The following is a 72,089-nucleotide window of genomic DNA, read 5'->3' as shown; positions in this document are numbered from 1 at the left end:
ACTGCTCAGCCGTCTCTTCAGGTGTATTACCTGCTTCTTGATCCCATGTCAGCTGAGAGGCAGAACGCAGATCATTCACCAATTATCACAGGAACCCCATTACTCCAAGCTCTCTGACTTTGTTTCTCTGGTCTTTCCTGATACTCTAGATCACACAGAGAGGTCAAATGAAGCAGCACATTAGATACTTCTATTCTCCTGGAGGCTCTCTCTGGCCTTCCCCCGCCACCCCCCCCCCCAACATTGTTATCAGAGCAGTTTTCTTTTCAAGAGGTTCCTAGATAGCTCCCAGCCCCTCTGCCTTCCCACCTTCATTCTCCCTCCCTACTTCCTACACCATTTTCTGTGCAGAGCATTTGAGCTTTGCTCAGCTTTGAGCCCGTTTTTGCAGAGCCCATCTCTGCAGATTCAAATTCTCCAAGGTGCTCAACCAAAGGCCTGGCAAGTGACAGAAACCTTCTTTGGAAGCCAGTGTATCCATTCTCTCTTGTTGGTTGACTTTGCCCCTTGGGGCCTCACCCTTCCCTCCCAGTTTATCATATGTATTACTTCCAAACAAAAACAATTCCCTTCTCAAGAAGAAATCTACCAGCAGCTAAGAGAATAAAATGTCTGTTTCTGCCTTAAGGATCTCCCTGTAACCACTAACCTTATCTCAAGTATATTTTCCATCACTTGTTCATTTCCTGGTTTGTTAATTTCATGAGTTGATTGAAAAAAATGTAGGGCTTATCCCTTTGCTTTTTTGTTTCCTTAAAATTAGTGTTTGTGATGAGCATGATCTAGAATGTTTCTGCATTTATACTTAAGGACAGATAGGCATTGTCCCTCTAGGAAAGTACTTGCTCTTGGGTTTTAATATTTGCTGGTAAAGAACCTAAATGGACATTTAGCAGAATGGACATTACAGTCTTTATTCTGGGAAATTGAAAATAGAATCAAGTGAGTCTGACCCTTAGCTCTGGGCCTTAAATCACACCTATTGTTTCCAGCTGATCCCATTAGCCCCTATAGCATAAGGAAAAAGGCATAATTTTTTTAGTAGGGCATGTAGGTAGGAAGACCATTTCTTTGTCCAGGACAGTCCTAGCATAATTATAAATAGAAGTTCTTTCCATTCTCGGGACACCTGGGTGGCTCAGTGGGTTAATCATCTGCTCAGGTCATGAACCCAGGGTCCTGGGATGGAGGCCCACATCAGCCTCCCTGCTCAGCAGGGAACCTGCTTCTCCCATTACCTGCCACTCCCCCTGCTTATGCTCTCTCTCTCTCTGACAAATAAATAAAAGCTTAAATAAAACAAAAGAGTCAGTGTTTAAAAAAAAAAGTTCTTTCCATTCTCAAAAATGGAAATGTCCCATTTTGGGCAATACTAGATATGGTCACCTGTGTGAGGCATTTACAGTCTGGTACTAACACAATGACTGGCCTGTAGTTAGAGGTGGTGCCTGTAGGGCTTAAGAATACGGGCTCTTTGGTCCAACTGTCTGGATTCAAATTCTGGTTTCCCCTCCAGAGTGCTCAAATCAGTTCAGGTCCTCAGATACAAATGGCAGAAACTGACTTTGGCTGATTTAAGCAGAAAAAAAATTATGATATGGAGGCAGGTGGCTTATCCAGAAATTTCCAGGAAGGCTGGAGAACCGTGCTCGGAGGTGAGACATTTGGGGGCACTACCCAAAAATCACATTGCAGAAGATGTCTGGTGATGGAAGCGAGCGCTATGCCGTTGAGGGCTACTGTGCCTCCCCCTCCCAGCCCCTATATGGCAACCCCGCAGGCCTAGGACCAGACCCCCTTCCAGCCAGCACTGGTGCCCCAAGTGCGCTCTCCATGGCCCCTGCTTCTTCCCATTGCAGGAAAGTTTACGAAGTAGAGCTCAGGGCTGACCCTTTCACCAGGTCATTTTCTCACATCTCCTACATTTTTCACTCTTACAAATGCTTTTCTGAAGCCTCTTCTACCATCCACTTTGGAGCTCCCAGGTCCCTGATCTTACCACCCAAGAATACTCTATTCCAGTATTTGTAAAAACATACAAGTTAATGAACAAAAAACAGGCTCTTTGGTGAGGCTCAAAACCATGACTATAGACAATGAAGAAAAAGGCAGTGTAACAATCCTGTTTAATCTAAAAACATTAGAAAGATGTGCTCAGACTTTATATAAAAAAGCAGTGTATGCTGACAAAAAAAATCATTAATCTACACCTAAATATATCCCCACACTGGACTCTGATATACGTTGGCTTTTTTTATGCCTTATATTGAGCAACTTTTTATAGACCTTGTCCAGCATCTCAGAATAATGCTCAACCAGGGATTTACACACGAGCCACTGACCATGCTAAATCAGCAGGTCATTATCTGAGTCCTGAGCCTTTGAGCTCTCCGGAGAAGTCATGGGCAGAGAAACACAGTCTCCGGGCCCATTCAAATTTACCCTACTGGTTTGGCAGAGATGCCCAGGCAGATGAATCCATGGCAAGACCCCGCACGGAGTCAGCATTAAATGGAGAGGCAGATGCTATTCAGGCTGGTCTCCCCAAAGCTGGCATTCCCATCCCCAGTGAGCAACTGAGATACCGTCCGTGCTTGCCAAATTCCAGAATTAGAAAGCTGGGCCCAGGCTATTGTTGTCCAATAATGAATTTAATGGACAATGACAAGATTTGAAGGTGATTCAAATGTGTTCAGCTCTCGATCATGTTCTTGGGAGAGGTTCCAACTGCGGTAGATGGAATTTTCTCTGTTAATTACAAGCCACTAGTGAACTAGATTTGAAATTTTGCAAATAATAAACAAGTCCAGATCTCAATTTTCATTCCACAATTGGATACTGTGGAAAAATGGTGGCAATAATTGTTCCTTCCAGATTTTTGTGTGTTGAGCCTGTGAGATGCTTGTGAAATCAGAATGGAAGGGCCGGCAGGAAGCCAGGCAAAGTCTCTGATCTGGATTTTATTTCATCTGATACATAATATAGGTTTGTTGGGCTTCCTTCCTCTGAATGTTGAAATTTTACAGAAAATATATTTTGCATTGGGTATGAAAATGATGACAATGAGGCTATTTCTGCTAAATGAAAGGCGAAACCCATTTTATTTTTTAATTTATTTTTATTTTATTTTTTAAAGATTTCTTTATTTCTTTATTTGACAGATTGAGAGAGAGAGAGAGAGCACAAGTAGGCAGAGCGGCAGGTAGAGGGAAAGGGAGAAGCAGGCCCTTCACCGGGTAGGGAGCCCCATGTGGAGCTCAATCCCAGGACCCTGAGACCACGACTCTAGCTGAAGGCAGCTGCCCAACCACTGAGTCACCCAGGTGCCCCAATTTTTTTATTTTTTTAAAGTAATTTATGTATTTGTCAGAGAGAGAGAGAGCACAAGCAGGTGGAGCAGCAGTCAGAGGGAGAAGCAGTCTCCCTGCTGAGCAGGGAGCCTGATGCAGGACTCCATCCCGGGACCCTGGAAGCACGACCCGAGCCGAAGACAGACACTTAACTCACTGAGCCACCCACGCGTTCCTAAGCCCATTTTAAAGAACAAAACAGACTACATAGTTTATACATGAAGGCAAATGCAAAATGAATTGTGGGAAAATCTCTTTATATAGCTAATGTCCATGAATAAATCAGAAGCTGACCCCACGAGACTTTAGCTGGCTTATAGGGAAACTTGCACAGGTTAGAAAAAGCCAGGCCTTTTTGGGTGACCAAACCCTGGGGGAACATGGCTGTGCATTATGGCAAAACAAAAAAACATGACCCAGGGTGAGGGTCCTGGTTGGACTTTAGTGCTCACCGCCCCTGAGCTGGATGCCTGGGTTCACCCCATGGCCTGCACTGAAAGCAGAGAATGGAGCTATAAAGGCAGTGGGACTAAATGAATTGAATTATTTCCCTCCAAAAGATGTACCTGTAAATGTGAAGTTATTTGAAAAAAAGGGGGAGGGTCTTTGCCAAAAATCAAGTTAATATGAGGTCACGAGGGTGAGCCCTAACCCAATATGACCATCCTCACAAAAGGCAGAATTTGGATGTGGAGACAGACACACATAGAGAGAAGCCAGTGTGAAGACAAACTAAAAAGATGGTCATCTACCAGCCAAGAATGTCTGAGGCCACCAGAAGCCAGGAGTGAGGCCTGGAGCAGATCATTCTCTCTCACCTTCAGAGAGAGCATGGCCCTACTGACATTGACTTTGAACTTCTGGCCACCAGAATTGTGAGACGAGAAATTTCTGTTGTTTAGCCAGTCTGGTACTTTGTTATGGCAGTACTAGCAAACTAATACAGGGAAAAACAGTAGGGCTGCACCAGAATGCAAAGCCTGGGAGTATGACCTGGACCAGAAAGTCAGAATTCCACAGAGGCCACAACTCACCCAAACTTCTCTCTCAGTGTTATAAAAGCCACATAACAGAAGCAAAAAAATGGTGCCCAGGAAGGGCTGAAAGCTGCAAACTTATGAGGGAGGGATGGAGGCCAGCTCTGGAAGAAGGCAGAAGGTACACAGAGGCCCATTCAGAGTCATGGGGGTACCACCTCTTGGCCTGTGGGGATAACTGCCAGCAGACATCTTGCCAATAGCACAAGAGTAAGACAAAATGTAGGGCCTTGGGCCTCGAGAATAAGGGGGACAAGGTCTGAAGGGGAGGCTTTGGGGCTAAAGAAATCACATTCAGAGCCAAGAAGCTTGACCCATTCAAAGACAGAGAAAGATGTTCCTAATTAAAATCAAAATAACTGAGTAAAAGGAAAACAGGAAGAAACAGTTCTTCAAAAATAAGATTATGTTCACAATATGTCCATTTACCTTCATAAAAATAAATAAGGTAAAAAACAGAAACATAAAAAAATCCCCAAAATGTATATTAGTGCTCATTACTGGTGGGTCTAGTTTCCTTACTATGTACAGAAACCAACAGAACATTTGAGGCTATTGGAGGATTTTCAACTCTGGCCAGAGAGGGATACCCCATGCCTGTATGATTCCATCACACTAAGAATTTAATTGGCTCCTTTAGGCAAAATGTCTGAATGTTTTCTATTTCCTGCAGATAAACATCGAGCCATAACTTGCATTTTTGATCCAAGGGAAATACCAAGGCAGTTGTCAGTTCAGAAAAGATAAAGTCTGATGGCCTAGGAGTGAATTTACTGAGTCTCACGTTACATTTGCAAAACAACCAGAACTGAACTGAGCCTGCAAGTAAAATGGAAATAGTGTTTCAGAACAAAAATAGAATAATGCATGAACTCTCTCCGCTCTTGATCACATCTAAGTAGAGGCAGAGGCACTGGGTTTTCATTTCTGTTTGGCATTCTTGTCTTACCCACACAAAAATGAACTAGCTAACTGAGGTATAATCATAGTGCCCCAAATGGATCCATTTTCCTAGACAGTTTCAAATCATCTCATAACCACATTCAGTTGAAATATGCTTTCCTTGTAACCCATGAAAGGAATGTTACATTCCTGTGTCACACAAAATATGAACATTATCCACATTTCCAAATGAGCACAAGACTGCCCAGATGTTTATTATTCTGAATCCTACAGAAAAAAGAAAAGAAAACACACACACACACACACACAAACAACAAAACAGGAGTCTTTTTTTCTTGTAAAGAAAACTGGCTCTGACTCTTTTAAGAAAGGACCATAAATATATATTCACAACAAAAAATATCTATAAAATCTTTGGAAATAAAAGTCATGATGGAAATGTTCTTTTTTTTTTTTCCAGCTTTGTTTACCAGAGCAGCTGAGATTAACAGGTGTATCTGTGACATTTACTTCATGTGATAGAAGTGAAATGCTTCCACATGATGCCAAGTGAAAAATCTCTGAAGTGTGTTGCCTGGAACTTTAATCTTATTATCTCCTAGAGATCTTAAGGGAAGAGATCAAAGTCGGTTTGTTAAGTACCACCAGACACTGTTTTGCCAGGTTAAAAAGACCTTTACAAAACATGTAATAACTAAACAGGGTCATGGAATCATCCAGTTGGGGGACATTTTAATTAGTAACTAGACTCAACCATGAATCAGTTCGATCTTGGTAACAAAAATGATCAAAAATATATAATTGAGCATTTTTCCATCTGCTGTATTCTATTGTGTGAAGACCCCGAGAGGAAGATACGCACAACCCAACCAAAGAAGTGGTTATATTAGAACACTTCTACCGATCAAGAATTATTGTAATAAAGTGGCAACTGTCGGCCGAGAACCTGTTATATCCTGGGCGTGGTGCTTAGGCTTTAATGCGCACCATTTCCTTTATCTTCACAACTCTTTGAGGCAGATGTTATCATCTCCATTTTATAGTTAAGAAAACTAAGGTGCAGGGAGGTACTCACCAAACATCTCACTGTCAAGAACTGAAGGGTCTGAGATTTTACCCTACTTGTAAGTTAATAAACTAGCCTGCCAATTTCATGCATGCTGGCAGAAGACATGAAACTCCTGGGTCGGAGACCGAAAAAAATTATTTTCCTAGGGTGCCTGGGTGGCTCAGTTGGTTAAGCATCCAACTCTTGATTTCAGCTCAGTTCATGACCTCAGAGTCATGAGACTGAGCCCCAGGTTGAAGTCTGCACTCAGCGAACAGTCTTCTTGAGATTCTCTCTCTCCCTCTGCCCCTCCCCGCTAAAATAAATTAATCTTTTTAAAAAATCATTTTCCTGGAGTAGCAGACACCCTGAGCTTCGTATACACATCAGTTTCCTATTTAGAGTGACCATCCATCCCACTTGCCCAGGACTGTTTCAGTTTCTGCATTGAAAATACCAGGTGGGGTGCCTGGGTGGCTCAGTTGGTTAAGCATCTGCCTTCGGCTCAGGTCATGATCTCAGGGTCCTGGGATGGAGCCCCATGTTGAGCTCCCTGCTGGGGCAGCCTGCTTTTCCCTCTCCCTCTGCTCCTACCTGCCCCCTTCCCTTGGGCTTGCTCTCTCACTCACTCTGCCTCTCTCAAGTAAATAAATAAAATTTAGAAAAAGATTAAAAGCTTTAAAAAAAGAAAAAGTTCCAGGCAAACCAGGGCAGAGGATCATTCCAGTTCCCCTTGCCCCCAAATCCTACAAAGGCAATGGGGAGCAGCCCAGATGTGATGCTCTTACACTCACAACTGAGGACCCCCCAAGCTCAGGAACATCCCAGTCTTGTAAGATAGCGGTTAGTAAACTTGCCCATGTTCTCCCCCCCAAAGTGACATTATTTGTATTATCTTGGGTAACAACAAATGGGACCTGTGCCCTGGAGGGAGACGCTTTATCTTCTAAGGCTGTTTACAGTACAAACACCCTTGGAAAGATGATCTGATACAAAAACTATTGCAAGTGCGGAAATAAGTGGTGAGACTAGTATTCAAATCCAGATTCTTCAGATGTCGAAATCCCTGTGCTCTCCAGCCAGTTAAATTACTCTTCTCAGATCTACAGAGTTAAGGTCAAAAGAGGGTGAGGTTTTCTTTTAGCTGAAGCTTTGAATCCTTAGTCATATTAAAAAAACATACGGTATTTTCCATCTTGAATGGACTTACGGAATAGAAATTTGGAGGTACTGCAGAAATGATACTGTAATCCAAAATAAAGTACAAGGAGTCTGTTAAGCTGATTTCTAAGGGCTCTTCCTGGCCCGAGAGCCTGGCATTCTCCAGCCACATTATTACCTCCTGTTGTTTCTTTTCCTCTTGTGCTGAAGGCCTTCCACAGAGTTCTATTCTTCTGCCTCATTTTGAATCCAGGCAGAATTTCAGCAGCAAAGCTGGGGTATGTATTTTTAATACCTATTTTTTTAAAAGATTTTATTTTTTATTTATTTGACAGACAGAAATCACAAGCAGGCAAAGAGGCAGGCAGAGAGAGAGGAGAAAGCAGGCTCCCCGCAGAGCAGAGAGCCCGATGCGGGGCTCGATCCCAGGATCCCGGGATCATGACCCGAGCCAAAGGCAGAGGTATTAACCCACTAAGCCACCCAGGTGCCCCTGGGGTATGTATTTTGATACCAATGTAATTTAACAACGCATTACATTATAAAGAGAAAACTAAGATTATACCAGAGAAACTCACTTTTTCTTTTTTTAAGTAATCTCTGCACCCAAAGTGGGACTTGAACTCATGAACTCGAGATCAAGAGTTACGTGCTCTATGGACTAGGCCAGCCAGGCACCCCTCACCTTTTTTTTTTTTTTTTAAACAAATCTTCGTTAATTGTACAATGGTAATCACAGCGTCAAATAGATACGACTTTTTTAGGCAAAGCTTAAAGTTTATTTTTGTCTCTGATACTGAGATCAAGTTTCCTTTTTCTTTTTTTTTTTTTTAGCCAAGATTCTAGGAGGGGAGGATATTACTGTATGTTTTAAAACGTTATTTTGCATTCCTTTCTGCACAGAGCTCGTTTTTCTCTCTATTGCTCTCTAAAGATCAAAGAATGATGAAAAGATGAAAAGAAGAACCAAATAAGCAAACAGAGAACAAAGGACCTGTGATAAGAGAGTTTCTATATTGCCTTAGTGATCATTTGCTGGAAGGACATTGTGGCCAAATGGGGCCAACAAAAGTTAAGCAAAAATGAAAAAGTTAATAAATAATAACCCATCTTTCAAAGAGGTGGCTCATGATTAAGAGACCCTCAGGACATGATCGCATCCCCCCCAACCACATGGATTCCCTTGTAGAAATAATTACGGTCCCCATTCTGGGATGGCCAGGCTGCTCGGAGACTATAAAGATGAGCACTCATGACCCAGATCTATTTTCAATGTGGCAAAATTATCCACTCTCCCAGCGGGGGCCTCCAAGAGCCAGACCATCCAACCAGTGTATGAAGCAAAAGGAATACCATAGGGGGTGGTGTAAATTCTGGCAGACTAACGAGCACTCATCCCACCTAAAGGTATTCAAATTCAGTTTAAACAAAACTGCCCAAATAAACTCTGAGCCATTCCAGTCAGGGGGCAAAACAGCGCCCCCTGCCTCCCAGGCTAGCTCAGCCAGTTTGCTGAGACTTCAGCAGCAGTGAAGAAATGCCCAACCAAAGCTTTGGTGAAGACAGGAGAAATAGGTCGGGCTTATCAAATGCCTTTTGGCTGACAAAATTCTTTCAGAACATGGCATCCATGGGATAAAAGACAATGAAAGGGGGTGTTTAGAATTCATTCTCCAAATGAATTGAGATATGGCACGCTAGGAAAAGAGCCAGAGTGCATTTGGCTCGTGTGAGAAAATTCAATGAAAGTTGATTTTCAGTAAGCTTATTTTTAGAAGAAATACTCTTTTGAGGGCTCAATATTCTATTTCCCTACACAAGGCATGAGGATGCCCCTGGGTTGGAAGGACAGGCACACCGGCCTTACTGACATTTCTACTTGGAAACTGAATGGGCTTCAGCAAAGGATATTGCAGCTTTTCTGAAGCATTTCCTGCTGGCTTCAAAATGCATACCCTCTGGCATTTCAGTAGGGCCCAGTTATCTAGATAGTTGGGGAAACCAGCTCCCTTCCCCCTCTGACTTCTCATCTCCGCCCAGCTTTCATCCTTTACAATGGATTCTTTGCATCTTTCTTACTTTCGTTTCTCTCTCCTGCCCCGTTTTTAACATTTCCATTCACTGCCTGCTACCACAGCTATTTTCTGACCTTTTCCGTAGTTCACAGGCTTAAGATGCTTTTCTTGTCATTTCTGTTTTCATGGGATACACACTGGTCACAGAGGAGAAACGTTAAAATTACTGTTTATCCCAAGTGATTGGCATTTTGTCTGCCAAATGCATCAGTAGATTCGTAGGTGACCTGAATTAGAACAGCTCTCCCTTTCTGAGGTGAAATTCTGGAAGTTGGAGAAGCCAGCTTTCTGGGTGACTCTTCCTGATACCGCACAATAGAGATCAAAACCCCTTTCACCACTGTCCTTCCTAGTATTCTCAGCACCAATAACACGCATTATTTTGTGCCGACCACGTGCCATGTGATCTGAATAACAAGCAGATTCCACTCTCCTAACCACCCTCCTCATAAGTGCATGCAAAGAGAAAAAGGCAGATGTTGCAAATTAGCCTGCGTTAAAATCCATCCAGGAGCTGAAGAGACCCAGAATCCAGAGTCAAGGTTCTTGTCCTGACTTCCTGCATCTTAAAATCTGTGACTTTCTCCACACTCACACACAGAACACAGGATTTCAAATAGCATGTAATTCAAGCAAAGCAAATAGAATGAAGGGACTATTTTTTTATTTTTTATTTTTATTTTTTAGAATATTTTATTTATTTATTTGACAGAGAGAGATCACAAGTAGGCAGAGAGGCAGGCAGAGAGAGAGAGGAGGAAGCAGGCTCTCTGCTGAACAGAGAGCCCACAGGGCTTGATCCCAGGACCCTGAGATCACGACCTGAGCCAAAGGCAGAGGCTTAACCCATTGAGCCACCCAGGCGCCCAGGGACTTTTTTAAATCCATATTTAGTTTTGGTCTTATAAGAAAGGAGGAATTATTTTATTATTATCTACCTTGAACAGGTTTTTTATTCAGAAATCAGACTATTGGGTAACATAACGCCCAAAATGTATTAGTGACATAGTATAAAATGTTAACATGTATGTGTATCTTATTTTTTAAATCACCAACCCATGCTATTAAAGAGCATATTATTTTAGGACAGTGGGCATTTTCTCACTACTTCTCTTCAACCACAGTTGAAATCAGATTCTACAAGGCCAATCAGATTCTGTCAGTGTCTTCAGATTCTCATTTATTTTTCAATTTCTAAATTTCCTCAATCACCACACACACCAACAGCACAGTCTCCAAGAGAGAAAGGTGCCTCCTTTCCAAGTACATCCACTCCTCAACCCACACCAGCACACATCTTCAACTTGAAGACAGATTATTGCCGTTTCTTTCAGATCCATAGGAAAGAGGAGGCCCAGAGTAGGGACATACGTGGAAAGTTTTCAAAGAAGAGACTTTGTTTGCAGTTGTGTCATTTATCACTTCATGTTTCACAACAGGATTATCATGAGTTATGTTTAGGAAAGTCATTCTTTATGGTTAAAGTAGGATTAACTAATAGGATTGAGAGAATTTTCAAACCATTCAGAAAATAAGATTATTCACGGTTGTGTTTCTACTTACGTGAATAATAGGGAATGTTCTCTTACCAAAGATGACCATGAAGTTCACATCACCTAAATGTATAAGCACTAGAAACATTGCAGACATTGTAGCATGGCTTTGGAAAAAGTCATTTTCCATTGAGAAACCATGTCAGCTACTTGTCTTTGAAGAAATACAGTTTTAATGTAGTAAAAAGCAAAGACACTTGGTTGCCTTTCAACACGTATTTTTTGAGGACCCATGGGTTGGTCCAAATCCGAGATACCATGAAACTTCATTTATCAGCTGTACAAAGAATTATAACTGGGGAGATGTGGGTGATAGGAGAAGCATCTCACAGATGGTGGGGTCACGAAAGGCTGGGCATCAGCCAGAGTGGGGCAGTGCAGAGAGAAGAGGGAAGGGAAAGCTCAGAGCCCCAAAGACACATAGAAACTGAGAGCCAGCATGGCCCCAGCTGAGATGCAGGTATCAGGAGCTCCTGGAAAGACACGTTCCAAGCTCCTAGACTTTCACTGGAGTTTTAGAGGCAGCTGGCAGAAGCATTTTTAAAACTGAGATGTAATAAGCAAGTTGAAGAAATCCTTATTCAAAATCAAATGAAAAGGACAAGAAGGTATAAATATGCCTGAAATACAAATACATTTTGACACAGTAAGCCAGCATATACTTCCCACAAATACCTGACCTTAAGTCTAAAAAGAACCTGGGATCACCTGGGTAGCTCAGTCAGTTAAGTGTCTGCCTTCTGCTCAGGTCATGATCCCAGGGTCTTAGGATGAGTCCCACATCAGGCTCAGCGGGGAGTCTGCCTCTTCCTCTCCCTCTGCCTCTCCCCCTGAGGCTTGTGCGCACACATTCTCTCCCCTTCTCTGCTCAAATAAATAAATAAAATCTTAAAGAGAGACACTAAAAGGAATCTGAACCAAAAGAACACAGTGTTGTTCTGAGACTTATACCATGTTAAATATGAAAGCCGGCATATTCTCTCCACCCAAAATGAAGTTGGGAGGGGTCTCCCCTCTAGCACTTCATTTTCTATAGAGACAAGTTTTGTTTTCCATATCTAATAGTGTTCTTCAAAACCAGAATGTCAGCTAAAATGCCTGATCAAACACCACAGAATACCCAGAGAGACAACCAAATTTGATGTGTCTCTTGACATAATTCAACAGGAAGTGCACACTAACACCCCCGAAGTCTACTTGCCAAAAAATAAATAAATAAATAAATCAAACTTGAATCAGATCGACCTTCTAGTTCTAAACATCAATTTGCAGGAAATACAAGACAACAGGAAAACATGTTAAAAAGCAATATGACAAATCTGACAAAATCTAGAATGTGGCAAGTTCTCCAGGACTACAGACCCACCTTCTTCTTTTTTTTTTTTTTTAGTTTATTTATTTGAGAGAGAGAGAGAGTGAGAGAGAGAACGCAAGAGTGGGGCGGGGGGGCAGAGGGAGAAGTAGACTCCCTGCTGAGCAAGGAGCCTAATGTGGGGCTTGATCCCAGGACCATAAGATCATGACCTGAGCCGAAGGCAGACGCTTAACTGACTGAGCCACCCAGGCGCCCCTATAGACCCACCTTCTTTAATAATTGTGAGAAAAAAAATAAGGGAGGGGAACCTATATAGGTTTAAAAGATTTAACAGATCTATCAACATAATGCAAAGTGTACATTGGGTTGGATTCTGGTGTGAACAAACCATCTACAACAAAAAACTTAGGAAACAATCAGGCAAATTTGAATACTGATGAAATATTTGGTTTTTTTTTAAGATTTTTTTTTTATTTATGTATTTAACAGAGAGAGATCACAAGTAGGCAGAGAGGCAGAGAGAGAGAGGGAAGCAGGCTCCCCGCTGAGCAGAGAGCCCGATGCGGGGCTCGATCCCAAGACTCTGAGATCATGACCCAAGCCAAAGGCAGCGGCTTAACCCACTGAGCCACCCAGGCGCCCCCTTATGAAATATTTGATGATATTAAAGAATGACAGTGAATTTCACATAGAAGACATAGAAGTGATATTTTAAAATGATAGGAATCATTATGGCAAAATTATAGAATGCCAGGGATTTTGCATCTGAATGGTCCAAGAGACAGGAGAAATTTTGTGGGAGGGTGGGGGTTATAGAAAGGTTATAGATGAACTAAGACTGGTCACGTGCTGATGATTGCTGGAACTGAGTACAGGATGTGTGGAATTTTGTTATGCTGTTTGCTTTACTTCTGTGTATGTTTGAAAATATCAATAACGAAAGGTTTTAGTTTAGGACGCCTGGGTGGTTCAGTCAGTTAAGCATCTGCCTTCAGCTCAGGTCATGATTTCAGGGTCCTGGGATCAAGTCCTGCATCAGGCACAGAGTCTGCTTCTCCCTCTCCCTCTGCCTCTCCCCGCCATGCTCTCACTCTCTTTCGCTCTATCTCTCAAATAAATAAAATCTTTTAAAATTTTTAAAATTCTTTTTCAAAGAAAGGTTTTTGTTAAATGAATATGTAACAGCATTAAAAATAGCAAAATTTCCTCCAGAAGAGATTTTTGACATAGGCATCAATAATTTATACATGCTTTCTAATTTACACAAAAAAGATCAAAGTGTTGCTTGTTACGCTAACAGTATGTGAAGAGTTTCGAAAAAGCAATAATAAAAATGACCAAAACACCAAAAAAAAAATTAATAAGAGAATCAACATAATTTATAAGCAATTCCCAATAAAAAATGTAAATGTGTCTTAAACATTAAAAATTTTTCAACTCCTCTTCATAGTAAGAGAAATGTAAAGTTAAAAATAACTACTATTTTTCACCTGTCAGCTTGACAAAGATCAAAAATTGGCATATTGGCAAGACAATGGGGGAAAAGGCATTCATATATTTCTGGTGGGAATTGCCCTCCAAATTTATGGAAGACAACTTGGCAGAGTCAGTCTCACAAATACACCTACGTGTTAATACACTACCCTACTTCTAGGAATTCATCTTATAGATAAGCTGACACACGTAGGCAAAGTTGCTTTTGTACAAGATTATTCACTGCCACATTTTTTGAAATAGTAAATGGTTAGAAACAACTTAAATCTTTATAGAAAGGCACTGGTAAAATAAATTCTAATCCATCCATAAAATGAAAATCACTGAATAATGGTAAAGCTTTTATGTCTGATTAGGAAACTATTTTCAAGAGACACTGTAACTGGAAAACATTAGGTACATAATAATGTATGTGTGTATTACCATATGTGTTATAAGAGGGAAAAAACATTTACGTATGAATTTCTTCTTAATGTCTAAAATACCTTAGGAAACTGATTACTTCAGCTGCCCTGGAAAGGGGACCTAGAGGTTCCTAGGAAGGCCATCAGAGGAAGAAGGGCACACAGATTCACTATATACCTTTTTGTATCTTTTGAGATTTGAATTGATTAATATGTTAACTATTGAATAAATTAAAAATGTAACAAACTTCAGAGATGTTTAATTGACTAATCCGTAGGAGCCTTAGGACAGGGTGCTGTCGATACAGGCATTCACAGTAAGTCCTTAAAGGGGAGGGTTTTCCCAATACTAGGATGGGACTTACAGAGGAAAAGGCCATCACATGACTATAGGGTTCAGGATTCATGCAAAGAGATTCCCAGGCTTAAAAAAATGCACTCCCCTATCCTGTGTGGCACTGCAAGGAGGCCCCCTCCCCCAACAGGCAAATAGGTCTTTGCTCTTTAAAGACCAAATGATCAGTTTCTCTGTAAACATACCCCATACTCTACACCCTACCTAGAGCACATGTAATAGGGAAACAGGAGAGAAAATAATGAAATCCAAGGGGAAAACAAAGCACTAAAATAAACTGATATAGACTAAAGAAAAAATTATAGCAAAAATGTCTGCTATGAATTTCCAGCTCTAGTTTCTCCTCCAACAGGAAAGGCAAAGGAGGGCCTTGGGCAGGAGGGGCGGGAAACCATCAGCAGAGCAGGTCCAGTCCAACACTGAGCCACAAAAGGCTGGTAGTTGGTGACCTGGCAGGGCCTCCCCTTTCCCATGGCCAGTCTGGCTACAGTTGGAACTCCTTTCAGAATCTTTGGTACCTGAACCTTTCTAGCACAGGGAAAAGGTGTCCCTCCCAGTGAAAAGTATGACATGTGATTGGCACCTGCTGCTCTGAGTGTGCTGGTCTTGGGCTGTTTTCTTGTTGATGTGAGATACAGATCCCCAGTGTGACTTCTCAGATGCTGCATGGGTCCAGTTCCCAGACAGTAACAAAGATTGGGCCACCAGTGGATCAATAGCCACTTCCAATCATTTCTCTGCCATTTTACAATGTGTAGGAATTCATTTGCCTCTCTTTATCTCCTTTCACGGCCTTTTCCCACCTATAAAATGGGGTCAATACATTTTTACTTTATAGGAGGCGGGGAAGGTAGGGATTTGCAGAAATTAGTGTTTTCAGTAATCTGTTCAAGTGTACTTCTATAAACAGGTGACTATTATTGTCTTCTAATGAATACTCTTTGTCTCTTTGCTGTGACACCCACCCGTAAGTCTCTAAGGCCCCAGGCAAGAGAAAGTATACTCTCCACTGTTTACCTTGTTATCAAGACCAACTAATATCAAAGCTATGCGTATATGCCATCCCTTGCGGAGACTCAAGACTTGTTTTGTTGCTGGGGAAGTCCTGTATCTGCAAAGGTGTCTGCCTGCGTGGTAACTCAGAGGAGAGATCCCTACATACACTTCTGAGTTAGTAATGGATTCTTTGTTTTGGGTCTGGCAAGTGGGGAAGGCAGCCCAAAGCTTGTTGCTAAAGAATACCAGGAATTTAGGGGCACCAGGATGGCTCAGTCAGTTAAACATCCAACTCTTGATTTCTGCTGAGAGTCATGAGATCGAGCCCAAGTGGGGCTCCAAGCTGAGCACGGAGCCTGCTTAAGATTCTCTCTCTCTCCCTCTGCTCCTCCCCCTGCCTCCCATATGTTCTCTCTCTCTCTCTCTCTCTCTCTCTCATCCTCTCTTTCCCTCTCAAAAAAAAAAAAAAAAAAGTCCCTGGAGGAAAAGAAAATCCCAGTGTTTTGGAGAAAGACGGGAAGGGAGGACATACTACATCTTAAAAACAAACAGAGGAAGCTAGTAAACCCAGGCAGGCACTGAAAGCTCAGATGCATCTTACAAAACAGGGACAGGGCCCCTTGAAGGGGGCTTCCCTCAAAACCACCCCACCCTTTCCTCCCTCCCTCCCCCAAACAGGAGAGTCAGGCCCTTCTTGGTTAGCTTTCTTGCAGATGACAGTGTGACATATATTTCTCATACTTTCAAAACTGGTCATTAAATACTGTGTATAACTAATGTTAAGAGAAAAAAAGCAAGGGACACCTGGGTGGCTCAGTCGTTAAGCCTCTGCCTTCAGTGCAGGTCATGATCCCAGAGTCCGGGGATTGAGCCCAACACGAGGCTCCCTGCTCAGGGGGAGTCTGCTTCTCCCTTGCCCTCTGGCCCCTCCCCTGCTACTACCCCCGCTCATGCTCTCTCTTGCTGTTTCTTAAATAAATAAATAAAATCTTTAAAAAAAAAAAAAGCCAAATATAAAAATGAACTGCCCACTGCAAACTTGTGATCATATGAAGAAGCTAACGATGGCTCCACACACACAAATTAAAAGAAGAAAGTACTACGATGAAAGTGTTGTATAATTTTAAAATATTATCAATGTCTTTAATGTTATATTGTCCTTTCACTTACAAGACAAAAAGCTATCTGGCAACTTCACTGTCATGAGAAGCCATTTTACTAGGCTGTTAGCATTACTAAGCACAATTTCAAATACTTTGGTCCTAGCAGAACTACTCTCCCATGATAATTACCTAGACCAATAACCCTCTTAAAATGAGGTTTATAAGCCTATTTAAAGGGTAATAACATGTTGCCTTTTTGGGGATGAGACTTTCATCCTGCTGGAGGCTGTAGTCCATCCCCAAAGAAATCCAGGCTATCCTCACCTCACAGTCTACAAAATAGGCGTGGGCTTTTAATGACTTCCGTAAGATCCAGCAAGGGAGGACCCCACCCCGCCAGGGTGCCGCCCCACAGTGGTGCACCTGCACCAGGGGAGTGGGATTTGGGACTCCAGACCTCCTGTTCCCATAGAAGCAGGGATGGTGGCAGGGTGGGAAGGAACATGCTGGAGGAGGCCTGGAGGGAAAAACACATGGGCCTCATTTTCGCTTTTCCCCTCTTCCTCTCATGTTTCCACAGTAAAACAGGTCTACCGTCTCTTTGTAGGTTATGCCACTCCTTACAAAACCCCATTTACAGTCCTGTTAATAACTTGTGGTTACTTTCTATTTGGGGCAGAAGTCAGCAAGACAAAAATTAACACATACATATTCGTCTGGGAGGCTCATGTGAAATACATCGGGTTAGGAAGGATAGGAGAGAGGGGGGAGGCCTGTTGACTCGACTTACACCCTTCCCCCTTGCCTCGGTTCTTCCTCCTTCACCATCAGCTCCTGGACACCATCACTCCTGTTATCTCAGATCACAGTGGTCCTTCTTGGATGTCAAGGGCACAGAGTCTAAGGGTTTTTATTTAGGGCTGTGAGAACATTGGTTTCCATCTTGAAAATGTTGCCAACTAACTCACTCTCCAGAAGGTCAAAGCACACATCCACTGTCGAAAGCCTTCCCCGTGAATGAGGTGAAAGGAATTCTATATAACATAACTTCATGGTAAAACAAGCGTTTGCTCAGAAGCAGCCTTCCTTGCCCAGACACGCATTTTGTTCTGATCCAGTTGGGCTGCCCTCCGCAAGGCTTCTCAGAAGGGTGGCTGCTCTTTGATGCCTTCCCAGCCTTCTGCACCTTGCAGAAATCGAGGCTGATCAGTGAATTCTGGGCAACAAACAATCATGCATCTAGGTTTTAAGCTGCAGACCCGTGCTATCCAAAACGGTAGCCACAAGCCACAGGTAGCTATTTATATGAATATTTAAATTTTAATTTAAATTATGTAATTACTTAATTTTCATCAAATTGAAAATTTGATTTTTCTGTTCCATCAGCCACATTTCAAGTGCCCATATCAAATGGGGCCGTGGCTCCCCTCTTGGTCCCAGCAGATACAGAACATTTCCATCATCACTGGCTGGTCTTCATTTCCTTGATAGAAATGACATTTCTACTGTCAGCCACAGAAGGAATCCTTCTCACCTTCTTCTCATCTCATCATCTACATCCCGCATGAGACTAGGAGATTCTTTGAAAGCCGGGGTGGGGTTTTGTCACTGGGGTCTACCCCGGCTCCTAGTCCAGGACTCTACAGGGAAGGCACTCAAAAATGTTTGCTAGATAGGGACAATCCCTTCTCTTGGTTCCCAGAGCAGGCACCTACCTTGGTCACAACATTTCAACACCCTTTCCCCCAAAAAAGTTTTTATTGAGTTTTATTGCTTTTACAATACAGAAACAGGGTGCCTGGGTGGCTCAGTCAGCTAAGCATCTGACTCTTGATCTCAGCTCAGGTTTATCTCAGGTTCGTGAATTCAAGCCCTGTGTTGGGCTTAATAAATAAAATTTTAAAAATTTAAACAAATAAAATAAAATTAAAAAATGAAAGCTTAATAAATAAATAAATAAAAGTAATACATAAGATAATAAAATCAACACATAATTGTCCCACCTATAGACAACCACTCTTAACATTCTGGGATATTTTCTTTCATTTGTTTAACAAATAGATATTTTTGTTGTTTACTGAGGTATAATTTGCATACAGTAAAATTCACCACTTTTATATGATATGTGTATGATGTGTGATGAATGTAATCGCCACCACATTCTCCTGAACATTTCTAACAGCCTCAAAATCCCCTCCTGCCCCTTTGTGATTAGACCAGTCTCCCCACCCCCTCCTCTGGCAATCAAATCTCATTTCTTGTCCAGTAGTTTTGGCTTTTCATGAATGTCATACAAATGGAGTTGTACAGTAAGTGGCTTTTCAAGACGTACTTCTTTAGCATTTAGCATAATGCTTTTGAGATTCGTCTGTGTTGTTGCGTGTAAATATCTGTTTATTATTGCTAAGTAATTTTTTTTCTTTAAAGAGAGAGCACAGGGGTTAGGGAGGGGCAGAGAGGGAGAGAGACAGTCTTAAGCAAGCTCCATGCTCAGTGTGGAACCCAACATGGAGCTCGATCTCATGACCCTGAGATCATGACCTGAGCTGAAATCAAGAGTCAGACGTTTAACCGCCTGAGCCACCCAGGAGCCCCTTGCTGAGTAATATCCTATTGTATGGCTATGCCCAATTCATACATAGATTTTTGTGTGTACATGTGTTTTCATTTCTCTTGGGAAAATTCCTAGAAATGGGATTGTTAGTCATACAGTAAGCATGTGATTAATGTTATAAGAAATTTGACAAGGAACTGTCATACCAGCTTCCAAAATGGCTTTACCAGTTTGCATTCTCACCAGCCACAGATGAGAGTTTCAGTCGCCCCACATCTTCATTAGGATGCTGTGTTTTCCATTTTTTTTTTTTTTTTGGTTAAGCCATTCTAATACATATGTAGTATATTTCATTGTGGTTTCGATTTGCGTTTTCCTGATGATGAATGATGTTGAACATCTTTTTATGCACTTGTTGTCAATATCTACTTTGTGAAGTTTTTGTTTTATAATCTTTTGCCCATTTTTAAAAATTGGGTCATTTGTTTTCTTATTACTGAGTTGTTTCTTTATGTATTCTAGATGCCAGTACTTATAGGAATGTGTTCTACATATTTTTTATCTTCCCCTCAGCTTGTGGCTGGTCTTCATTTCCTTAACAATACTTTCTAAAGAGCAGAAGGTTTGTTTTTTTTTCTTTTTGAAGGGCAGAAGTTTTTAATTGTATTGAAGAACAAAGAAATATGTCTTAGTAACTGCCACACACCCAACTTTGATCAGCATGGGAGATACAATAAAGCTGAAATTTTGACTTTTTCTTTTTAGCAAAATTGGCATCCATTGGCTTCTAGCCTAATTTTTCACTATCTGACCATGAAAGTTTTCACATCATTAAATATTATCTGAGAGTATGATACGTTATGTGTACATAGTATTCTCATGGCTATATCTTAACTATCCCTCTCTAATTTGGGATGTTGTATTGATACCAGTCAATCTAAAAAAAATAACAAAATAACAAAAAGAAAGAGGAATGCATGATGCCATCCTTGTACAGAAGTCTCTGCGCACATCCCTGCTTCCTTTCTTAGCGTGAATGCTTACGGTTGCAAAGGCTGGGACAAAGACATCGTCTTTGTTTTCTAGTTGTCTCTTCAGCAAGCCTGCAGATGTCTTGAAACAAAAATCTTGACCTCCTTGTCGTTTCTGTCACGTTGTAGGTGCACCATATATACTTGATGGAGGGATAGTTAGAAAGAAAAAGGATTGCCCTGAACTTCATCCTCTCCCCTTCCTCTGGCAAAAGAAAATGGGAGTTTCCCTCAGCTGTCTACCTTGCTTTCTGAGATATAGGGAGCAAGAAGAAAGTTTTCTTTGAAGAGAAAACTTGCCAAGGAGATGTGGGTTCCCACAAAGCTGGGTGACAAGCCCTGTTGCTGCTCAGCAATGCCCTTAAGGGGCCCCGCCCCCTGCCCATATAAAGCCAGGCTGCACTGGGGCGGCAGCAGCTGGCACACAGCCTCCAGCCTCCGGAGCACCGTCCTGGCCTTGGCACTGGCACTGGCACAAGCTATGGCAAATGAAGTGCAAGTCCTGCTCTCCCCGCTGAAAGGGGGGCATCCTCCTGCAGGTAGGCTACCCACCTGCCCTCTGCCGTCCTGCAGAGCGCACCGGTCTCCTTGCTGCTCCTCTTTCCCTCAGTGCCTGCAACAGGGGCTCCCCAACAGAGCCGAGGTTCTCAATGTTCCCTTGTCACATTAACGTCACACGACCTCATTGCCTCTTACATCTTAGAACTCTCCGGGCTTGTGTATACACAAATGGGCAAGCCCCAGTTGAATTAAAACCTCATTAGAGATGAAGGGATAAGGGATTCAGAGCTTGTGAAAGGGGAGAGCTAAGGTCGGACCTTCCCTCCTGGGCTGTAGGTAAGCAGCGAGGCATCCACAGGAAGGCAATTTACTGCCATGGCAACCTTCTTCCCAAGAGGAGCCAGCTCTAAGTCTCAGTTGCCCCAAGATGACTGTGCATCCTCTGACTTCGGACCCAGGGAAACCAACTTCCACACAGAGGACAGCAACTTTATTTTGTTTTTCTCTCTCTTCTCAGGCTTTGGGGTTTGGCAGTGTTATCCAGAATGTAGTTTGCTTTGTCATCAAGCTGAGGAGCACTTTTTAATACAGACCCAAGCACTGGAGGGGGCTGACCGGGGAAGGGAGCAATCAAAGTATTTGGCAAAGTAGCCATCGTTTTCTCTCACTCTTTATTTTTCTTTTTCTTAACGTAGATTCTCTGTAATATGGAAGTTAGCTTTATTGTACTTATTGTTCATATAGATTGGCTGAGGTGAGCAGGTCTATTTTTAGCCAGTTTTATGTTCTTTCAACTGTCTTCTTTCTTTTTTTCCTTAAGAGACATCTCAAAATCTTGACCACTTTGTTCTTGCCTTTCTCCATTGACAAAATTTATTTATTGGCATAATGCTTTGGCACCTCTAAGCCAAGGTTATTTCAGTCATCTTTGCTGCAGGGGATGCTGGCAGGAATCACCTTCGGAAAGCTTTGAAAACGGACACAGAGGTTCGATAGCTTTCTGGCGGACCGCTCACCTGAAAGGAGTCTGAATTTTACTACTAATTCTGAGCTTTAAGTTTTAGGCACTGTGCCCCGGTTTCCTGTGGCAGACTCCTTTTATACTTGCAATTGGATTTGGCAATAGTTAACATTATCTGTATTTAAAGTTGGGGCGCCTGGGTGGCTCAGTGAGTTAAAGCCTCTGCCTTCGGCTCGGGTGATGATCTCAGGGTTCTGGAATCGAGCCCCGCATCAGGCTCTCTGCTCAGCGGGGAGCCTGCTTCCCCCTCTCTCTCTGCCTGCCTCTCAGCCTACTTGTGACCTGTGTCTGTCAAATAAATAAAATAAAAATCCTTTAAAGTTAATGATGCTGGGGAACCTGGGTGGCTCAGTCAGTTGAGCGTCACACTCTTGATTTCGGCTCAGGTCATGATCTCAGGGTTGTGAGATCAAGCCCCATATCAGGCTAGAACTGGGTGTGGAGCCTGCTTGGGCTGCTCTCTCCCTCTGCCCCTCCCGACCTCTCTAAAAATAAATAAACAAAATAAAACAAAATAAAGTTGATGCTAACTAATGGTCAGGAACTATACATGCAAATTACTAGAAGAAACATTCATTACAGAGAGGAAAAAAAAGAATAAATTCTTTTCCCACCTCTTCCACCCCAATCCTTCATGAAACGGAGAAGCTAAAACCTGATTCACTAAATTACATTTATGCACAAAGAACACAGAGATAAACTTAACCAAATGAAAGTTTGAAAGAAACCACCAGGAACTTTCTGTCCCACCGCTAATGATTGCTAATTACTCTGTGTACATAGCACACTATGACTCCATCAAGCATGTCACAATGCCCCTGGCATGACAATTAACTATTATGAACTGTGACACTACAGATAAGAGGTTTGGGGTAATTAGGATGGAGATGAAGGCAGACTTTTGCCTCCCCATTGAGAGCAAGGGAACAAAGAAACCTCATCCTTCAGCTTGTCTTGCTACATATTTTAAGTCTGAACAGTTTGCTGTGGTGCAAAATGTTACTGATGGAACAATAATTCATTGCCAAAACGCCACTAAATCTTCACCTGATTTTTACAAGCAAAATAGCGATCCCTGAAAGTGGGCAGCAGGTGCGATATGGCAGGAAGGGTCTGACACCACCTTCGGAATCGGGCAGAGTCTCGGCTTACCCTCTGCCTTCATTCCATACCCCTGGTCACAGAATCCTCATCTTTTTTTTTTTTTTTTAAGATTTTATTTATTTATTTGACAGACAGAGATCACAAGCAGGCAGAAAGGCAGGCAGAGAGAGATGGGCAGGCAGGCTCCCTGCTGAGCAGAGAGCCCGATGCGGGGCTCGATCCCAGGACCCTGGGATCATGACCTGAGCTGAAGGCAGAGGCTTTAACCCACTGAGCCACCCAGGCGCCCCAGAATCCTCATCTTTAAAGCAGCGGCTAATAAACAGCGTCGATACTATTAGGTTGTTATGATAATTAAAGGAGAAAACCCATGTAAAGCAGCTGACACATGAATGTTAGTCTCCTTAAAATGCAGGCCCTAGTGAAACACACCTCTGGCAGAAGGAATGATCCTTCCCGATCGCTTGCAAGGGGTTCTGATGTTCACGGCTGCACGAGGCACGACCGGGGCAGTCAGAACAGAAGGAAACTGAAGGAAATGGATAAGATAAATGTGCTTGCTTCCTCATAGTTGAAAATGAAACCTCTCAGAAATCAACCAGCTGTCACTCTTTCCCACCTCCGTGTGGAGTGCTTAGTCACGTTTCTTTTTTGTATATTAATGTAATATGCATCTCAGTTTGGTTAGCCCTGCTTATCAGTTTGTGCTGGGAAACAAGACTACATTAAGCTTGAGGTGGTTTAGGGGCTATTCAGCTTAGCTTTGGATTTTCTGCTTTTTTTATTTGCCTTGCTCTCAGTTTTAGAGGAAACCCATCACGTGAATGGCCAAAAATCTGTGAGCGGAAGGTGATAGAAGGAAGCGAAGTACACAAGGAACTAGAAAGAGCAGGAGTTCCAAGGTTTTCTGTATTTCTTGCACGTTGTAACTGGGTTTAAGTCAAATGAATCAGAGCCTTCAGAGGGGTCACTTTGAAACCCTGAGAGAGAATCAGTTTTCTGGCTCACTAATGAGAGAGGGAAGTTTGGAGACATGTGCAAGTGTGAATCTAATACAGAAAATGAGGGGGAAGCCATGGGATTCCTGGGTGGCTCAGTGGGTTAAAGCCTCTGCCTTCGGCTCAGGTCATGATCTCAGGGTCCTGGGATCGAGCCCCACATCGGGCTCTCTGCTCAAGTGGGGAGCCTGCTTTCTCCTCTATTTCTCTGCCTGCCTCTCTGCCTGCTTCCTCCTCTATCTCTCTGCCTGCCTCTCTGCCTACTTATGATCTCTGTCAAATAAATAAATAAAAATCTTTAAAAATAAAATAGAATAAACACCACAGGCTTCCTTTTCTCAACTCCTGTCTGCTCAAGTCAATGTATGGGGGTTGATCTGTGAGGCTCCAGGAGAGGTTATGAGACCCAGTCCCCCAGACATCACGGGGACAGGGGTTTGGATGACTGAAAGACCAGCTGCTTTCCTAGACACGGCCGCAGCCCTGTAGACCGGTGATGCACTGTCATCCTTGTTTCACAGAGGAGCAAACTAAATGTCAGCAAGGTCGAGGGACTAGCCCGAAGCCATGCAGCTAGTGCGGGCAGTGGGGCTGAGATCTGAAAATAAAGGGGACCCCATGCTCCCCTGCTCTAGAGCCCTCTGTCTTTACTTCACCACCCTTTCCTGACTTTGCTTTTGGGTCTCAATTGACATCTTAAAATGGGGTGACAAACTGACTCTAAATGCAAAGTGAATGTTTTATGAACATCTCAACTTTTAGTTAAAATCTTCAAATATAACAGCTCAGTCACAAGGCAGCATGTGCACAAACCTTTGTGTTATTCAGCCTTTTCCCGTCCATTTTCCACTGATTAGTGAAAGAGAAAAGCTTCTTTTGTGGGCAGATGTGTCTTTCTTTATCCTGACTATCCTCTACCAGAGAAACTATTGTCTGGAAAATCTTAACTGGAAGATTATCATATAGCATCCTAAACTCAAGTGCCTGTTTTTGCAAAGTTATAGACTACAAAAGCAGCCAGAAGAGTATAATGCTTGCTCAGCAAAGGTTCATTTTCCCCACATAAATTTGGATTTTCTAATGAAATTATCCAGAAGGGCATCTCTCTCTTTTACATTTTTTTAATCTCTAGTTCATTTTGCATAAAGTCTTATCTTATGTATTTGTAGTCAACTGTTAAAATGTTAAAATCAGTTCATATTTTACCTTGCCCAATTCCGATTGGTCCTTCTATAGAAGTTCAAAAGGCATTATAGTCCCAAACATGGAATTGTATAAATTACTACAACTTTAAGTAAACTAAGTTAGATACAGTGAAACTTCGAAGAGTTCTCATGAGTTGGACCTACCTGGTCTATCGAACATGGGCAATATCTGATTGTGTTGGATTGTAAATATTTATTTACAGTGGTTTATCTCAATTCTGGGAGACCAGTGTGACTAGTGTTCCCAGCAGAGTTTTGATGATGACCCTCCCACAAACCGGTTCCATCTGGTTCAGTCACCCCAAGTAGCGCGAGGAGCCTTAATCTATATCTTAGTATGTCCATGTAGAGTATAGGGATATTATCTTCTGTGTCTTTCTGCTGTATGTGGCTGACCAAACAAATTATCTGCCAGAACAAGTTTGATACAAGAACTGTGCTCTGGAAATCCAAGGTGTGTATGGTTTACTTATGCCTCCTAAATCACTGAGTTAGAGCATAGAGCCCCATCACAGAGAGGATTTAAAGACTCCTGGATGAAAGTAGGAATCTTCTGGGAGGATTTTTAATTTCCCCTCAAATCTCTCTGTCTTATTATTCTTAAGAATATATTCTTCAATTTCTTCTGGCATTTACTTCTCTGTTAAGTGCCTTATATTCTTTCCAAAGGGAGGAAAGTGATTTTATTTTGGAGGCAAAGACTTAATGATAAAGATCACCTACTTCAACTTCTGTCAAATTCCCCCAGGTCCTCCTAAGATAATCATGGGAGGGGCACTTCTTTTCTTAAACACACTGAGAGCCAAGGGACTTACTGTTGTACTAGGCACCTACTTCCCTTTGAATAATACAAACTAGCCAGGCTAGTAGCCAGGCTCTACCTTTCTGGAACATTTATCCTTTGGTCTTCAGTCTCTCCTCTGGAACAACATCAAGTAAATACAAGTAATAACAATTACCATAAACCAGGTGCTCATGTCACCTCTATTGTCTAGAGTAACCTGAACAATTATTCTTATTGAAGGATGCAGAAACTGAGTCTTAGAGGGATGTAAGTGTCTTGCTCAAGGTCCCAGAGCTCAGTAGGGGTAGAATTATCTGACCCCACATAAAATTTCCTCACCAGCATGGGTGCCTGGGTGGCTCAGTTGGTTAAGCATTTGACTCTTTTTTTTTTTTAATATTTTATTTATTTATTTGACAGACAGAGATCACAAGTAGGCAGAGAGGCAGGCAGAGAGAGAGAGAGAGATGCGGGGGAGCAGGCTCACTGCTGAACAGAGAGCCCGATGTAGGGCTCGATCCCAGGACCCTGGGATCATGACCTGAGCCAAAGGCAGAGGCTTCAACCCACTGAGCCACCCAGGTGCCCCTGCATTTGACTCTTGATCGCAGTTCAGGTCTTAATCTCAGGGTCTTGATCTCAGGGTGGTGAGTTTGAATCCTATGTTAGGCCCCACACCTGGAATCTACTTTAAAAAAAAAAAAAATTCCTCACCAGAAAACCATTCCTCCTCCACATGATAGTCCCTCAGATCTTTGGAGATGCCACCAACATTCTCTTCAGTCTATCCTCTTCAGAAGTGACGTTTCCATACTCCCCAGTTCCTCCTTTGATGTGGCTCCCTTCCTCACACTGGCCGCTCTCCTGACTTGTCTAGGTTGTCAAGGTTTTTGCAAATCAGTAGCACAGAACTCAACATTCCAAAGGGCATCTCATTTTTGACTATTGCTTATTTTAATTATTAACAAGTTTGCTTCTATAGTTGGTGATAATAATCAGTCTAGGTAGAATAAATACATAGAAACAACAGCATCAGGGAAAACACAAGGAATGTTAATAAGAAAATAATTACAGCACTCCATAGTTCAAAAGCACTTGTCACAGGGAGAAAGAAAAACACAGTTGGGAGGGGTACTGAAGGCCCAACCTCTAGACCTCCTGTTTGGCTCCTCTCAGCACAAGAGTCAGAGGTGCTGTGAACACCAGCCCCTTCACACAGAGGCACTCCCTCCTCTGTCTTCCTGGGAAAGCCATCCCTTGGTTTATTTCACATCTACATTCCGTGGCTGTTCAGAAGATTTTCTCATCATTTGATTTCTGTTGCTGATTACTCTGCATGCCTTTTTCTCATATAATATGTGTCTCTCTCTGGGTTTGCATGCATTTAAAGCAGACCATGTGTAAAAATAGCATTCTTTTCCTAGACTGACTCTAATACTGCAAAATTCTCATGACAAGCTTTTAAAGTCAATGAAAAAACAACTTGGTGATTCAAAATGACCAAGTGGAGTTTATTCCATGAATGCAAGAATGGTTTGATAGTAAGACCACCATTAATCAATCTTTATAGATTAATATCTATTAATATAAGTAACCGCATGAAGGATAAAAATCATGGATCATATCCATCAATGCTAAAAAGGCATTTGTAATTTTCAAGCCCAACAAAATAGTAATAGAAGAACATTTCCCTAATTTGAAATATATATATATTACATATACATATATATTTTTGTGTATATGTGTGTGTATCCACCTAAGTACACATCATATGTAATGAAAAAAATTAAAAGCAATCCCTTAAAAATTATTATAATGAAGATGTCAACCATCATGACTATTTAACATTATTCCACAGGAAGTAGTACTATAATTCTTTACAGGTTATATAATGTTTTTTACCTGAAAAACCCAAGGGAATCAACAAAAAAAACCACATTATAAACAGTAAGAATAAGTTCTGGGTATAAAGTCAGTGATATAAGAACAACAATCTGTCAGAGTTATAATTGAAGAATTGATCCCATTTACAATAGCAACAACCAAGGTAAAACGCTTAAAGGAATAAACTTGACAATAAAGGTGTAAGATTTATGTGAACCAGTTACTGAGGGACCCCAAAGAAGATGTGAACAATGGAAATGCATACCATGTTCTTAAATAGAGAGTCACCAGAAATATAAACACATGAATTTTCCCTTTAAAAAAATCTTTAAATTTAAAGCAAGACCATTAAAAAAATAGACAAAAAAATTGAACAGCTCATAAAGAGAAAATAGAAATGGCTTCTAAAACACAGAAATAAGCTCAACCTTTAGTAAAATAGAACAAATGCAAATTAAAACACGTTATCTTTCTTTTTTAACTTCCTGGTCGACAAAACCAAATATTTTCCAGCTCCCATTGTTGTTAAAGTAGGAGGAAAAAATCACTGTCATCTTCGTTCCTGAAGCTGCAACTGGTACAGCCTCTGGGAAAGGCAATTTGGCAAGTTGTAACAAAATTTTAAATGCACATACCCTTCAGAACTAACCAGATCACTTGTAGGAATTTATCCCACGGGTATACTTGCACTTGTGCAAAATTATGCGTATAAAAGGATATTTGTTGCAGCATTGTTTGTGACATCAATGAATTAGAAACATCTGAAACGTCTAACATTTGGGAGTTGGTTAAGTAAATACAGGACGTTCACATAATGAAAATTTAAAGCAGATGTTAAAAAGAACGACACATTTCTCTGTATATAGATAAATAGGGAATTTACTCCAAAATGTATGATTGAATGAAAAATATAAATAAACAAGATGTAGAACAAGGTGTATCTTATGCTGCCATTTAAACAAGAGTAATATGTGCAGTATCTGGGGATGAACACATAGGACATGTCTAACATTAGCAGTATCTAGGAGATGAAGTAGGGGCTGGAAATAATGGTGGGAGAGAGACTGCAGACTCTTTCACACTTTTTGAATTATGGGCCTTATGCATATTTCACAAAATCAGTAATATATGTAATAATTTTTAAAGAACAGTGATAAAGTCAAATTTCTAAGTGCATTGAGAAATAGAATAGGTTTTCCTTACTTTACATTTTATTGGACCGAGCTTTGGAATTTGCCAATTTGACATTTCCATAAAAAGAATTAACAGGTTCAAACAAATCAATGTCCATTTAGCTTTTTCTCATTTGAGCTTGTCAGATTTTAGATGTGCAAATTTCCTGGGAACAGAAAGAAGTATTTGCTTTGACTTGCAGTCTGAAATGGGTTGTTCCTTTTCAAAAGTTGATTTCATCTGACATTGTTAAACACTTGAATTGCTGTTAGGTCATCTGTAGCCTAATTAACACTAATTGATCTCCTGAATGGCAGGATTTTTAATATAGTTTAATTACTCATTAGAACATCTGAGCTTAGCCAATGTCCGGAGGTTTGGGGTCTGGGATGGAAGGTGGGGTTCCAGTGGGATCAGAGGCATCTCTCTTGAATTAAATGGCTGTTACCATCACATGCCCTGACTTTTGGCTCATCTCTCAGAATCTGTGCTTTTGAATGCTTTAGTTGAAAAGAAAAAAAAAAGTGCAAGCCTTGCACAAACTTTAATCTTGTGGGAAAACAAGAGGGTCACATTGTAATTGTCTGTGGCTATCATAAAAAGCATAATTGGTTTGATAACAAGAAAAAAATGTTTTTCAGTGAAATGCCTAAGGGAGTCTGTTGCTGTTCTCCTCCCCAAACCAAAGGTGTAAACCTCTGCTACTTTTCTTAGCCTCAGTTCCTGCTCTCTGAACATAAACAAGCAGACCTCAGCCCTTCTCCGCTTCCCCACCTTGTCTGCCTAACACAATATTTTTTCTTCTATTCAGTTCAAGGTAACATTTTATTGTGTTGTTTTAGATAAAAGTTTAGATCTTCAAAAAGTAAGTTCTAAAATTCTTTTCAAATCTAAATTCATTCCTTGAATAAGAAAAGCAAGCCTACTGTTTTTATACTAATCACAACTCCTGTGTTGATGCTTGTTTGTTTATTTGTTTTGTTTTTTTGTTTGTTTGTTTGATGCTTGTTTGTTTATAGTAAAGGCTGGAGGAATGCGAATTTCCAAAAAACAAGAAATTGGTGTCCTGGAGAGACATACCAAGAAAACAGGATTAGAGAAAACAAGGTAGGGATTACTTAATTTCTTCTCCTTCATCACCTCAAGGAGTTTTGAGTGACTGCTTCCAGAAGTCAGAGGCCTCCCTGAATTTTACGATAAACCAAGGCTCCCTAGGCCCTTACTGAACAGGGTTAGAGCCAGCCAGCTGAGGAGTGGGGACAGGGGCTAAAGATGAAAGGCACATTCAGGTGAAAGGTTGCTACTTTCTAGAAAACTCTCTCTGGGCCCACTCATTACCCACATCTTCCTCCTCTCTGCAGCCCGCCCAGGTCCCTTGTACTTACAAAGCACAATCCTGAGTGCATCCAAACCTGACTCATGTTCCTTGATCCTATTTTCAAATTAGCCTTTAAAATAATGTCCCTAGGCTGGCCCTGTTTTCATAATATGCTTTCTGCTGTAGCAAATCTTCTGAATTAAAAATAAATGGTTTTGGGGCGCCTGGGTGGCTCAGTGGGTTAAGCCGCTGCCTTCGGCTCAGGTCATGATCTCAGGGTCCTGGGATCGAGTCCCGCATCGGGCTCTCTGCTCAGCAGGGAGCCTGCTTCTCCCTCCACTTCTCTCTGCCTGCCTCTCTGCCTACTTGTGATCTCTCTCTGTCAAATAAATAAATGGAATCTTTAAAAAAATAAAAAAATAAAAAAATAAAAAAATAAAAATAAAAATAAATGGTTTTGGGGGGGGGTTGTTTTAAATCCATCACTTAATTATTTAGAAAATAATGGCCGCTATATTCGGCATAGCCAGAAGGCATAGAGATACTGAAGCTGGTCTCTCCCTGCTCCTTCTGCTGTGACCTTGACAAAAGGCACAGCTCAGCAGAGAGCTGTGGGCTGCGGAGGTGCACAAATGGGCCAAGCACGGGACTGTGGTTAAGGAAAATGACTGTGTTGAATAAGAAAGAAACGTGCAAAACTCCAAGGAGGTGATGGGGACACTTCAGAGACAATTTCAACATGGTTTCCACAGACGAGTTGAAGAGTAATTCAAACGGAGTCAATTAGAGGACGTTCAGGGATGCGTAGGGAAGTGTAATAGTAGTCTCAGAAAGGGAATGCAGCGGGAAATAGACTGTGGAATTTCTCTGGCTCTTTCATATAAAATTATTTTGAAATCATTTTTAAAGTTTTCTTCTAAAGTTTCTGGGAAGAGAATTTTCTGAGGATTTGTTCCACTTTTAAAATGAAATGTGCATTGGCCCCATTACCAGTTAAGTTTTTTGTTTCTTCTGATATCAGAAAATAATTGCCACACAATGAAAGCCAAGGCTGTAAATCCTCAGCGGCTGACCCAGCCTCTAGGACAGTTCTTAGAACAGAGAAAGCACTTGAAACGACACCAGACTGTTGTTGAACTGCAGGCTGGTTTGATTCTGTTATTAAAACCTGATCAAGCATACGCCCTGTTTATGGTGACTCTGGTCACCATGCCTGGGCCAGGGGCTCGGGAACTAAAAAGTCATGGCTTGGAAATGACATCCAGTTGGCAGCCAGTAGACGAGGCATTCGTTCCTCTGCACCTCAGGAAATGGTGACTCAACTATGAATTCTGACGTCAGCGGAACGCTGTGGGAAGAGCTGACCAGAGAGTAACAAAGTGGAGATTGGAACCCTCTTTAAAAATTCAGTTGTTGTCTTATAGTCATTCAAAAATGAGAATGGGGGGAGGGGTGGCACCTGGGTGGCTCGGTTGGTTAAGCGACTGCCTTCAGCCCCGGTCATGATCCTGGAGTCCCAGGATGGAGTCCTGCATCGGGCTCCCTGCTCAGCAGGGAGAATGCTTCTCCCTCTGACCTCTTCCCTCTCATGCTCGCTCGCTCTCTCTCTCTCTCCCAAATAAATCAATAAAACCTTTTTTAAAAATGAGAATGGGACCGCTGCAGAACATAAACAGCAGGAAATAGCTCCACCTCTCTATTGCCCTATTCACTAGCATCAGTGATAGGTATGGGAGCCTGATGTGTGTAGGATTTGGGGGTCACTTTCAGGAGAAGTAATGAAACATCACGGAAATGAAAGGGCTGGGCACTGGCCTGACAGTGAGGGGGAAGGAGCCGGTGCAGGGCGAGGCCCCGAAGCTGGAGCTTCATTCTCTCCACCCTCAATCCCCTCAGCTGTTGACATTCCTGTGCTTCGGGAGTGCGTTCAGGAAATATGAGGTCCTCATTTTCATGGACGAACATCCTTCCTTACATCTTCTTGGAGGATGAGTTTTGCAAAATGTATCAGAGAAGATAAATTTCTAAGTATCATCAATCTATGTCCATTTCCTAATAACTTCCCCTCACCAATGCCAACCATCCAGAAAAAAAAAAAAGTGCCAAATGCAAAGTTTCCATCAAGAAGCTGTACAAGCAGGCTCAGCCCTGATTGACGCTCTCCTACAAAATAAATTGGCCTGAGAAAAAGAAGCCAGACGCAAAAGAGTCCATGCTGTGTGATTCCTTTTATGAAGTACAGAAACAGTCAAAACTAATCTGCGGGGCTCTAAGGGGAGTGGTTATTCCTGGGGGCGGCTGGTTTGGCTAGTTGTGAGGAGTCACCAAGCTATATACGCCCATGGAAAGATGAAATAAAAATACACCAGTGATAATAACTTGGCCTACAAAGATTTTTACAGCACATGGACACACAAAAGCAGATTTTTTTTTTTCTTCTGGATACTGCCAAGCAGAGTAAAAGCTTAAAGGCCAAGTAGACAGTCGCTGTATCAATCATTTAGCCTCCTTAGTAGGAAAGTTTTCGGGTCTTATGTGAAATTTTGTTTCATCTTTACAGTGCCATTGCAAGTGTTGCCAAACTCCAGGCCATGGATGCTCTGAATGACACGCTGGAGAAGGTGAGGCGGGGGTGTGGGTGAGGCCCCTCACCGGAGGCTCCGGGTCAGGATTTATCCACCAGTCAGGTCGAATGAGTGAACAAAGCTGAGCGCTGGGCTTTTATCCAACTCAGAGATTTGCCGTTCTTGTGGAGGACCCCACTCTCAGTCCAAGGAACACAAAGAGGTTTTGGTGAGAAGAGCTGTTTCTCCAAGTTCCTAGTGTCTATTTAATAAATCATGTCAAAAATAAGACAAAAACAAGGCAAGAATCATGACACCGAAGTCGCAGAGTTGTACTGTGCCATCCCAAATATTTCTCAGAACCATCGGCATGTTGTATAAAAAGGCAGCCTGCGGATTGGGACTTCAGCAGTGCGGGACCTTGCTACCCACCACTTCCTACCCACAAGGCAGTATTTGATTTGAGGTGAAAGTGGGTGGCGGACAGTTGCACAGGTTAGGGCTGGAGAACGCTCAGCACTGGCTAGGTTTATCCAGGAAAATCTGTTCGTGCGGGTGGTTGGCCGTTGCTAAATTTATTTCTGTATCTTGTATTTCTTCTAAGTAGCTCCAGAAACTCGGAAACCTCTTACCAGATTAACAGTGGTTTGGTTTTGGATTTACTAGTTTGTTTTTGAATTTTGGAGGTAAACTAAGCGAAGGTCCTTATTCTACCCCTCAGGGGCAGATAATTTGCATTGAAAGCAAGGAATAACCACTCTTTCTGCTGCTCTCCTGTTAATGGAAGGGACAGGACTGTGCATAATTTATAGAAGGAAGACTGTCACTGCCAAAATCAGGGCTCTGGAAAAGATGGGAGCAGAAACTGAGCAGCTAGTCCTCTAGGGGCCTCCACTCTAGCGGCTTCTCCACTTTATTGGTATGACCTTGAGGAAATTACTCATACTGTGCCTTAGATAAATTATTTGTAACATGGAGATAAGGAAGGGCACCTGGGTGGCTCAGTCGGTTGAGTGTCTGACTCTTGATCTCCGCTCAGGTGTTGATCTCAGGGTCTTGATCTCAGGGTCACAAGTCCAAGCCCTGTGTTGGGCTCCATGCTGGGCATGGAGTCTACAAAAAAAAAAAAAAAAAAAAGGTGATAAGGAAGAGTATATCCTTCACAGGGTTGTTGTGTGGAATGAATGAGTTTGTACATGTGATGCTTTTAAAATAGTGCCTGGCACACTGTAACCTGTTTGCACTCTGGTTAGTAGTACTGGTTCTGTGACAGCAAAATAAACAGATGTGTCTGAAGTCCATGGGATGTAACAAGGCAGATGGTACTAAGCAGATTTTTTTTTAAGTCATCTCCATGCCCAACATCAGCTGAAACTCACAACCTCGAAATTAAGAGTGGCATGCTTTACTGGCTGAGCCAGCCAGGTGTCCCAGTACAAGGCGAGATCTTGATTATAGGCCAAAGCTACAAAGCCTTCTAATGTGAGGGGCTTGGTTCTCCCACAAATAGATTTGAGGTGATGTCATAAACAGCTCTCTGCCTCCCTGGCTTTAGAAGAGGGGCTGGGATGAATGTGCCAGAGCAACACAGGCTGCCGCTTCTGCATCCCACATCCTCTTGCACCTGCCCACCAAACGCCTCTTCCTCGGGGGCCACAGACTGGGTGCACTCGTAAGTGGAACTGGAGGGATTAGACACAGTCCTCTAGAATATATGTTAACCCAAAATAAAATGTTTAAAGGTCAGTAGAAGTTAATTATGCTATACATTTTTTTTTAAGATTTTATTTATTTATTTGACAGTGAGAGACACAGTGAGAGAGGGAAAACAAGCAGAGAGAGCGGGAGAGGGAGAAGCAGGCCTCTCACCGAGCAGGGAGCCTGATGCAGGGCTCGATCCCGGGACAATGGGATCATGACCTGAGCCAAAGGCAGATGCTTAACAGCTGAGCCACCCTGGCACCCCTATGCTATACATGAGTTACGGTGCCACCGTCTATAGTGTTTTTGATAGACATACATGCTTATGTCTTGGCATAGAGGAGTTCTTTCCCTTTCAGTTAAAAATATCACTTCCTTATTTCACAGATTAAAAGAAAAATCAACAACAATAACAACAGGTTGTATTTGTAAACCACAGGAAAACATTGAGATGGTGTGTTGTTACAAATATTTTCAACAGCAACTGTACCTATTTAAAAAAACAAAAACAAAAAACAATTTTAACTCTTAGTTCAATGTTTACTGCCGTAGGGTTGTGGCTAAGAGTACGGAGTTTACTGGTTTGAACAGGGCTGACATCAGACATCAGATGTGTCTCCTGATGGCTCTGTCACTCAGATTTCCTCCCTTTCCTATGCCTCTGGTTCCTCATCTGTAAATGGGAATGTGGTTAATAGTATCCACTTCACAGAAATGTTGTGAGAATAAAACGACCTTATGTAATATATACAAAGTACTTAGCAGAGCCAAGTGCAGTTAGCCCTTATAAATGTTAGCTTCTATTCTCAGGCAAGCATGCTACAGGACCTACAGGACCTCACTTAGAATCCCAGGCAAAGGATAAAAGGCCAGCAACAAAATCAAGTCCCAAGATCACCATATAGGACTATCTTGAGTATGGCAATTGGTGGGATCCATGTGTTTTCTTACCACTAAAAAATCCTTCCTGAGTCCATAGTTCAACCTGAAGCATAATAAGATTTTTTTTTTAAGAGAGAGGGAGAGAACACAAAGGGTGGGAGGTAAGGAGGGAGGTACAGAAGGAAAGAGAGAGAATCTTAAGCAGATTCCACACTATGCTAGGGCTCTGTCTCTCGACCCCAAAATCAAGAATCCAAGGCTTAACCCACTGGGCCACCTAGGAGCTTCTTAAGATTTTATAGTAAAGGTCAACTTGGGATGGAAAGACGTTTTAAAAATAGATCTGTTGAGATCTGTGGTTGTCAGGAGCTAGGGGTGAGAAGAAGGTTTGACCAAAAAGAGACAGGAGGAAATTTGAGGGTTGAGGGTTCTGCCTCTTAATTTTGGTCACAGACTGTATGTACTTGTGAAAATTCATAGAACTGTACACTAAAGGGGTATGTTTTACTGTAAATAAATTATACATTAATTTTAAAATGAAAAAATGCATAAACTATATACTGCCTCATACAAAAAAATTACAATATATAAAAGATAGAGAAATGTAAGTATAGATATCCACTGATGGATTTTCACCAGCATTACCATTCCCCCACAATATATTTGTCATGAAGACCTAACAATATATAATTGGCCAGAAGAAATACAGTAGCAGAAATGAGGGTCATATCCTCTGCATTTAGAAACATTCATGCCCTCAGCTAGAGTTATGTCTGGTCCCAAGAACCCATGTTAATTCTCATACCAATGCAAGAATATAAGAGTCTAAGGCAGTGGGGCGCCTGGGTGGCTCAGTGGGTTAAGAGTCCGACTCTTGATTTCAGCTCAGGTTATGATCTCAGGGTTGTGAGATCGAGACTCACATCACCTCCACACTGAGCATGGACCCCACTTGGGAGCGTCTGTCTCCCTCTCCCTCTGCCCTGTCCTTCACGCACATGTGCATTCTGTCTCTCTCTCTCTCTAAAAAAAAAAGAAAGAGTCTAAGGCAGTAAGAGGACAGTCTTATTCATAAGATCTCATCAACCACTTAAACATGGCAAGACATTTCTATCCATGTGTCACTCATCCCTGGATACCGTGCTTTAAAACCAACCTAGGGGTTGAGATGTGGGCGACTGAAAAACAATCCCCCAAAGCCTGTAATTGTATGAATCTAAGTGGGAAGCAGCCTGAAATTTTCCCCTCCATTTCCCCCAACTCTTCTCACCCAGAGCTCGCTCTCTCTCCCACTACCTTTCTCCTTGCCCCCTTCCCTCTCCAGATAGCCCTTCCTGCCTCTTCCAGCCCTACTTAAGAGAAAACTCATGTTGCCTGGTGACAGGCCATATAACCTGGTATTCCTGCAGAAAAGGCCTTAGGTAACCCCCAAATTCTCTCAGCCGAAAATCTGGAAGAACCGGTCTCAGACCAAGTTCCACCAACTCCTTCAAGGCTGTTTGACTTTTTAGAAGACACGTAGCTCCTCTGAGATTTATGGTCATTCATTTAATCTTTTTTTTTTTTTTTTAAAGGCAGGGAGTGAAAGACAATGATACTGCCAAATATAATTCTGTAGACAGTTATGGAAATAAAATCTGGCAATCATTGTGAAGCTACTCTGAACATGAAAGTATCCAGTTGAAGCATTAGTAACAGGATTGGGTTAGGGTATGGCGTGGGGTGGACTGTTGAAGCCTAGTTAAAGTTGGGGCCTCTTTTCAAGTTGCCAAATGTGTCACCACTGCCAGAGTTAGTGAGATGTATGTGAAATGGGATCCTTAGGGAGCAGAAACTCTCAAAGGCATCTGCAAATCTAAAAAGGTGTCTCTTGTTCTGTAGATGAACATCACTGTAGGAGTATCCTTGAATTTCATTGACTCAAGCTGAATGTTTAGTTTTAAGCATTTTGCTTAACGGGGTATGGAAATCTAAGTGCTAACATTCAGCCTGGAAGTTAACACCCTGGAAAGATGAATAGAAGAACTGCCGGTCTGTGAATACTACCTGACTTCGGGCTCTAAAACAAAACCTGCCACTCATTTTCTTGCATCTAGAATTTCTTTCACAGCTCCAATCATAAAGACTCTTATTATGCTTCTTTTGCTTTTTTCTCGGAAATGAAAACTATAGATTCTGAGGTCACAGCTACCCAAGATGAAGGTAGATTCTGCATGTGGGAGTTTCTACTGATCTGCTTTTCAAGTTCAGTATGTTGCCCCTTATGTGATGGAGTCTCAGCAAGACCGAAATCCTTGCACACACACTGGCTTTGAATTCTTTCCCTTACGGGGTTACCTGAGATTCTCTATCCTAATGAATCCGACAAGAAACACCTTTCTTTTTTACAAACACTGTCATTCTATAAAGACTAATGATGAAAAATCCAAAGCTTCCCCAAGGTTCAGATGCCAGACTGAAGCCTGGCTGGAGGTGATACTCTGGAAAGCTATTCCTACTTATTTCTGGTTCCCGCTAGAAAATACAATCGTCCTATTGCCATTGATACAAAATCTACAGCAAAGATTTAGTCTATTTCGAGGTAAACCATTTTACTAACAGTTTCAATTCTGATAGAAGACTCTTTGGAGACTCTCCACCTGCAACCCTCAAGTCCTTCTACATTCAGGTGTTCTCCATTGAGAGACTGGAGCATATGAGAAAGAGAACTTGATTCTCTTGTTGGATATTCAAGAGTTGCTGGACAGCCCTGCTCCAGGCTCCTTAAGACCTGTACATTTGTAATTTAATAATTATGGGCAGTTTCCCTAAAGCTGTTATCTTTGCCAGAATTATTTCCATTTCTTTCTCAATCCTGTTGATTTTTTTCCCCCCTTAAACTTTCCCAGATCAGTTCACAGATGGCCAACAGGCCCCAGGGACAGCCTCCCATTAATTCTGATCTGCAGCATTGCCCTCCTGAAAAGCAGTTGAGCAGAACTTTGAGGACCTCTGTTAAATGCCTTAGTAAAAATGTAGCCCCTAACCCTTGTGCATTACTGGTGGGAATGGAAAATCTTACAGCCACTACAAAAAAAAGCCACAATATGGCAGTTCCTCAAAAAATTAAACATAAAAATCTGTCATCCAGCAATTCCACTTCTGGGTATATACCCGAAAGAATGGAAAGCAGGGATTTGAGCAGATGTTTATACAGCAGTGTTTATAGCAACATTATTCACAATAGTCAAAAGGTAGAAGCAACCAAAATGTCCATCGTCATATCATCATCGCACATCCATATGAATGGATAAACAAAATGCGGTATACACACAGTCAGTGGGATACTGTTCAGCCTTAAAAAGGAAGGGAATTCTGACACATGTCACAACTGGGTAAGCCTTGAAACGAAAGAAGTCAGACGCAAAAGGACAAATCCCGCATGAGTCCACTTATATGTGATACCCAGAGTAGTCAGCAGTCATAAGACAGAAGGTAGAATGTGGTTGCCAGAGGCTGGAAGGTGGGAGGAGGGAGCGAGGAGTTGTTGTTTAAAGGATACAGAGCTTCAGTTTGATGTAATGTAAAAGTTCTGGAGATGAATGGCAGAGATGGTTGCACAACAGTGTCAATGCATTTAATGCCGCCAAACTGTACGCTTGAAAGTGGGTGAAATGGTAAATTTTGTCCTGCAGATTTTACCACAAATTTTTAAGAGATTAAAAAAAAAAAATTACAGCCTCTAAAGTGTGGAGATAAGCCTAGAGACGGTCAGGTCATGAGTTGATGCCTCCCCTCCCCCGCCGTGGTCACTGTCACTGCGACTCTGTGGCTTTGTCTCCTCAGCGTCGACTTGTCATCTTGCTATGTCTCACCTTGGCTACTTGCCCACATTTCTTTTATGTCAGAATTACTTGTTGTTTCCTTTCCCACCCCCTTCATCTTGTGCTTGACTTCAGGTAACCTGGCAGGCGTTCCTCCCACCTGTAATCTCTTGTATGTGGTTTAGAGCCAACCTGAAACAATCCATCTGTTCTAGTTGACACTGAAGACACCCAGTCTGGAAGAAAATTACTGAAGTCAGTGGCCTCTTAAGTTGCCTTTTTGTTCTAATGTTAAAGCAAAAACAAAACACTCTGCCCTTACCACACTCTAAAATATCTTGTGGCCCAATGGTAATTGATCTGGCAAAAAAAAAAAAAAAAAAGTCACTCACTCTTTTTTAGATTATAAAGCAACATTTATGACTAATACCTCGATTATGTTTCTTCCTTCCTGCTAGAACGCCCGCAGAGACCATCCTTGGGTTTCATTATGATATTACTTCTGCCTGCTCATGGTGAAAGAAAAATTGTAGAAAAATACTCACAGGCAAAGTAAAGAAGAAGATGGGGAATTGCCCATAATTCCTCAGAGATAAGCACTGTTAATACTTCAGTGTGTACTCCTCCGGGGTGTTTAATTGTTTAAGACCAAGAAGAAAGGACTTTCTGGAGTCAAGTAGCACATGAAAGGGAACGCTGTGTGCCTAGAGTTCAGGGACATTTGAGAAGAGATATAAGACATGTGTGTTTTCCCTGGCTTAGAAGAGGCCAAACAAACCATAAACAATGTGATGCTTGGGGTCATGTGTAGTTTATCTCCCCCTTTATTTAAGTTGAGTGTGAGGGCAAGGGCATGTAAGTTCTGCAGTGATGTTAATTTCCTCATGAGCTGAGGCATCCCTTCCTTGCTGGCTTAGGTAGGTGTCCTTAGGTATCTTTCTGTTGTATTGTTTGGCTTAGAAACCAAGAACTGGAATGGACCCCAAAGGTCACTGGGTCCAAATTCTTCTCCTAGGAGAACTGCATGCGAATTGTTTACAGCACTGGGCACCTTTTCCATCTGAAGCTGTCCTTAGTGTGAATTCCATAAGGTCACTCGGTTCCATATGAAATTCCTCTTACTGTCAAAAGTCTCAGACTGTTCACTTGAGCCGTTTTCACTTGTTCACTGGAGCCCTTTTCCTCACAGATATCTTCCGTGGGATGACTAATAAGAACTTTTGTTACCTGGAGCTACTAATCACTCCTCAGCTTTCTTTTTATGAGGCTGTGGAGACTGAACCATAGGAAATTGCCAATATTGGACCATTTTTTACCTACAGAAACAGCCATTTCAAGCTTCAACATACTAACTGGCCCTAACTCTCCCCAGCTTCTTTCAGAGGTTCCTTATTTCTGATCTTTTGACAATGGAAGTGTTCTTCCCCAGTGGGACCTTCTCTGGTGTCCCCTACAGCCTCCTTAGAATATATATATTCTATATATATATTAATCTATATATACTGATCTATATATGCACCAAAATACTTATTAATCTTGGAGGACTGATGAGATATAATTAAGCATTCCTACCTTTAAAAGTGTCACTTCAAAACATACATATAAATGCATATGTGTATCCTGTACATCATTTTGTATATAATATAGTTGATAGTTTTCAAAATCAAGAACAAGCTAATGAGAGAAACTGGATGAATGCATACATGTGTGAGCCCAGAGCAGGAGGTGGTATGGGAAAAAGACATATGAAAGAAGTAACCAGGACCATGAAGTTGCCCTGACCAACCATGTGGCCCTCTGCTACTGTAACACTTCATGACCAAAGAGATCCAATGCGCTTATTTTTTCTTTCCTTCTCGCCTTTAGCTCAGCCATAAATTTCCAGCAGTAATGCACATGGCACATCAAAAACCCAGACCTGCCCTGGAGAAGGTCACTCCGCTGAAAAGGATCTACATTATTCAGCAGCCTCGAAAATGTTAAGCTGGAACGTAAAACACAGGCGTCGGGCCAACTGCCGTGAACATCTGACAGCTTAGCGAAAAGGACCAAAATTTTCCATAGGCCTAGTGCACTTGCTTGGTAAATAAAACAGCTTTTGTATCTTCTCTTTTGACTTTAGATAATAAAGCATCCAAATTTATAAATCCAGTGCCTTCTTGGGCCTCATTTTGGTCCAGGTCAGGACCCCACGGATAATTACATAGGTAATCCTGTGGAAAACTGGAGAATCCAGAACACTTGGGTATTCCACTCCACCTCCCAGGTTAGTCCCTTTTCCCCTTGATGCTTACCCTGAGCTCTTCCACCCACAGTGAGTTCGCTCGCAAGGACAGACAGAGGGGAGACAGGAACACTCTGACATGTGCAAGAGGCCAATACTCTATGCAAGCATGAGGCGGGATTCTTCTCAGTATGTTTGTCCTAAGATGCTCCAGCTTTCACTTGAGGTGAAATGTCGTTTCCGGCTCCCCACATAAATCTGGAAGTTTGTTTCGAAGGTTTGGTGAGGGAAAAGGAAAACCTTAGATTTGTTACAAACATATTCTCTTCTGTAAAGCAATAAAGGATGAAAGGTAGAATCGTAGTTTCAGCAGATTGGTTCAGGGCTTCCCACAAAGTTCATGCTCTCGAACCTGGGGGGGTCGTGATGCCGTAGGGCATTGTGACTAGGGTATAGATGTTGGTTTTATTTTTTTAATAAAGATTTTATTTATTTGTCAGATAGAGAAAGCACAAGCAGGGGGAGTGGCAGACAGGGAGAGAGAGAAGCAGGCTCCCTGCTGAGCTGGGAGCCTGCTGTGGGGCTCAATCCCAGGACACTGGGATCATGACTTGAGCCGAAGGCAGACACTTAATGACTGAGCTATCTAGGCATCCCTAGCTGTTGATTTTAATTGGAGGGAGGAATAGGAGGGAAAGTGTTGCCAGGCTAAAGCAGTTCTAGCTCTCCTACCCTCCACTGCGCGCACACGCACACACACACACACACACACTCTCCTCCCCCACCCCTTCCTCACATGTGAATAGCCAAGGGTACCTTCAGGTGATAGTAGGGGACAACCACATCCTTTTTCTAAAGCTTAGCTGTCACTTTACAGCTTCACCATCTGCACTTCTCATTAATAATGCTATCCAACAATCAGCACCTGTCTTGACCCAAAAAAGTGGTCAGTACTCTAGGCCATCATGTTATAGGTTGATAACCCTTGGAGTGTGACCTGGTGCCATGCCTAGCTCTGATTCCTGGAACTCCAGAAGTGCTTGGCTAAAGTCCAGTGGTCCCGCTGTTGCATCTTTCCTCCTACCCTGCATTGCTTGGCTCTTTTTCAGAAATAAGAAAATTATTGGAGACAATATTGAAACTTCAGTCAGTGCCAGCATGAATCAATAAGACAGTGAGTCCTAACCACCCCACTTTGGCTTAGCTCAGTTCCTAGTCCTCTGGACCATTGTCAGAAATATTCCAGAAAGGTAAGTGTTGCAAGGCACATTGTTCTTGTAAATGCACAGAAGTTCAAGGTCAGCCACGAATCCCCAGGGGACTGGAGCAGAATATAAAGAGGATGGTAGATGCTAGCTGGAACACTGGACTGAGATTAGGAGACTAAGTTTCCACTTCTGACCTTTGCTAGTTACTGTGTTTTTAAGATTTTATTTATTTATTTGAGAGAGATCAAGAGAGAGAGAGCAAGAGTCAGGGGAGCAGGAGAGAGTGGGAGAAGCATACTGCCTGCTCAGCAGGGAGCCCAACACAGGGCCCTGGGATCATGACCTGAGCCAAAGGCAGATGCTTAACCAACTGAGCCACCCGGGCGCCCCTGATCTTCACTAGTTCTTCAACCTTAAATAAGCTACTTGGCCTTTCTGATTCTTGTCAAATGGGCATAATGACACCAGACCCTCCCACTCCCAGTTTAACCTTCCCAGTGGCACACTAGGAAGAAGACAAAAGGGACACTGAGATTTGTAATAAGCCATTTCAAGAGTAGTGAGAACATGGTAGTACCAGGATGACGGTCCTAGAAGCTGCCAGAGCTATAGTAACAGGAGAACGATTAGAGATGGTATAACATGAGTCTAGAATAGGAATTAAGGGAAAAGCTGAAGATTGGGGCCAGGTGGAAGTGGGGAGTAAACGGGAGAGGATGATAAGGAAAATGAGAAGCTGGGATGGTGGCACCGATAGACTTGCCTCTCCTGGGGGCGGCAGGAGGGCCAACCACCCACAGAAAAGAAGAAGAGGAGAAGGATGCCATTCTCTCTCTCTAAGTTGGAAGATGTATTGCAAGGGAAGAGAGACCTCTCCAAGGGAAACCTCTGTGCAGTCAAGAGCCCAGCATGGATTTTGGTCCACAGTTATAGTCACTCAAACCGCCACATCGTAGAAAGTACGAAGTTTAATGAGAACTTCAGATCCGAAAGGAATTGAAATTATCTCAGAGGATGTATAAGAGGAGGGGTGCCTGGGTGGCTCAGTCGTTAAGCGTCTGCCTTCAGCTTAGGTCATGAACCCAGGGTCTGGGGATCAAGCCCCACATCGGGCTCCCTGCTTGGTGGGAGGCCTGCTTCACCCTCTCCCACTTCCCCCTGCTTGTGCTCCCTCTCTTGTTGTGTCTCTCTCTGTCAGATAAATAAATAAAATCTTTCAAAAAAAAAAAAAAAGAGAGAATGTATAAGAGGAAAAGGGCCAGGCCAATAAAAGCGCTTTGTGGTGATATGGCTGCCTATGTAGAAAGCCAAAGGGGCTATTCTCCTCTCCCTCCCTCTCAAGCCCTGCATGGATCTGCTGTGGCTCCACTCAGTTTGAAGCCCCTGGGATACGTTCACAGGCCCAGCAAAAGCCATGACAGTGACGGAGGCCCGTGTCAGAAAGTGCAAGGCTGGGGATTGTCGGGCAGACACTTTTCTTCAGCTCTTTTCAATTCAGTTCAAGCCACTCTGTGTTAGGCACTGGGACACAAAGGTGAGTAAGAAGTTGCCCCTGCCTTCCACGAAATTCTAGACCAAAGGAAAATAGGCATGCCAGCAAATCCACATGGAAAGAGAGCTTAGAAATGGCTTGGCGGGGGGCATGCTGGGGAGGAGGTCACGTATAGTAAAAAAAAAAAAAAAAAAAATGTGTTGGCTATGGAGATCACTAACCCACATACAGATCTTTAATAAACAGTCTTTAGTTAAGGATTTTATTATGGAGATTGTCAAACATGCAAAAGTTGAGTGAATATTATATTGAACCCTCATGTACTCGTCACAGAGCTTCAACAATGTGGCCAGTCTTGTTGAATCTAGAGCATCCAGCCCTCAACTTCTCCCTCTACCCCTCTCCTTCTGGATTCTTTTAGAGCAAATCCCAAGCATAATTTCATGTAGAAATACTTCAGTATGTTACCTCCAAGAGATTAACACCCATGTGTACACACACACTCTCTCTCTCTGTAAACTAAATTTTACAAATATTGTGACGCAAAAGGGAGTGTCATATAAACAATCCAAGAATCTTTCACAATAAAAGCAAGACTGGCATTGTTATGCACAGAGCCACAAGAGCCAGAAACAAGTACACACGTGTGTGCACACGCGTGTGCACACACACATGCACACGCAGCTGGGCCAGTAGTGCCCACAGAAACAACTGCTGTGAAGTTGGAGAAGGCAGTGAGAGATGGAACTTCAGAAAGGGAGGTAGAAAATGCAGATCGTTTTCAGGTTGAAGAAAAGAAACAGGTAAACAAAGTTGGTGGGAGCAAACAAGTAAACAAGAGGCACAGGCAGAAACCACCAGGGAAAATTAGTCCTTGATGAGAAAAAGAATGTAGAAAACACGGAAAAATAGCTGTCTCTGAAGTTACTCAGAGGAATAATGGGGTGACAAGCTTGCGTTAGATGGAACCCAAGTCTGAGGAGGATATGACTGGCTTTGGGTACCTATTGTGTTTTCAAGTGAGTGTCTGGCTGTCACTGGAGTGACCATCCCCTTCAAACAGATCAGATGAGTTTAATCCCCCATCCTCCCCAACATGGATGCTCAAAGCCTGCCACAATGTCTGTGAATCTCCAGGGGGTTATTATGGTCACCTCTGACTTCCAGTGAATTTGTTGTCCCTGAGTCCCACCCTCCCGATCTCATCTTGGGTTTCAGCCCGTTTCCATAATTTTCCCAAAAGCCTACTGCAGAGGGTGATTAGCTTACCAAAGATTTAGCAGAGTTTATAACACAGGAGCCAGACAACCTGCAGTAGAATATTAGATTTCCCAGATTTTATGTGTATGACCTTCTATTACTTCCCATTCCCTCCAACCCACGATTTTGTTCACTGCTCATCATACCCCTGGCAGCCTTCTATTCCTCCCACCATTTTGCTGATGGCTTCCCCTCTCCTACCCTCCTTTCCTCACTCTCCTACTCTTCCCTTCCTCCTGATTTCTGTTCAGTTCCACATCAACAATTAGTACTTCTCATGTTGCCCTGACTCCTGGAAAACACATCCTGTGGGAGTCACCTTATCCCTAAATAATCGCCCTGCTCCCACCAAGTCTGACATCAACTGTCAGGATGTCAACGTTTTCATCCAAATATGAAGGAATGGCTGAGTAAGTGACTGATTAATTAATTCACTAGAAAGACTGAAGTGACTGAGAACTTGAGCCAAGAAAAATGAGCCAAAGGAAAAAGTGGAGAACTTCCAAAGGAAATGTTGAAGGACTGAAAGAAAAACACATGAAATTAGGGTGAACAGAGCTTCAGCTAAAAATATAGAATCCACGTAGAATTTTGAACCTGCTTTTGCGTATAGTATCTCATGAACTCTTCACAAGAATCACAAGATGGTAGCTGTCATTATCCCATTTTGCAGATGACAAACATGAGCCTCAGGGAAGTTAAGAGATTCCAAGGTTTTGTAGTTTAAGTGGAGGAATTTCTCTGGGAATCTCTTAATCCCAAACTACAGCTGTCTCTGTGACCCCATGAGAACACAGGCTGGAACTAATGCTTAGGAGTCTCCAAACAGAGAGGATCTGGATGTAATTCTGACTTTAAAAATAGAGCTGCATTTGGAGAGAGAAATCTGTGTGAACAGACTGGTTTAGGACTAATCAAATCCCTCAACAGGGGAAGAGCCATTCAAGTTCAGATTTTCAGGTTTTTGTTTAAAAGACACAATACGGAAGTTTGAAAGATCACAGAAGCAAACCAGGTTGGGAGAAAATAAATAATTTATAGATATGAACCCCCAAAACTAAAAAAGAAAACAACAAAAAAAAAAAAAAAAGAGAGAGAGAGAGAGAGAGAGAGAGAGAAAGAGAGAGAAAATGTCCACAGTCTTTAGTTAAGGACTGGACGCCTCCCTTGTGCACAGTGAAGGCATGAGGCTGGAGGAGATGCCCACGATGCATCTTGGGAAAGGAGCCAGGGCAGTGGATAAACGACAGTGAGACACATAACAGAGATGTGAATGTTTTCTACAAGGGCTTTCCAAATCAAGTTAAATAATTGCAAAAGCAGTGGCCTGAGCCTGAGTCCTGGCCTCTCGTCTTACTCCCTGAACAGCATGAGCTTCACCACCCACTCCCCCTTCTCCTCCAACTATCAGTCCCTGGGTTCCATGCAGTGGCCCAGCCACCAGGTCTGTCTGGCCAGCGTCTATGCAGGTGCCCAAGGGCTCAAGCTCCCAGATCTCTCCATATCCCTCTCCACCAGCTTCTAGGGGCCTGGCCACCAGGATAGCTGGAGATCATAGGGAGCATCCAGGTGAGAAGGAGATCATGCAAGACCTGAATGACTGCCAGGCCCCCTACTTGGAGATAGTGAGGAGCCTAGAGACTGATAATCAGAGACAGGAGATCAAAATCTGGAAACACTTAGAGAAGGTCAGAGACTGGGGGCATTACTTCAAGACCATCAAGAGCTAAGGGCTCAGATTTTTGCAAATTCTGTGGCCAATGCCCGTCTTACTGCTGACAGTGACGACTTCAGAGTCAACCATGAGATGGAGCTGACATTCACCAGTCTGTGAACGACATCCATGGACTCTGCAAGGTCACTGATGACACCAATGTCACTTGGCTGCAGCTGGAGACAGAGGTCGAGGCCCTCAAGGAGGAGTCGCTCTTCATGTAGAACCATGAGGAGGAAGTAAAGGGTCTACGAAACCAAACTGCCAGCTCTGGGTTGACGGTGGAGTTGGATGCCCCAAACCTCTGGACCTCAGGATCACAGCAGACATTGGGCCTGGTATGATGAGCTGCCTCAGAAGAAGCTAGAGGAGCTGGACAAGTACTGGTCCCGGCAGACTGAAGACAGCACCACAGTGGTCACCTTGAAGACCGCTGAGATAGGAGCAGCTGAGATGACCCTCACAGAGCTGAAACACAAGGCCCAGTCAACCTGGACTTGGTGAGAAAACGGAAGGCCAGCTTGGAGAACAGCCTGCGGGAGTTGGTGGTCCTCTACACGATGTAGATGGAGCAGCCCAACGGGTCCTGCTGCACACGGAGTCAGAGCTGTCCCAGACCCGGGAATAGGCACAGTCCCAGACCCAGGAGTACCAGACCCAGGAGTACCAGGCCCTGCTGAAAATCAAGGTCAGACTGGACACTGAGATCACCACCGCCCTTTGCTTGCTGGCAGATGGGGAGGGTTTCTGTCTTGGTATTACTCTGGATAGCAACAACTCCTTGCAAACCATCCAGAACACCAGCACCTACAGGATTGAGGACAGCGACACGGTATCTGAGACCAATGACACTATAATTCTGAGACATTGAGGCAGCAGAAACAGGGTACCCTTTGGGGAGCAGGAAGTCAATAAAAAGTTCAGAGGTAGATAAATAGATAGATAGATGCAAAAGCATGTTTTGAACAACCTGTAGGCCCACTTCATGAACAGGCATACCACAGGCCTCAGGTCCACATTTGCTCTGGTAGTTTTCAACCCTGCTGGGCTTGATCATACCACTGTTATAATTACCAAAGACCTGTGAGAAAAGAAAAGAGGAAGATGGCACATAAGTGTTCCTCATGAACAAAAGTTTCAGGGTAGTTTGGGGAAAAAATGCAAGTGAATTGAGTCACCATAGGGTTGCTAAAATCAAGAAACTGTCCAAATTAGCCAGGACCATTTCTATTAAAACAGCAATTTATTATAAATAAAATTATCAGGTCAGTGATACAGGTCCAGAAAACTTTTTTTTTTTTTTTAGGGTCCATCAATTACTCCAGTTTAAATGTCATTACATTAGAGAGAAGGATATTTGCTGCCAATGCTAGCCATTTGAATTTAGTAGGACTCAGAGTCTTATAAGTGAAAATGCCAGAGATTGGGGTACCTAGGTGGCTCAGTCGGTTAAGTGTTTGCCTTCGGCTCAGGTCATGATCCCAGGGTCCTTGGATTGAGCCCCACATCGGGCTCCCTGCTCAGCGGGGAGCCTGCTTCTCCATTTCCCTCTGCCTACCACTCCCCCTCTGTGCTCTCTCTCTCTCTGTCAAATAAATAAAATCTTTTAAAAAATGCCAGAGATCATAAAACGCAGAGTGAAAAATTTTATTATTTCTATTCATGCGATGTCAGAGATTGAAATTAATTTCTTAAAATGTAGAGAATTAGGTAAAGGAGTGAAGAACTGAAGTTATGCTCCCCTTTAAAGATTTCAGAATGATGGAACTTTTTTTCAATGACATAGAGAGGGCTGTCTAAAGGAATATAGCTAACGGCCTCCAAGAATAAAATAGGTCTTACCTCAGAAGAGCACAGACAGATAAAAACCAAGGTGAAGACACTGGGGCCGAAACAGTGACATCAAAGAACAGATGAAGCAGAACGGGGGTGTTAAGAGCAGAACCAGGTCATAAGAGAACAAAAACACTCCCTTCAAAAATCAAAGGTCTATGAAAAGAGAGAGGATTGTTGCGAGTTGAAAATGGGCAGAATACAGTACCCAAAGTGAGCCTGAGATAATAGAAGGGTTTAACCAGACGGATCAAGTGCAAGGAAAGATTGAGCCATGCACTTGGCCATGGCTGCCGAAGAAACGAGTGGCCCCCAGCGGACATGGTGGGTCGAGTGGTTCTCAGTGAGCCGGATCTGGAAGCACGAAAGCCCTCCCGGCTCAGGCAGACACCGGTCCGGCTCCCCCACGCCTTTAAGAACTGAGCAAAGTGCTATTTTCAATGGCAGACACTTAAGGGGAAGGTGAAGTGAGCCCGGCAGGGAAACAAGGAGCTCGTGGTACTTTACAAAGAAGAGAGGACATTGAGGACAAGTTGCCACTATCTTTAGAAGCGCGGAGCAGGGGACTTTCGTAGGAAATTTTCCACACCATAACAGAATGTTCAACAAAGTGGGAAAAGAAAGTCTAGACTGGTGCAAAATCACAAAACATGTCAGGGGGCTTAGAGGGGATACATGACAATGGGGAAGAAGCGGGAGAAGAGAGATGGTGCTGGGGTCACAGAAGACTTGGGCAGATGATGGATGGTCTCTGCTGTGTCTCCAGGAATTGAGGGATATGAGAGCAGGGCCTGCAGTGGGGGTGCAGGGACAGGAGTCAGCAACCCAGAGAAGTCAGCTGGAGCTCGGATGCGAGGATGATGAGGAACAGCTCACTCTGGGCAGAGCCCGGCTTCAGTTTCCGCAGGCAGTAGCAGTCTGGCAGTTACAGAAGGCTTATGTCGGGACTGACAAAATAAAATACAAGGTCATAAAAAAGAAAAACCAGGGAAATCTGATACTATGACAGGATGGACTGATGAAGAGCCTAGGCCCATGAGGATTTTTACTTCCAGGTTTGGCAGGTGTAGAATAGTAGCTATCGTGTTTTGAGAATTTACTTGTACCAAGGACCTTCTGTTCTTTTTATATATATATATAATTTTTTAAAAAGATTTTATTTATTTATTTGACAGAGATCACAAGTAGGCAGAGAGGCAGACAAGGAAGTAGGGTGTAGCAGGCTCCCTGCTGAGCAGGGAGCCCGATGCAGGGCTCGATCCCAGGACTCTGGGATCATGACCTGAGCGGAAGGCAGAGGTTTTAACCCACTGAGCCACCCACATGCCCCGAGGACCTTCTGTTCTATATATCCACTAATCTTTACAACAACCCATTTTATAGAGCCAAATTCATTGTTCAAAGAGGTTAAGCCCCAAACACCTCTGCATCTATATTGTTTTCCTTTGATGTGGACATTTTCCCCTCATCTTTTTCCAAGGTATACATTACAACATTATTCATATTAAAAAACAACATATTAAAAAACAACAAATGTCCAAGTAAGATAAGATAAGATACCACTTTTAGGTATCTACCCAAGAAATAAACACGTGTCCACACAAAAAGTTGCATACAAATGTTCATAGCAGCATTATCTCTAATCACAAAAAACTGAAAACAACCCAAATGGCTACCAATGGATGAATGAGTGAACAAGATGTAGTATTATCTATACATGGGGATATTATTTGTCAAATGAGGTATGGGAGCCTCCTATAGCATGGACGGATCCTGAGTACTTCGTGCTATGGGAAAGAAGCCAGTCACAAAGGACCAAATATTGTAAAATTCCATTTATATGAAAAGTCCAAAATAGGCAAATATATAGACACAAAAAGTAGATTAGGGGTCACCTGGGGCTGGGGAGAAAGGGAAAGCAGAAGTTTGGTGGTGGCAGCTAAAGGCTATGGGGTTTCTTTTTGGAGTGATGAAGATATTCCAAAATTGATTGCACTTTTGCTTGCACACCTCTGAAAATGCTAAACGTCATTGAATTATACACTTAAGTAGGTGAATTATGTGATATATACATCACCTCTAAAAAACTGTTCCTAGGGCGCCTGGGTGATGGCGCTGGTTAAGCATCTGACTCTTGGTTTTGGCTCAAGTTGTTATCTCGGGGTCGTGAGATCGAGCCCTGTGTTGGGCTCCTCACTCAGCCTGGAGTCTGCTTGAGATGCTCTCTCCCCTCAGCCCCTCCCACTTGTGCTCTCTCTCTCTCTCTAAAATAAATAAATAAATCTTAAAAAAAAAAGAAAAGAAAAAGAAAAAAACTATTACAAAAACAAAACAAAACAAAACCAGAAAACTTGGCTTTGAATCCTCAGTCATGTGTCATGACACACCTAAAGAAAGTAATAAAGGTGGCCCTGTTTTTACATTCTAGCTCCCACCCGTGGCCCCATCCTCAGGCTCACTGTCCACAGTACTGGTGCCTGGCTCTGCCTCCAGGCTCAGACTAGACAAGGCAGCTGAAAGGCTATTCTTGGGGCTTGGACAGGAGCCAGAAGAAGTAACAGGTGCCAGTATCTCATGTGAGAAGGGTGTTATTATCATGCCCCTCGAAGGGGAAAGGAAATATTTAGTAAGATTGTATCATTCACAAAAGAGCGCTAGTATGTTGCAGAAGTAGGGTGTGAACCCAGACAGTCTGATGTCTCAGCAGGGACTGAACTGCAACCTTCCAGAGACCGGGTGGGTCCTAAGAGTAGGACACCACATTCTTGTGCACACTGTTAGTGGGACTGTAAATTGTAGCACACTTTCAGGGGGACAATTTGGCAGGAGGCATCAAACATCAAAAATAGAGGCACACTTTTTGATCCAGCAACCCCACATTCAGAAATTTATGCTAAAGAAGCCATCAAACAGGGGTACCTGGGTGGCTCAGTGGGTTAAGCCTCAGTCTTCAGCTCAGGTCATGATCCCAGGGTCCTAGGATCAAGCCCCGCATTGGGCTCTCTGCTCAGCATGGAGCCTGCTTCCCCCTCCCTTCTGCCTGGCCCTTTACCTACTCATGATCTCTCTCTCTCTCTGTGTCAAATAAATAAATAAAATCTTAAAAATAAAAAAGAAATCATCAAACAAATGAACAGAGATATATACTAACAGAAGGATTTTCATCAAGGTGTTGTATACACAGTAATAGGCCAAAAAAAATTTTTTTTAAAGATTTTATTTATTTATTTGATAGAGAGAGTGATCACAAGTAGGCAGAGAGGCAGGCAGAGAGAGGGGGAGGGAAGCAGGCTCCCTGCTGAGCAGAGAGCCTGATGCAGGGCTCAATCCCAGGACCCTGGGATCATGACCTGAGCCACCCAGGCCCCCTCCCCAAAAAGATTTTTTTTTAAGAAAAATCCATGTTTCCATCCACAAAGGAGGGAAACAAACAAAACCTAGATCTTGGGTTGCAAAATATTATTTCTAAATAGTCTGAAATAGCTGTAGGGACTCTGAAATAGCTGTTGGGCCTGGGGGGCAAGGCTAGCCTGCCTTCCTTCGTTGGACCTCTCAGGCTTACCTGTGCATCCATATTTCTCCTTTCTCCAACAGGAGCAAACTCAGTAACAAAGTCAGAGACAAAAAATGCAGGCCCAGAACCTGACCACATTTACCACTGTTGTAGATGGAAACAAACAATTGGATTCGAAATAGGTAATATTTATATTTTTAAAATTCCTTTTGGGGCGCCTGGGTGGCTCAGTGGGTTAAAGCCTCTGCCTTCACCTCAGGTCAAGATCCCGGGATCCTGGGATCAAGCCCTTGGGCTCTCTGTTCAGCAGGGAGCCTCCTTCTCTCTCTCTCTCTGCCTGCCTCTCTGCCTACTTGTGATCTCTTTCTGTCAATAAATAAATAAAATCTTCAAAAAAAAAATTCCTTTAAACAATGTAAAATTGAGGAATTTTCTTCCAAGCCTGTTACTGAGCTATAATGAGAGCATGTAGAATTTTTAAAATTTGGGACACTGGGGAAGCTTCAGTCTTTTAGAAATGAATGGCTTGATTTATACCAACAAGAGAAGGAAAAACTGATCTTCTGAGACTGACTGGGAATCTATGGGAAGTGTTTGATGAGCTCCTCACCTATAACAGTAGATGGCCAGAAGTCCATTTTGTACAATGTGAAAGTTAAGATGGGTCTTAGGTTTAGGAGACATCTGTTTCCACAAGAAGACTCTCTGGTTCACATCATATCATTGCCAATTCAGGAACCTGGTCACCGTACTGTGCTTAGAGTCTATAGAAACACATGTGGAGGTGCACCTGGGTGGCTCAGTGGGTTAAGCCTCTGCCTTCAGCTCAGGTCACGATCCCAGGGTCCTGGGATCGAGCCCCGCATCGGGCTCTCTGCTCAGCAGGGAGCCTGCTTCCTCCTCTCTTTCTCTCTGCCTGCCTCTCTGCCTACTTGTGATCTCTGTCTGCCAAATAAATAAATAAAATCTTAAAAAAAAAAAAAAAGGACACACAGATCTTCCCTGTGCTCTTTTTATTTTTGTAATCTTTTAAAAATCTGATATTATTTCTAAATCAAATGTTAAAAGTAAAAGAAGACTTTAGGCCAGAAACTAAAAATACACCATTGCTTCTCAAATGGTAACATATCATCTTGGCAATATTACTGGCCTATGTCTGATATTACTTTATGTTTTTACATTTATTTTAAATAGATTATATGTTTATATGATTGAAAAATCTGACCACTGGGGCACCTGGGTGGCTCAATCAATTGGGCATCTGCCTTCGGCTCAGGTCATGGTCTTGGGGCCTTGAGATGGAGCCCCACATCAGCACCCATCCAGTGGGAAGGCTGCTTCTCCCTCTCTCGGCTGCTCTCCCCACAGTCCTACTCTCTCTCCCAAATAAATAAATAAAAATTTTTTTTTAAAAATCTGAACACTATGAGAAGGTAGATACTGAGAAATGTCACTCCTGCCCTATCCTCATCCACTTAGCCACCTCACATCTGTAGATAATACATTTATTAGCTTCTGATTTATCTTTCCAGTGATTATTTATGTTGAAATATATTATTCCTCCCTTCCTTACAGAAAATGGGCTGTGCTGTACACACCATTCTGTGCTTTGCTTTCGTCACCTCCAGTATATCATGTAGATCTCTCCATTCTATCGCTTTAGGATATTATCTTTGTTTATAAAGAAAGAGCTATAATAGCTGCCTCATTTATTTACACAGAATGTGTGCCCAACCCTAGGGCTTGGCTGTGGGTTAAATCATATGTGCTTTGCATTTACCTTTCACAGCTGACTCAAAAAGTCAGCTTCTGGGCTTGTCAAAGGTCAAATCCAAAATACCAAGACATTTTCTCAAATATTCTGACCAGTTTTGAACATCAAGGAACAATAAAATTCAAATATGTTTCTTGAAAGAACACTGAAAAGATGGGCTGACCACAAGAGTGTACTAACATTGTCATTGTTCCTTTTTTAAATGCCTCACTCTGGGAATTTTCAGACAGTGTTAGTTTTGTGTTCTTGCTTTTTGCTCTATGTGGCTATAGCCCAGAACTGTCAGAAGAGATTAAGTTTTTATAAAAGAGAACTTTCTAAAGTTTTGAAATATTATGAGCAAATGAAATACTTTTTTCTGCCCATAGTGGAATTCAGCTCAGTTCAACAGACATTTACTAGGCCCTGTACAAACTACCGAGCTCTGTTGAAAAGATGGATAAGACACTGGCCCTGGCTTCAAGATGCATACGAAGAATGTCCCCTTCATGTGGACACTGCTGTGCTGTAGCAGACACACACAAAATGCTGCAGGAGAACAGAGGAAGGACACTGAGCCCTGCCTCGTTAGAGAAAATGAGCTCAGTTGTAAAGACAGGTAAATGCTGAGCAGAGAAAGAGGGCTGGGGCAGCAGAGGGGCAGCTCATTAAGCTTCATGAAGACACAAAAGTAGCCAGTACAGATGGGGAAATGGCAAACGGCTCAATGTCACTAGAGTTCAAGGTGTTAACAGACGTGGCTAGAAAGCGGAGGGCCGTGTATGGTCTGTGCCAGAGCTGGGGCTTGACGCTGGGCAGTTGTTAAAGGATGGAGTTTGGGCGGGTTTGCCTTTTAGAAAGCTCATCTTAGGGGCACCTGGGTGGCTCAGTGGGTTGAAGCCTCTGCCTTCGGCTCAGGTCATGATACCAGGGTCCTGGGATCGAGCCCCGTGTCAGGCTCTTTGCTCAGTGGGGAGCCTGCTTCCTCCTCTCTCTCTCTCTCTCTCTGCCTGCCTCTCTGCCTACTTGTGATCTCTCTTTGTCAAATAAATAAATAAAATCTTAAAAAAAAAAGAAAGAAAGAAAGCACATCTTAGCTTTGGCCTGGAAGGTGGATTTGAGGAGGGCATCAATCCAATCCATAGGGATGGAGAGGAGGGGGCATTGAATTGAAAAAAAACACTACAGGACTTGCTGACTAACGGGTGTAGGGAAAGAAGGCCAGGAAGACCCCTGGGCTCTGACTTGTGTGACTTGGGGAATAGCGGTTCCCTTAAATGAAACGGGGAAAGGTAGGTGGAGGAGGGACCTGTTTAGGTCAAGTTGAATTTGAAGGTAACAGCCAGATGCAGCTACGACCCTGAAAATCAGAAGAGAGTTCTGGTACTAGAGAGATAGATTTGGGCGTTGTGTTCATTTCCTGAGGCTGCTGTAACAAATTACCATAAACTTAGTGTCTTAAAACAATATGGATCTATTCTCTCACAGTTCTGAAGGTGGAATGTCTAAAATCCATCTCACTGGGCTAAAGGTCAAGGTGTCAGCAGGGCTAGTTCCTTCTGGAGGCTCTAGGGGAGAACTTTCCCTACCGTTTCCTGCTTCTAGAAGCCAACTACATTCCTTGGCTTGGGGCCCTTCTTTCGTCTTCAAAGCCAGCACTGTAGAATCTTGCTTGTATCTTCTACTGTCAAGTCTCCCTCTGTGTCCCTTTTGTAAGGACACTTGTGATTACAATCTCCCCATCTTAAGAGCCTTAACTTATTCACAACTGCAAAGTCCCTTCTGTCACGTAAGGCAACATTCACCGGCTCCGGAGATCAGGACCTGGATATAGCTAAGGGATATTATTCAGCCTACGTGTGTGGTTGGCATCGAGTTAATGAGAGAACGTACATAGAGTCAGTGGGGTAGAGGTGTGGATGGAAGGAAGAGCATTGGATCAGGAACAGGACAGTGGGAACACCAAGGTTAAGGGAGTGAGCCTTGGTAGAAGGAACCCAAAGGAGATGGAGAAAGAAGGTGAGTACCAGGAAAGAGCTGGTGTCATGGAGGCAGAAACTGACAACGAATAGGGAGGAGGGAGTGGTCAACAGATGAAATCGGGAAGACCACCAGGAGGTCCCGAGGTGTCTTTTCCATGGCAGCTTCAGTGGAGTACAGGGGGTAGAAAGCAGACGGCAATGAACAGTATGAACGGATGATGAGGAAGGGTGGACCACCCGGTCAACAATTTGGCTAAGAAGAAAAGAGATATGATGACAAGTAGAAAAAAAATGCAGACTCAAGAGAAGTTACTTTGTTTTATTTTGCTTTGTTTCTAGGAAAGTGTGAGTCCAGAGCATACTTGTAGGTTGAAAGGAAAGAGCTCATAGATTGAGAGACACCAAAGATTTATGGAAGAGCGGGGATACCTGATAGAACAAGGTCCCCAAATAGTTTGATGATGTGGCTTCCAGGAGCTCAGATAAATAAAATTTGACATAAGCCTAACCTTTGATCCAGCTTCTAGAAATTTATCTTGCAAAAAGAAATCTTACCAAAGAACTTATAAAAATGCTCACATAGAAGGAAAAAATATACAAGATTGCAAGATTCTTTAAAGGTAAAGAGGTATGTAGAAGGGTGTTCAAGGCAGTATTGCTTATAATAGGGAAAATTTGAAACAATTTACATGTCTATCAGCAAAAGATTAGTAAACTCTGGAGTTGAGAATAGCTTTGAAATCTTGGGGTGCATTTTTTGTCTCTGACTTTGTTACTGAGTTTGCTCCTGTTGGAGAAAGGAGAAATATGGATGCACAGGTAAGCCCGAGAGGTCCAACGAAGGAAGGCAGGCTAGCCTTGCCCCCCAGGCCCAAGTTGAAGACCTAGAGTCCCTACAGCTATTTCAGACTATTTAGAAATAATATTTTGCAACCCAAGATTTAGGTTTTGTTTGTTTCCCTCCTTTGTGGATGGAAACATGGATTTTTCTTAAAAATTTTTTTGGGGGGAGGCGTCTGGGTGGCTCAGTGGGTTAAGCCTCTGCCTTCCGCTCAGGTCATGATCTCAGGGTCCTGGGATCAATCCCCGCATCGGGCTCTCTACCCAGCAAGGAGCCCGCTTCCCCCCACCCCCCCACCGCCGCCTGCCTTTCTGCTTACTTGTGATCTCTGTCAAATAAATAAATAAAATCTTTTTAAAAAAAATCTTGGGGTGGAAAGATTTCCACCTATATATGATATGATCCAGGAATCGTAAAGAAAGGTGTTATGTAATTGATAATAAAACGAACAGCTTCTATAGACCTTATAAACAAGTAGACTAGAAAAAACATTTCAGTCTACCTAATATATAAAGAACCCTTCAAATTCTCTCTCTCTCTCTCTTTTTTTTTTTTTTTTAGCAAGACAGAACGAGTGAGCAAGGAGGGGGTGGGGAATGTCAGAGGGAGAGGTAGACAGAGAATCTTACACAGGCTCCATGCCCAGCACAGAGCCCTACACAGAGCTCGATCTCGCAATCCTAAAATCATGACAGGAGCCGAAATCAAGAGTCAGACACATAACGGATTGAACCACCCAGGCACCCCGTTTCAGTTAGGCATCAGACTCTTGGTTTTGACTCAGGTCATGATCTCAGGGTTGTGAGATGGAGCCCTGTGTTGGGCTCCATGCTGACTCCCTCTCCCCCTTTGTCCCTCTCCCCACTTGCTATCTATCTCAACAAAATAAATAAATCTTTTTAATAAATAAATAAAATAAGAATGACAATCTAATAGAAAAATGGACAAAAGCAATTAACTGGCATTTCATAGAAGATGAAAGTCAAATAGTTAATAAATGTATATTTAATGATCTATCTCATTAGGGATGAGAGAGATGCAGTAATACCATCATTTTTCCAATAAGATCAACAAAAATTCAAAGGAATAATATCTGTTGTTGGCGAGGTTTGGGGGAAAAAGATACTCACAAACAGGGTTGATGGAATTTAAATATATACAATCATTTGAGGGAGCACTTTGGAAGTATCTATTAAAATTTTAAATGTAGGGGCACCTGGGTGGCTCAGTGGTTAAAGCCTCTGCCTTCGGCTCAGGTCATGACCTCAGGGTCCTGGGATCGAGCCCGGCATCAGGCTCTCTGCTCAGCAGGGAGTCTGCTTCCCCCCCTCTCTCTGCCTGCCTCTCTGCCTACTTGTGATCTCTGTCTGTCAAATAAATAAATAAATAATCTTAAGGAAAAAATATTTTTAATGTACCTGACTTTTGACTTAGCATTTCCACTTCTAAAAATCTATCTTACAGAAATACCTCTATACATACACAAGAAATTATGAGTAAGTATGTGTTTTACTGGTACCTATGTTTAAACTTGCCTGAAATGGTGAAAAATTGGATGTGACCTGAATGTCCATTGAGAGAAGAACAGTGAAATAGATTCTGTAGCAAATATATGATGGAATATTGGGAAGCTTTGAGACAGGAAGAATTAGATCTAGATTTAATAAATTAACGTGAAGTTGGGTTATAATATTCAGGCAAAACAAACAAAAACATTTATACATTTATGTTTTTGTATATTACATATACATTATACATGTACATTTATGTTTATATCTACATTTATGTTTAGATTTACATTTATGTTTATATCTATTTACATTTATGTTTATATCTATTATCTATTGTATATTATATTTATAATATAAATACATTATATTTCTAATGTAAAATATTATATATAATATATAATATATATATAATATATAAGTTCAGGGTATAGCATGCTCCATTTTTGGAAACAAAAACTGTTTCCACGTACTAGACAAAATAAGGATTCAGTAACATACAAACATGGACAAATCTCCTATGCATTATGCTAAGTGAAAGAAGCCACACTTAAAAGGCTGCATGCAGTGTAATTCCATCCATACAACCCTCTTGAAAAAAGCAAAACTATAGGAACAGAAAACAGATCAGTGGTTGCCAGGGCTGGAGGTCGGGAAGGAGGTCACCTGAAAGGGACACAAGAGAAATGTTTGTTGTGATGGAAACATTCCTTAACTCAATTGTGGTATCAGTTCCACAACTGCACGCATTTATACACACGGAGGGTAAAGTTTACTGCATATGAATTACACTTCAGTACATCTGAATTTTTAAAAAGTTTGTAAAGGTTCCCAGTAAACTGCTAATAATAATTACCGCAGGGAGAATGGGTGTGGAGGAGTATGGGATGGGAAGAATCTTGCACAATTTACACTTCTGAATAATCTGGATTATTTTTAGTAAGCATACACTGCTTCTGTAATTTTTGGTAAGGTTCTAATAAGTATGGCATGCTCCAACAATGGAACATTATGCAGCCACTAGAGGTAGTTTTACATGTACTAACACATAAAGACATTCACAATCCCTGTTAAGTAGAAAAAAAAATATTGTATGACAATACACAATCACAGGGTTGGAAAAACACAATAGAATTAAGTGTATAGGGGCGCCTGGGTGGCTCAGTGGGTTAAGCCTCTGCCTTTGGCTCAGGTCATGATCCCAGGGTCCTGGGATCAAGCCCTGCATCGGGCTCTCTGCTCAGTGGGAAGCCTGCTTCCCCCTCTCTCTCTGCCTGCCTCTCTGCCTGCTTGTGATCTCTGTCAAATAAATAAATAAAATCTTTAAAAAAAAAAAAAAGGAATTATGTGTATACATATATGTTTAGCTTTATATGTGGTTGTATCTCTGTATGGGTATGAGTGTGTCCAAATAGGAAGGATACATGCCATATATTTACCAGTAATTTAACAGTATTCACTTTGGGGGCATAGTATTGTGGATTTGTGGAGGGGATTACTTTTATTTTTAATTTTGGTTGAACAGTTACTAGGGTATGTCATTTCTATAATTATAGAAACATTATGGTTTTTTGCGGTTTTTAAAAAGATTTTATTTATTTATTTATTTGACAGACAGAGATCACAAGTAGGCAGAGAGGCAGGCAGAGAGAAGGGGGGAAGCAGACTCCCTGCTGAGCAGAGAGCCCGATTCAGGGCTCAATCCCAGGACCCTGAGATCATGACCTGAGCCGAAGGCAGAGACTTAACCTACTAAGCCACCCAGGTGCCCCAACATTATGGTTTTTATTTGTTTTTTGTCTGCTTTTTTAAAAAGATTTATTTATTTGAAAGAAAGAGAGAGAGAGAGATAACACGAACAGGATGGGCAGAGGGAGAAGGAGAGAGAATTTCAAGCAGACTCCACACTGAGTGTGGAGCCCAATGCAGGGCACAATCCCAGTACCCTGAGCAGGGAGAGGGGTAGGGGGAGAGAGAATCTCAAGCAGATTCCATGCAGAGCACAGAGCCTGACTCCCGGCTCAATCTCCTGAGATCATGACCTAAGTGGAAATCATTCAACCAGCTGAGCCACCCAGGCTCTCCCAACATTGTGGTTTTAAGTAGCATAACTGAAGAGGTTGCTTTGACCAAGAGGAGGACCGTCCATCCTGAGAGTGGAGGTAAGACCAGTATGGATATAAAAAGCTTTGTAGGTTGGACAATAGATAGAAATGTCTGTAATTTTGGCCTCAATTTTCTCAGTAGAATAAGTCCTCTGGTGAGAGTACAGGGCAATAGGTTTTAGGAGGAGAGTAAGGAGTTTAAGGACAGTACAAAGGTCTGGAATAACTTGAGAGGTGCGACAAGAAGGGTTGAGGCTAACTGGAAAGCGTTGCTGAGGACAAGAGGTTACAAATGCCTTCTGGAGCCCGGGCCCTGAGCTCAGCAAACCCTGAACCTCATCAAACTGGGGCAGGCAGGGTTATCCCCTGGGACAGCCTGGTGACTGTTACAGCCCAGTGTTGCCATGACTCCAAGAGAAGGCAGAAATACAGCTTTTTCATTTTTTGATTTTTTTAAAGGTTTTTATTTACCTATTTGACAGAAAGAGAGAGCACAAGCAGGGGGAGTAGCAGGCAGAGGGAGAGGCAGGCTTCCCACTGAGCAGGGAGCCCCATGTGGAACTCAATCCCAGGACCCTGGGGATCATGACCTGAGCCAAAGGCAGACACTTAACTGACTGAGCCACCCAGGCATCCCAAAATACAGCTTTTTAGATGAAATCATCCAACTAAAAATATTGACAGGTAGTTAAATGTTTCAAACGCTGTCTAGGCCAAAACAAGATCTAACAGTCCATTGCTGGCGGGGTGGGGGGTGGGTATGTGTGTATGGTATGGTTTATTTTTTCCTAATATTACTGAAGTATATTTTTTATTCCCCTATGTCTTTACAGCCCTACACCTTTTAACTCACTGAAGCTTGTTTCGGTGGGAGGTGAGATGCAGTTCAGAATAATAACAAAATCATTGCTCAGTTGTGATGTTGAGTACATGCCTTTTAAAGGAACCCAGAAGAAAAAATAGTTTTGAAATTCAAGCTTTCAGAGCCAAGAACTGATACCCGTTTGAGAGGGAAAAGTGTTTCTGTATTTTAAAAACTTCCTCTTAGATATCTAGAGCAGGAACTTGGCTTTCACAGAGCCCATAGGAGAAGGATTTCTATGAGATGTGGGAGTTGTTTTTTGCTTCAAGAGAAGAGTCATCATTTGGTTGGCAGGAGCAGGGAGGAGAAGACGAGTATTAGATAGGAGAGTGAGTCCTAAATGCCCAGATAGGTCCGAAGTGGAGGGTGGGTGGGGAGTGGGCAGGGGTCACTCATGTCCTGCTTCCCTCTTGAACCCCTGGGAGGAGATGTCTTCCAAACTAGCACTGGGCAGCCGTATTCCAGTAGCAACTTTAGTAGGACAAGTCTAGACAGACAGAGGGACTGAGTTAGCCTCTGCTCTGACAAGCCTACCTGACTCTAAGAGGCCAGGATGCTACTAAAATTTCCCTCAGGCCTCAGAGGAGATGGAGAAATGAGCAGAGAGGGCTGGCCGGCAAGCCACGGAGTCACCATCATGAGGGATGAGCCGACCCTGTACCCGTCCCAGTCAGAGCAGACCGTCGGGAGGTTGGCACGGCCAGTGGGAGCTGGGGGGGGGTAGCAAGCAAGCAACAGAAATACGCATCACAGGAGACTCTAAGGCATGCTGAAGTGAGAGCACAGGGAGCTCACATTGGCTGTTGCCTCACTGGGTAGTCGGGGAACAGTGTGCGGAGGGGATGAGAATACTCGGACAACGATTCTAATTACCCGATGAGCAGATGAAAATCATTCTTGAAGTGCTGACTGCAGGGACACCCAGAAATTTAAAAAAAAAAATTTTTTTTTCTGAGAATACTCTCTTAAGACACCCGGGTGGCTCAGTCAGTTGAGCATCCAACTCTTGGTTTCAGCTCAGGTCATGATCTCAGGGTCGTGAGATCAAGCCCTACATCAGGCTCCATGCTCAGAGCAGAATCTTCTTGAAATTCTCCCTCCCCTCTGCCCCTCCCCCCACCCATGCACTCTCTCTCTCAAATACATACATAAAATTTAAAAATATGTATATACTCCCCTCACTTCCTTCCTCTTCTCCACAAACAAATAAGCAAACACTAAAGCAGTCACTACAGGAAACAAATCAGAGATTGGACTTCCTTCTGCTCTCTGAATTACATCTAGGACAACGGCACCATAATGTTTTCCGTGCCTCGGGCTCTGCCGTGGCCCTGATTTCCAGGGGAGTGAGTACCTGAGCAACCGTATCTGGACCAGCTAACTACGAAAGGTGCTCACGAAGAGAAGAACAAGGAGGTCTCAGGTTAAAGAGGGCTCCCCAAGGTCAGAGAGCTGGTGAGGTAGGAGAGAGGCTGTAAGGGTGTGGTCAGAGCCGGTGTGCGCAGGCCTTGGGCTGTGGCCGTCAAGGTGGGGGACTAAGTGGGGCTAGAGAAGGGCACAGGTTGCTGTCAAGGTCACCAGGATAAAGAGGTGGTAGGACTGAGGAGTCGGGCGCCAGTCTTCAGTGAAAGTGGAGGGCCTCCTAACCATAAACAGATGCCAGATGCCCCGTTTCCATAACTGGACCTTCATCTAATGTAGCCATAGGCATGTTAATATTGAGTAGTAAGTTTACATGGAATACTAACAGAATTACACATTGATCAATAACATTGATTATTTTTCTCCTGTTTGTCAGACTTCAGCGAAATTAGGATCTATATATGCAATAATAACTCTATTGGGCTGCTTCCTTTTTTTTTTAATTAAACACACATATAAACTTGTCCTTCCCGTTTTCAACTGACAAAACGAAACATACTATCATTTGAAAATGTTGAGTTTAGTCAGTTAAAGGTGGACCTGAGCTCCCCGGGGGCGCCTGTTCTGTGCATTTTCATTTGACATCCACAGTGAGATGGCAGAGACAGTTTTCCATTTGCATAAATGCCTGTTTTCTTTTTTAAGTCTCCAGAGAAAATTACTACCCAGGAAAGACTTTTTTTAAGACTTGTTTTCTTTCGCCCTGTGCCAGACTAAAGTATTCCTGAGAGAAAACAGACCTTCTCAGGGCATCCCGTACTCAGTGCATAATATCCAGTTCTGAATGAATTAACATTTTTCCTACCGAAATGAGTGAAACACAGGCTACAAGGCAATCTGTGTTGACTGCTGGTTAATCTTTAGTTTTAGGACGCATTAGCCTGGTCTTTTCTCCTTATTGATTCAAATATCTGATGCTAAGCTTTACTTGTCAAATAAACTGAAAGTCTAGCTTTCTTCTATCTTCAAGTTTGTAGCTACAGATTTGTCTATGGTCTGAAGAGGGAAAAGTCAAGATGGTTATAGTGGAATGTTGGAAATGGTGACATAGTTACTGTCATTTTAAAGGCTCTGCTCTGCTGAGTAAAGGAGGTTCTTTTTGTTTTCGAAACGATGTCCACCTAATTTTCTCTAATTTTTTTAAAGATCTATTTATTTGAGAGAGAGAGAGAGAGAGCACATGCATGGTGTGGGGGAAGGGGCAGAGGGAGAGGGAGAGGGTCTTACACAGACTCTGCACTGAATACAGAGCCCCACAGAGGGCTGGATCTCACGATCCTGAGATCATGACCTGAGCCGAAATCAAGAGCCTGCTGCTTAACTGACTGTGCCACCCAAGCACCCCTAATTTTCTCTAATTTTTATTTCACCTTGTTAATTGAGATTTTCACAAGCCCTTGAGGCTGCCCTGGATCAGGTCCAGGAGTTGGTAGGGTAAGGGAAGTCCTTGTGAAAATCTAAGCAGTTTGATACCCCCCATGCAATGGGCTACATTTTCAACTATCCTTGTAGAGAGCAAGAAATTTTAGTGAGGAAAACCACAGATAATATGGAAATCCTTTTTATTCACTTTGGACGTTTGTCCCAGTGCACACACATTTCTATTACATAGCAATGTGCCATGACTGCAAATGTCCACAAGGTCCTGTGGGAGATACCAACCGGCTTTTGTATCTCCCCGGAACTTCGGAAAATCATGGGGAGAGGTGTGTCCTGGGGTGGAGACTCTTCAGGAAAAATTTAGATCTACAGGTCTCCAGAGTAGGCAGTTTTCTGTTACACTTTAAACCAGTTGCATGGTTTTTCTACTGCTGCTGTAACAAATTACCACAAATTTAGTGGCTTTAAAAATAACAACATGGGGCACCTGGGAGACCCAGTCGGTTCAGCATCTGACTCTTGGTTTCAGCTTGGGTTGTGGTCTTGGGGTGCTGAGGATTGAACCTCACGTTGGGCTCCACACTCACCGGGGAGTCGGCTTGGGATTCTCTCTCCCTTCCCCTCTGCCCTTCCTGCTCCTGCTCTCTCTCTCTCAAATAAATAAATGAATCTTTAAAACAACAACAACAAAACACCACAGTTCAACTATCTTACAGTCCTGGAGATCAGACATTCAAAATGTGTCTTATGGGTCAAAGTCAAGGTGTTGACATGGCTGTGCTCCTCTCTGGAGGCTCCATATTAAAATTTATCTCCTTGCTGCTTCCAGTTTCTAGAGGCCACCTTCAACCCGCCATCTTTCCTTCTGTGGTCACATCGCCTTTCTCTGAGGTTGATCCCCTTGCCTCCCTTTTAAAAGAACCCTTCTGAATGCACTGTCCCCACCCAATACCCTGGGTTAATCTCCGCATCTCAAGATCTCACAGTAACGGTCTCAGCAAAGTCCCCTTTGCCTTGCAAGGCAGCGTATTCACAGGTCTCAAGGATTAGGACATGGATGTTGTTCAGCCTACCACACCAGGGCTGGCCGCGTTTCCTCCAACCTGGGACTGATCTAGTCTTCGTTTACCACAACACGTTTAATCTGGGCTCGGGATCCTTCCCTGACTCCGTGATCTACAGCCAAGCAGCCAGGACAGAGCCCAACAGCCATGGAGAAGAGCTCTTGAATCACGGCGAAGAGCCCACAAAATCATTTCAAACCAGGTGAAATGGATATGGTGAAGAAGCATGAATTATATGTTATGATATAATCAAAATACACTTTTATTTTTGTCTTCCACTGTCTTTTTATTTTATTTTATTTTATTTATTTATTTGACGGAGAGAGAGAGATCACAAGTAGGCAGAGAGAGAGGGGGGAAGCAGGCTCCCCGCTGAGCTGAAAGTCTGACTCAGGGCCCGATCCCAGGACCCCGGCATCATGACCTGAGCCGAAGGCAGAGGCTTAACCCACTGAACCACCCAGGCGCCCCATTCCACGGTCTTTTTAAAACTTTGCTCAGGCAAGGGGTGCTCCTGTCCTTTCTTCTTTGAGGGTGTCTCAGTGGAGACACTGTTAGCATTTCAAGCGGGACAATATTCAGGATTTTTAGCATCCCAGGCTCTAGCCCTCCAAAGGCCAGCAGCACCCTCTTCACTAATTATTATTACAATCAAAACACGCTCCCATACATCCTAGTGACCCGTCAGGAGGTGGCACTGCCCGAAGGCAGGACGGTGACTGACCGATTCACTCTCAAGTCTTCAGGGACTAAATTTTTTGTGGTTCCTTTAGGTCACATACACAGGTTCTATTCAATGATTAGGATGCCTGATCAATGTAAAAACCAAAACTCTGATGGAATTTGGGTGGCTAACAGGGAATATCTACAGTAGGGGAGGGGATTCTGGTCAACTTTCCCCGTATTGCACTCCGGACCCCAGCTTGCTAACATGAGTGGGGAACTTTCCAAGTTCCTTGACAAAGACTTAATCACAACTGACTTTTCCTTTGGGTGGGGGGGAGGGGGAGGGGCTTTTGTGGGTTTTTCAAAGATTCCCATCCAGGAATCACTTGTACCACTCTCAGGACATATGGAATGCATTTCATTCTCAAGGCCCATCCCCCCAACCCCCACTGTCCCTTCCCTGGTGGAAACCTCTGGGGCTCACCACCCTCTGGGTTACCAATTACTTCTTCATTCTACTTACGGTTACAGGGCCTCCCTTGGAGGGTCACATCTATGGCATTTTAGTATCCATCTCAACATGTTATTGTGGTCAGGAATTACGAGGATAATTTCAAAATAAATAACTTAGAGCCCATTCGTCAATGCCTGAGAGCCTCTTGGTGTCTGAGATTCTACAACATGGGAAAGGACATACAATTTATTTTCATAATCCAATAGCTTTTCAAGCTGTATTTTGAAGACAGTACTAAAAATATCCTCTTGTCTGAAAGGATGTTTGGGCATTTCTCCCCCTCCCATTAAAATTCTGTTCTTCTCTTTTCCACTAACTCTTCAAGCTCTTAACCCTGAGAGTTTATATTTTAGTCCCTTCAAAATGGAAGTTTGGGGACCTACATGCATGCTCTGCTTTGACTTCAAGGAGAACGAAGGAGTGACTGACTCAAATACGATGAAAACATAATGACCTGTTCCACAATAACTACCACATGTGGCCCTTCACAGCTTACAAAGATTTTTCTCCTTTGATCCTCACGAGGCAAGTCTGATTTTATAGGTGAAGTAAGTAAAGCCCAGATGGAAAAGGAAAGAGAACTAACATTTAGTAAGTGCTATGATATGCCGGGGGGCTGTTTATATGCTCGTCACCTCATTTAATGCCTGTAATAAATATAGAAGACAGGTATTATTATCATCCCAAGAAACTGAGGCTCAGAAAGATTAAGTCATTTACCCAAAGTTACACAGCCCGGCAGGATGCCTTTCTGCTGTACCTGTACTGTACATTCAGTCTCCTCTCTTGAACTCGAACTTGTTCGGTTACCTGTAAAATGCTTTGACATTCAATGGATACTAGAAAAAAAAAGTTTAGGGGTGTTTTGTCTGGTTTATATGATTGGATTTTTAAGGCCAGATAGCCAAAAAGAGTAGCCTTTTATGGCTCCCAGTTTGGGCATGTAAGAGGGAGCGAAAGGGAACACGAATTTGAGGAAAGAGCAGGACCAGGCATTGCGTGTCTTTGTAAAGCCGTTACCGTTACTTTGAGACCCATCAAGCCAAGACGAACGCTGCATCCTTTCAGGGGAGAGCAACCCAATCCCGGCTGTGCGTTGCTCCTGAGGGACCCTGAGAGCAACACCCAGGAGACTGGCGGTGGCAGGGTAAACTCCAGAGCTCTCTCGGTGTCATTTCCAGGACCTCCTTTGCCCTTGGTCAGCTGCACCTTGAACAGCTTCTTGATGGCAGGGGGCCCCTTCCTTGCAGGCCTCCCACTGTGCAGAGCCTCTGCCCTTGATTTTACTCTTTACCTGTCATTGTAGGAAAGCCTTGTTTGCTCCCTGTGTTGCAGAGTTCTCTGCTATCCGATGGACGCAGGCCTTCCCAAGCCCCTTGTCCCCTGAATATTTACGGCTCTTGTCAATTCCTCTACCTCCCCAGTGCTCCCAGCGCGTGGGATTCTTCATTGTCCTTCTGTAAACTCAAGGATTACTGTGACTCGCCTCTCGAAATCGCTGAGTTGTGGCAAAGAGCTGTGCCCTGCAAGTTCAGATAAGGATGTTTTAGAGGACACAGGAGATTCTTCAGATAACAAAGAACATAAATATTTAGCAGTGGTGATGGGGCTATCCACACAATACCACCCAAAGTGAGAGAGACTGGCCAGCAAGGTTTGGGGGGCCCCATCTATGGGGTGTTTGCTAGATGTGAATAATTGGTGTCACAGTCAGGGAGAATTAAGAAAGGGACAAGGCAGGGGCACCTGGGTGGCTCAGTGGGTTAAGCCTCTGCCTTCGGCTCAGGTCATGATCCCAGAGTCCTGGGTTGGAGCCTTGCATCTGGCTCCCTGCTCGGCAGGAAGCCTGCTTCTCCCTCTCCCACTTGCCCTGCTTGTGTTCCCTCTCTCGCTGTGTCCAGTAAATAAATAAAATCTTAAAAAACAAAAAAAAAGAAAAAAAGAAAAAGAAAGAAACCTCTGCTCTCTTGACTTCTTACATATAGAGTCGCCTTGGTCAGAACCCTATTTCTGGTTCAGTCTGTGTGGCCTGGTTGATAGGGTCTCATAACATGCTTCGTGGTAACTTGGGTGCATGACACGAACTCAAGGGGCTGTGGATGGTTGGGCCTCTGGAAGGACCTGGACCAGACGTTGTAATGACTATGTTCTACCACAGGGAGGCAGTCCCCCTGGGCTCCCAGGTCAGAGGACCAAGGCTGCAGTTCAGGAGCACAGATCACGGCTGCAGGAGGCTCCTCAGGCGTTTCTTACACCCAGGAGACTGCTCTAAGACCAGGTCATCTTGCTAGTAAGGTCACAATGTTACCATAGCGTTCTCGTTAAATATATACCTAGTGTCAACCGTTAATCCCAGAAAAGCCTACGGATACACATTACCTTGTAGGGCAGAATATTTTCAGGTTTTCAGGGCCTGGGCGGAATGATTTTTTTAGGCAGGTCTTGCAAGGTGAGGAGCTGGTTGGAATTAATCAGCGTTTATGACACAATGGCTTTGCCTACATGGGCTCAGTGAGGCAAGGGTCTCGAGGAGAATTCTCCATGCACAAGCTGTTATTCTTGATCTGGAAGCTGCTTAGTGGCTCCTCCTCTTATCTCCCACGGGTAGCAATGTCCTGGAGCAGGCAGCTAACTTATTTTTGCCTTATCCCAGCATTGGTTAACACAAGAACAGAGAATTCTGTTTTTCAGTTCTCATTAATTTACTTGTAAATTTTTAAGGCAATTCCTCATGTATTCTACTCTAATCGCCTGCCTTCCAGTCCATCAACCACAAACCAAGGTTACAGCTATTGGAGACGTTGGGCAATGAGAGCAGGTCGTGATAGGGAGGCTGTTGTCTCTTAAACTCTTATGAGAGAGTCAGATGCTTTTCATACTGCATCGGTTGTTTTCATCTTCTCAAGTGTATGATCCTGGGCCATCCTCCATTTCTTCATTTACAAAATCGAACAAAAATGTCTGCTTCGTGGAATTGTTGTGAGGTTTAAATGAGTTACATACACGTAAAGGGCTTGAAAAGGATTTTTAGTATTGTTTCCTCTTTTCTCCAGGCTGGGTTCTGCAGCAATCTGTTATGCCATGAGCGTATCTTGCAAAGTCCTTCTGTAGCACCTGCCCCAAGTCTGCTGCCTGCTCTCCACGCCCCCTCAGTAACTAGGGGTCCCTGGATGGCCACAGCTATTTAAAATACTGAGAACTTCCAGGGCGCTTGGGTGGCTCAGACGGTTAACCATCCCACTCTTCATTTTGGCTCAGGTCACAATCTCAGGGTGGTGGGATCGAGCCTGGCGTTGGGAATCCACACTCAGCAGGGAGTCTGGTTGAGATGCTCTCTCTCTCTCTCCCTCTGCCCCTACCTCCCTCCTTCTTGCATGCGCATGCTCTCTCACTCTCTTTCTAAAATAAATACATCGTTAAGAAATAATTAAAATATTGAGAATTTCCATCCAGGTATACAAGTCCCTCAAGTGCCTACCACCACCACCTCTCTCCTGGGACACTCATATTTCTGTCAGGCAACAGAAGAGAAAACACCTTTACTGGGTTTCCAGAGAACAGCTCAGAAACCCTGCTCAGCACAGCCTTCTCTCTACTCCCTGCTTCTGCTCTTGGTTCTAGCCCTCTGAAGACCCTTTTTGCTCATCTCTCTCAGTGTTAACCTGCCCAGATAATAATGTGCAGCTTTAAAAAAATAAAAATAAAAAGCTGCTACAAGCCCCCCACCTCTCCCCCGGGACTATATCCAGGCATACACAGTTATAAGAGTCTCCATATGTTAATCACTTGAGTTTGATTCCATTTAAGAATCATTTACTGAAAACAGCTGAGCTGGGGGTTAACAAACAAGGAACTCTTCTCAAATCCTCAGCTGAAAGTGTCCTCAGTCGGGAAGGCTGTGGGAGCCCAACAGCTGAGGGTCCTCTTGTCCTCTGGAGCTCAGCCGATTCCCTGGCCACAGGCCCCTGCCTGCTCCCGCAGGAATTGGCAGCAACCTTAGGGCCCACTCTAGGACGTTCTCCTGGCGTCCAGCTGCTGCCAAATTAAAGCCTCTCCCTTTCCTCTAACCATTTTCCCAGCTTTGTACCTGGATGCCCGATTTCTCCTCAATTTCTTGGAATCCAAGGCAGCTTGTTTCCCCAGAAGGGATAAAGAGACATTCTTTCTCTACCTACTTACTGCTGGAGGCAGGCACTGCCTGTAAAACCATAAACACCATCTCATACATCCAGACCCTCCCTCGAGGTGGGAGTTGGGGGGGGGGGTGGTGGTGGTATTCACCCACACACCTCCCTGTTTCTGAGCCTTCCGCACTGTTCGGAATGTCAATGGCAGAAATTCTGTTGACTCAAGAGTGGGAGGAGGCAGGAGGCACAGTCTGTGTGGGAGGGAGCAGATGGCTGCAGTGGGTGAAGGCTGAGCCGCCCTCCCCTGCCCAGGCTGGTCCTGTCCTGGCAAGTTCACAGACACAGAACAGCCTGGGTATTGGAAGAACCGCCTCCCTGGCCTCCCCCCACGGCTCTCTCCCACTGCCATTCGCCCTTCACGGAAGCCAGTGTTCTCTTCTTCAACAAGGAATCCGCTCACATTCTGCTCAACAGCCTTTGATGACTTTGTGAGCTATAGGAGAAAACTCCAACTCCTTAACTTGGCCTGGGTCACCGCCGGTGCTCTGCTAATCACAGAATGCTCCTGTCACATGACCCTTCAGTCGTTCCTAAAGGGATGATACCTGCAGCCATGCTCTCTAGACTGCCCTGGGGTCCAGGCTATTCCCTCCCGCGAGGATTCCTAGGACCTTCTCTCATACCCTTTCCACCTACCCAACTCCTGTTCACCCTTCAAGACCCTTCTACAATTTCCCTTCCTCTGGAAAGTTTTTCCAAAGCCTGTGTGGGAAGATGGTGGCTCCCTCCTCAGGCTCCCCTCAGCACTGAATTCATACATCTAACACCCTGTATTCTAGGTTTATTATAATTCATCTATTTGCATATCTCCCCCAGTGGGCTATAAGGTCCTCAAGTACATAATCTCTCTCACAACCTGATGTTTAATATATTTAGTGAATAGGTTAATGAAAAGTCTAATGCACATGGCTTCTAGTTTCTTCTTAAGCTTTAACACGCTTCCAATAGTATGAATATTCTTGTGTGTCCCCCTTTCCCTCCCCATTTACTCTTCCTGGGGCTTAGAGGTTATGGGAAAAGGGAAATTATAATGACTGTGAAGTGGGGCAACCCTGTCTCTGGAATATTCTACCTGTTCTTTACTGATGCCCTCTTCCCCCTTCGAGATCCCTCTCCCGCTCCAGATGCCAGAGGGAGAGCAAAGCCAGACACCACAGTTAGTGCACAAGCCTGGGTGAGTCGTGTAACATTCTAGACCGCATTGGCGAAACAAGAGATTTGAACCAAAGGATGTGTTTGTTGT

At 43.2% G+C, this 72,089-nt stretch overlaps 1 protein-coding gene and 1 pseudogene across 2 annotated transcripts; both read left to right on the top strand.

The window, feature by feature from the left end:
- The first annotated feature begins 20,670 nt into the window (after window positions 1–20,670).
- On the top strand, window positions 20,671–41,461 carry DAPL1 (death associated protein like 1). Its single transcript, XM_080799584.1, has 4 exons — window positions 20,671–20,918; window positions 30,069–30,156; window positions 32,928–32,988; window positions 41,184–41,461. The coding sequence occupies exons 1-4, from the start codon at window positions 20,687–20,689 to the stop codon at window positions 41,298–41,300; spliced, it is 498 nt and encodes a 165-aa protein (XP_080655710.1). The 5' UTR covers window positions 20,671–20,686; the 3' UTR covers window positions 41,301–41,461.
- A 5,409-nt stretch (window positions 41,462–46,870) lies between these two features.
- LOC308340273 (keratin, type I cytoskeletal 18-like) lies at window positions 46,871–48,086 on the top strand (annotated as a pseudogene). The gene has a single exon. The product of its transcript is annotated as a keratin, type I cytoskeletal 18-like (transcript).
- The last annotated feature ends 24,003 nt before the right edge of the window (window positions 48,087–72,089 follow it).

This window comes from Martes martes, assembly GCF_963455335.1.
Source record: "Martes martes genome assembly, chromosome: 3".
Lineage (NCBI taxonomy): Eukaryota > Metazoa > Chordata > Mammalia > Carnivora > Mustelidae > Martes > Martes martes.
This window is presented reverse-complemented; position numbering and strand designations above follow the sequence as displayed.

Bases quoted from the DNA above. Each gene is read 5' to 3' on its own strand.
- DAPL1 (XM_080799584.1), top strand. From the start codon at position 20,687: ATGTGGGTTCCCACAAAGCTGGGTGACAAGCCCTGTTGCTGCTCAGCA. The intron at 20,919-30,068 runs GTAGGCTACCCA...GTTTGTTTATAG, and splicing joins AGGGGGGCATCCTCCTGCAG to TAAAGGCTGGAGGAATGCGA. The intron at 30,157-32,927 runs GTAGGGATTACT...TCATCTTTACAG, and splicing joins ACAGGATTAGAGAAAACAAG to TGCCATTGCAAGTGTTGCCA.